Source organism: Mesoplodon mirus (assembly GCF_964341445.2).
Source record: "Mesoplodon mirus genome assembly, chromosome: 8".
Taxonomy (NCBI): Eukaryota; Metazoa; Chordata; class Mammalia; order Artiodactyla; family Ziphiidae; genus Mesoplodon; species Mesoplodon mirus.
The window spans coordinates 66,061,111-66,133,199 of NC_138984.1; the positions used below are offsets into that span (position 1 = coordinate 66,061,111).

Below are 72,089 nucleotides of genomic sequence, written 5' to 3' on the forward strand. Positions count from 1 at the left end.
AGATCCCACATGCTGCGGAGCAACTAAGCCCACAGCTACTGAAGCCTGCATGCTCTAGGGCCTGCGTGCTGCAACTACTGAAATGCACAGCAATGAAGACCCAACTCAGCCAAAAAAAAAAAAAAGGGGGGGGGTGTTTCAGTGATTACATGTGGCAGTTGAGGAACCAATTGTACAGCCCAGTTTTTTAGATTGCAGGTGGAATTGGCAGCATCAGTAGTTAGAGAAACTGCCCCCAAGCACAGGAGCTGAATAAATTCAGTTCATGCTTCACAGAGAGAATAAACCTGGAACACCACAATGGTGTTTTCTTCAAATGCATTTCCAATCATTCCTCATTTGCTAACGAAGAGCTTTTATTTTTCCATGTTGGACCTCTGTTTCGATCAAACATGTAGCCAGTTGGCTAAGATAGCAATTCTAAAAGCTGGCTGGGATTCTGTTTTTAGTGTCCTGGCAGGAAAGAGATGTTTGTTGTAACTGGGAGCCTTAGCTGTTCTTCCATCTGGCCATTTCCTCCTGATTCTTACTCTCCTTCACCTTGTTTCTCTGGGAGCCCGTAGTGTTGCTTTTTATATAGAAGAGGGACATAAATGACCAAGGGCCGTGAGACAGCTCATGAATTGCTTTTTGGCTTAGAGGGCAGACGTTTTGAGAGTCAACAGCAGGAAGCTTTGCCGTGAGGTCTGCAGGGGTTTGGGAGAGAAGGCTAATGCTCTGTGAACAAATCTCATGCCTGTGGGGCACTTTGTTACTTCCCTGCAAGGACCTACTCCAGCAGGTGGTACTCAAAGCATGCTTACAGGACTGATAGTGGTTTAGCTAAATCTGCTGCCCGAACCAGACAGCTCACACAGGGTCAACTTCTTACACTACCTGGCCCTGTTCCTTTGCTACAATCGAAAGTTACAAAACCTGAAAGGGGACTAACATTTATTGAGTACTTACTGTATGCCAGGCGTTGTGAAACATACTTTATAGTTAATTCACTGAATTCTCACCGTTTCTTATTTACTTCCCACCACGGTCCTGAAATTGAAATTTTACTGTCCTGACTTATAGATGAGGAAACTGAGACTCAAAGAAGTTAAGCAACTTGCTCAAGTTAATCATTTCCTGGCAGTGATGATCAGAGCCTGAGTTCAGGATCTAAACAAGGTTTCACTGACTCCAATTAAATCCAGGACACTAAACCTTGACAAAACCTTGTGTTCTGAGGGTGGCTAGAAATGTAAATACTCAGGCTGAGAAGCAACTGAGCTTCCAGTACAGTTTTTTTATATAGAATGTGACATATAGACAATGACATATTCTTTCTTTTATTGCCATCCAGTAATGTCAGAGCTTTATTGAAATGGTAAGATATTATAACGACAGAATCTTGTCACTGCTGTGATCTAGAGGTCAGTGTAAAAGTAACTCAGTTTTCTATCACTGTCCCTTCTCCCACCCTTCCCAAATGAATCCAAATAGTTCAAGCTGGATGTCCTGTCCTTTTAGCCCGTGATAAACAATAGAAGTGACTGAAACTATGCAGAAGCTATGCCCTGTTCACAGAGCAGAGTCTGTCAAAATTAAAGAGCTCTGAATTTCCAACAACTTCAGACAGACACTGGCAGCTGACTCACCTTGCTTTTCAAATTTTGTTTTCCTTTAAACTTGAGAAATGCCTTTAATGCTTTCCTCCAGGTAAGAATGCATTGCAGACATGATCTTCTAAGCCAAACAATTGTTTTATGAGGCCTTGCAAGCCTGTTGATTGTATCATTCTCTTTCTCAACAAATGGTGTACCCCTGCACTTACTCTAGCCAGTAGGTCTTGTCAATAAATCTGCCAAAGACCAGGCCGGTCTGCACAAAGCATGTTTTACACCTTGCCCAACGGGATGAAAGGCAACTCTTTAGAGCTCGGTAGGGCAGAAATTCCTTATCAAGCTCAAGAATAAAAGTGTACATCTATCAGTTTTCATTCTCACCTGCCTGCTACAGTGGTCAAGAGATGACTTATTGTTCCTTCATTAGCCAACTTGTAAATACCCAAGTTCAAGGGCGAGGAAGTTCCAGCTGTACTCCGTGACCTCAGAATCACTGACTAGTGGCAGGCAAGAGAGCGAAGTGCATCCTGGGAGGCCTGCTTTCCTTTCCCACAACGATGCTTAAGTGCCATCGTTCAGGAATAATCAAAAGGGAAGTTTGTGCATCCAGTTACCAGATAGGGGATCAGAGAGCCTCAATTTCTCTTGACATAGTTATGGGTCTTCTATGGGGATTAGAAAGCTGTGCAATCATGCAGATGACTTTCAAAGGCAACGTGATATATTTTACCACTCAAACCAAGTCCAGCTATCTCAGTAACCCAGCGGCTAGCTGACAGTGCCAATGCTGTTGTAAAATCGGGAGCTTTCGTGTTGGTGAATTGCTCGTGAAGCACAGAGAGCTGGGTAACCTATTTTAAGGAGATTTTTATATTTGTGACAGGGGTGATTAAAAGACAGTCTCTATTGCTCAGATCAGCACATAGACCACAGACATAACTTTTTCCCCCAGATTTCTAACTGAGATATATTTGTTTGCAGTGTCGGTGAGTGCTGGAAAGGTCATTTTGATTTGTTATTTTGTAAACTGGGCATTCTGAATATGGAGGAGTTAGTTCACAGAGAGCTGTGATTAATTCATAACTTACAGTCCCTTTTGGAAATGTCTCTTGCCACTAATGTCATTGCAAGCAAAGTCACAGTCCCCTCAGAATCCTTCATCCTGAAATGGTCACGTCCAGTCCTGCCAGGGGAGAGCTCAGCTTGCACTGTTGGTTTGTATATCATCTGTATTCACTCCAGTTTTCCTAAATTTACAGTCAGTAGCCTAGTTAGTTTAGGAGATTTTTTTAGTTGGATGAGATAACTCACAAAACTGGTAAGGAGTCTTTCAACCTAAATTAAAATGGAAACAGCTGTATCTTCAGTAGAAATTCTCTGTAACATTCTATCACTTTTGTTTATTTTTCTTCACAATGAGGAAAGGAAATACCAGAATTGAAAGTCTGTCCCTTAGTAACTGGCAAGAAGGTGGGTTCTGGTCTGCCTAACTTTTCTCTGGGTAGATTTAATCAGTGTTTGCTGTCAAAGAAGAGAAATGTCTAGCTTTGGCAAAGACACTTTCTCTGTCTCAATAAACACGGTTAAGGTGACGGTAGGCCCTGTGTGAAAAAGGTGAAGGGAATACTTTTTTGTGATTGGAATACCAAAAGACAGATTTACTAGGGGCTCTGCTGGGCTTTTCTCCCTAAACTTCCTGATTCAGCGGGTGATGCAGGAGCAGGCACAATGTTATATGCTGTTATACAAGTGAAACCAACAGATTTAATGATTCCCTGCTTCTGGGTCATAATTCTTTGGTAACAGCGAGAATCTCAAACCTGCAGTACTCCTTTATCTTCCCCAGGGCACACACATTTCTTTTCGTAAGGTGGGGTTTGGTTTTGTTTTGCCTTAGTCTCCAAAAAGACTATAATGAGGAACAAAAGAAATAAGCAAGTGTTGAAATATGAATGAGTCAGAGAAAAGCATTAACCAGAGCCTCCCCTTATTAGAAGCTCCCTAAGTTTTATTTGTTGGCAGGAGGCTTAACATGGAAACAAGCTCAAGTGGGCACCATTCTTGCTGTTCTGAGGCCCAGCCTGGCTGAGCGTGTGCAGGGGCTGTATCACATTCCCTGTCACCTCTGCTGGTAGGCTTAGGGCATTGGCTTAGGGAGTCAGCTTAAGCCACAGGCACAGTAAAGGGCCTGTGGGGATCCTGGCCTTCAACAGATGCTAAATGATTTTTGTTTTCTGAGCTCTCAGTTGCCCAATCCCTCCACCAGCCACTCCGAGCTTTACTGAGGTAAAATTGACAAAATTGTGTATCACATTGACAAAATTGTGTTAAGGTGTATAGCATGTGATTTGTTATGCATATACAATGTGAAATGATTACCACAATTAAGTTAATTAACACCTCCATTACCTCACATAGTCACCTTTTTTTCTAATGGTGAAAACACTTAAAATTTGCTTTCTTAGATAATGTCAAGTATGCAATACAGTACTATTAACTGTAGTCACCATGCTGACCATTAGATCCCCAGAGCTTATTCATCTTATAACTAAAAGTTTGTGTCCTTTGACCAGCACCTCCCATTTCTTCCACCCCCAGCCCCTGGCAACCACCATTCTACTCTCTGGTTTATGATTTTGCCTTTTTTTAGATCCCACTTTTAAGTGATAGTAATACACTATTTGTCTTTCTTTGTCTGGCTCATTTCACTTAGCATAACAGCTTGATCCATGTTGCAACAAATGGCAGGATTTTCTTCTTTTTTTATGTCTGAATAATATTCCTCACACATGTACCAAGAAAACATATACCACATTTAGAAAGAATTCATTCATCTGTTGACAGACACTTAGATTGTTTTCATATCTTGGCTATTGTGAATAATGCTGCAGTGAACATTGGGGTGCAGACATGTCTTAGGGATACTGATTTTATTTCCTTTGAATATATACCCAGAAGTAAGATTGCTGCATCATATGGGAGTTCTATTGTTACTTTTTTTTTTTTTTTTTGAGGTATGTGGGCCTCTCACTGCTGCGGCCCCTCCCGTTGCGGAGCACAGGCTCCGGATGCGTAGGCTCAGCGGCCATGGCTCACGGGCCCAGCCGCTCCGCGGCATGTGGGATCCTCCCGGACCGGGGCACGAACCTGTGTCCCCTGCATCGGCAGGCGGACTCTCAACCACTGCGCCACCAGGGAAGCCCCTATTGTTATTTTTTGAGGAACCTCCATACTGTTTTCCATAGTAGTTGCACCAGTTCACATTCCCACCAGCAGTGGACAGGGTTCCTTTTTCTTCACATCCTCACCAACACTTTTTATCTCTTGTCTTTTTGATTGATAGCCATTCTAACAGGTGTGAGGTGATACCTCATTGTAGTTTTGATTTGCATTTCCCTAATGATTAGTGTTACTTAGCATCTTTTCATGTACCTGTTGGCCATTTGTACGTCTTCTTTGGAAAAATGTCTATTTGGGTCCTTTGTCCATTTTATTTATCTATCTATATATCTATCTATTTGTTTATTGGCTGTGTTGGGTCTTTGTTGCTGCGCGCGGGCTTTCTCTAGTTGCGGTGAGGGGGGGCCACTCCTCGTTGTGGTGTGTGGGCTTCTCATTGTAGTGGCTTCTCCTGTTGCAGAGCACGGGCTCCAGGCACACAGGCTTCAGTAGTTGTGGCTCACAAGCTCTAGAGCGCAGGCTCAGTAGTTGCAGTGCATGGGCCCAGTTGCTCCGCGGCATGTGGGATCTTCCTGGGCCAGGGATCGAACCCGTGTTCCCTCCATTGGCAGGCAGATTCTTAACCACTGCGCCACCAGGGAAGCCCCCACTTTGTCCATTTTTAAATTGGATTACTTGGTTTTTTGTTATTCAGTTGTATATGTTCCTTATATATTTTAGATATTAATCCCTTATCAGATATTGGTTTGCAAATATTTTCTCCTATTCTGTAGGTTGCCTTTTCATTTTGTTGATTGTTTCCCTTGCTGTACAAAAGCCTTCTTAGTTCCCAATTTAAAGTAGTTGTAAATGCCTCTCAAGTGGCCTCACTTACCCTGTGACCGTGGACCAGGCCCTGTACCTCTCTGTCCTGCTTCCTCATATGTCTGTGGCTAGGATTGGACTAGATCAGTGGCTTTTCAGATGTTTTAAGCTATGGAACTCTTTACCCCAAGGAAATTTTGTGAAATATCCTAATACAAGCAGTTTTGTAAAATCAGACCTATTCTCATTTAAGTGTGGGCGAGGGATCCAGAATACCTCCCACCCCACTCAAATCCCCTTCATCTGTTGGAACTCCAACAGCTTGTTATCAGTTCAGCCTGATAGCAAGCTGGCTGTTTGTCAGGAAGTCAAACCAAAGCCTGAAAATGCAGGTGTTTTTACCTTTGTCAACCCTGAATCCTAGAGACAGCATATTTTACAGTTTTAAGTCAACCAACCTAAAATGGCTTAATCCATCATAAATTTGTAAGCACTAATTATCCTTCTTTTATATGCCCTGTTCTTGTAACCAGAGTATTTTTAAAAGCTTTGCTGTTGTTCAAGTGATGTGCAAATGAATTGGGTGATGAATTCTGTAAAGCATACCCACATTAACATTTCAGAACTATGCCAGGCGCTCCTGGCTTCCAGAAACTCAGACTCTTTGCCCCACCCCCACCCCTCTAACCCCACTGCTGCTGGAATACCATATCACCTTTCTTATTGATTGTGTCAGTCTCCTGGCAAAAACTAGTCTCATTGCTTGAAAGATCAAAACTCAACTCCTGACTTTGTCTGCAAGTTCCATGATTATTTATGTTCCTGTCAAACCCTATTTCCCACTTCCTTCTAACACACATCCCACTTCAGGAAGTCATTCCCTCCCAGTTCTCTGCCTCCAAGCCCATGGTCATGCTCTTTGCCTATTTCTGTCTCTTCCCTTCCCCATGAAGACCCCATCCTTTTTGTTGCCTACCAGTACACTTTACAGCTCACCCTTCACGTCCTCATCTTCCGTGGTACTTAGCCAGGAGGCAGCGTGATGTGGCAGCAAGATTACAGAACAGGGAGACAACGCTAGTACTACTGTCCTCAAATTCTGCCACTTACTTGCAAGGTGCCCTTGGCTGCCTTTGACCTCACAGTTTCCTCATCTGTAAAATGAGGTTAATAATACAGTATCTCCCTTGCCTACCTCACCATGTGGTCGTAGGAATCACGAGAACTATTGTATGTGAATGCACTCTATTATCACTTACTGTACCCTAAAGCACCTGTTTTAATTATTAATCCTACTCTGCCCTGTACTCACTGCAGTCATTTCACGTGTGATATCGTCTCACTAGTTCTTTAGGTCCAAGATTTTTCATATATTTAAAGTGTAACTCCAATACAACTCTGCAGTGGTCATCACAGTACTGACCACACAGCAGGTACTTCATATGGATTTAATAGAATTTTGATCTCTGATATTTCCCAAGAACCTACCGTTTTGGTTGTGCTGCAGTGGTGGTTGGTTGTTTAATTATCAGATAGATACTTGAATTTCTGGCATTTTCCCAAAGCAAGATTGAAATTCTAAGGATATAAAATGGATGTGGGAGACCTTAGAAGCAGGGTAAATAAGTTGTTTGGGTGAGTTATTCTCTTGCAAATGAACTAAAGGCAGAACTCAGTTCTTGGATCAGTCGTAATGAGTCTGCTAGTCAATCCTCACTGTAGCCTTGTACAACTCTGTGGATGTTACTGTAGTTCCCTGTGCTATAAAGTAGGTCCTTGTTGGTTATGTATTTTATATAAGTAGTAGGTATATGTTAATCCCAAACTCCTAATTTATCCCTCCCCTACCCCTTTCCCCTTTGGCAACTGTAAGTTTGTTTTCTATGTCTGTGAGTCTATTTCTGTTTTGTAGATAAGTTCATCTGTATCATTCTTTTAGATTCCACATATAAGTGACATCATATGAAAAACAAACAAATAAACAAAAAAACCACCAAAAGACTCTCTGGATGCTCACAATGGACAGGGAGAAAGTCCCAGTAAGTGAGGATGCCACCCAGACTATCAGAACTACACCAGGTTTCACTGAGAAGGCTGCTTCAGTCTGAAATAGCAGAAGACCCTTTGCTGGCTTCAGCTGATGACACATTTTAGCAGTCCACATGAATTTGCTTCCAACTTTCTCCTAGTCGAAATAGGAATAGGTTCTTGTATTATGTCCATTGTAAGAGCCAGTGGTCTTAGTGCCTCAGTAAGGGGAAGGCAAATACTTCATGTAAGTGAAAATTTATTTTAAATCGTACAGAAATATACCATTTTTTAAAAGATATCTAAAATAAGGTGAACCTTCAGGAAAATAAGGTGAATCTGTTGTGATAGACTCTCCTTTGGGTGGCAGGGGCATGCTGGGTACCTCTTACTACCCTGGAGGTTTAATTTGCAATGAGTAAGCTGGTAATCAGTAAAACTTGATTTTCCCCCGTCCAAGCTTGACATGCCTAGTGTACCTTCTGCTTCTGGAAGAATTGAACTTTGTTGGAAGGGTGAAATTTCTGAACCAAGAATGGGGACATGGGAGCTATGAACTTTGCTGAAAATCATCAGTGTACCAGACTACCCAATCCCTAGTTCAGGATACAGAGCCTCAACACGATCCTGGTCAGTGCTACAGATCTAAGTGTGTCTGCCCCCATGCATTTATTCTGGTGATTGTTATCTGTGGAAAGTCTCAGCCAGCATGCTTCTTTCTCTTTTTTAAGAAAAAATTTTTTTCTTGAGACATTTCTTCTATTTAGCCAAACTAAATGTGTATAAATTTGTTCTTTGCAGATTTGCTTATTTCTAGGCGCCTCCCTACATGATTTCAGCATAAATAATACCCTTCCCTACCTACTACCAGCTACAGGAGTCACCAGCAGTTTAGAAGAGTAAATGGAGCAGAGTTAGTAACACTCCACAATCCAGTGTATCTAGAGCAACGTTCACGTACTTGCCATTTGTGCATGGACTGCCTTCATCACTGTATTCAAACGGTAGGGCATGCACCATGTCTTACTTAAATTTTTATTTCTAGTTCCTCATGTAGTACATAGCAGATGTTCAAGAATGCTTATTAAATGAAAAAGAGGTGTACATGTATGTGTGTGTGTGTGTGTATGCATTTTCCAATTTAAAAGTTTATTACTACTTAGCTAGAAAAAAACGCCAGAGGTAAATTTGGATGGATGATGCTGAACATGACATTTCTAATGCGGTGCTCGACATAATCACCCACACAAAAGGAAGCCAAATCCATGGACTACATGGTGTGGCTATACAGCAGCTGCAGGACATTGGCAAGTCTTCTTGGATGTGTCTTGCAGGACCCAGTGAGCCCAGACCCAGAGGAATTCTAGTGACAGTGCTCTCTCAACTCTCCTTCATGAACTACCATTGCCAAAAGGTACACAGAGTTAAGTAAAAGCCTAAGCAGGGCTGGCAGTATTTTAATGTACAACCACCTCGTAGGCCTCAGTAAGGTATTAAGTTCCTAAGGTTCTGGAATTTTCCTTGAAGGATTTCATAACCACATCAAGCTTGTTAGAGTATTGATTATTGCTACTGCTGCTGTTTTCCCAATGGAAGCTCCTGATTTGATGTCCATTTGATACTTTTCTTCTGTACTTCAACCTCTCTTTCTTATACAGACTTACAACCTTTAACTGTTTTGAGTTAACGGTGAAAAATCAGCTAATCTTTGCTGTAAAATATGTACTAAGAACTAGCCATGTCTTTTCAACGTTTTATATATATACATATATATGTGTATATATATATATATATATATATGTTCTTTTTCCAATTCTTTTCCATTATAGGTTATTACAAGATATTGAATATAGTCCCCTGTGCTATATGGTAGGTCCTTGTTGTTTATCTATTTTACACAGTATCTGTTAATCCCAAATACCCGATTTATCTCTCCCACCCCTTTCCCCTTTGACAACCCTGTTTGTTTTCTGTGTCTGTCAGTCTGTTTCTGTTCTATAATTCACTTAATTTGTATCATTTTTTTTAGATTCCACATATAAATCATATCATATGATAATTGTCTTTCTCTTTCTGGCTTACTTAGTATGATGATCTCTAGGTCCATCCATGTTGCTGCAAATAGCATTATTTCATTCTTTTTTAGGGCTGAGTAATATTCCATTGTGTATATCTCCCACATCTTCTTTATCCATTCGTCTGTCAACAGACACTTAGGTTGCTTCCATGTCTTGGCTATTGTAAATAGTATTGCTATGAACACTGGGTGCATGTACCTTTTCAGATTAGAGTTTTCGTCTTTTCCGGATATATACCCAGGAGTGGGATTGCTGGATCATGTGGTAGCTCTATTTTTAGTTCTTTAAGGAAAACATCCTCCTTTAAGTGTTGTATGTGATATGCATATCCCCTATGCAAGTATTTTATTATTAAATCCATTGTCTCATTAAGTGCTCTTTAAAAGAAAATGTGACTGTACTTTTATATCTCCTTTCTTCATCCCACAATATTCAGCAAACATTTGGGTCCCTCCTCTGTACCAGTCCCATTGCTGGAGACGAAAGACTACTCTGCTTTTAGGGGGCTTGAATATGATGAGAGAGGGAAACAGACCCCTGTCTGTGTGCACACCTTCTTCTTCCCATTGAAGAATCTGACATCTGATGAATGGTTGCTGCTGGGGCATTCAGGAATTAAAGGCAAGGTTTATCAGTGGAACGAATAAAGAAATCATTGAGGAGAATAATTGTTCAAGTTTGGGGCTTCAGACTGTAATCTCACATTACCTGGAAGAATAGCAGCAGTGATTGCCATCTGCTGACACACCGCCCACCGACAGGGAGGGGATGCTCTAGGCTGGCCAGGCCTCCTGCCAGCTGAGCCAGGAAAGTATCCCTGATTAGAGCAATTAGAGCAACTCCCTGAGCTGGTTCATAATTTGCTTAATCACACTTACTGCACTGAACTATGGTTTTGGCTTTAGGGGGTTTTAGGGGAAAATGCAAGGTTTGGGGAAAGGGAAAGGAAGCAGGAAGAATTCAGATTGATCCTCCTCCCTAGTCAGTTTGGGGTTGGCAGAAAAGAAAGCAAATGACACCAATGACAGGTGTAAATATAAGGAAACCCATTTGGACAGTGGGTCCTTTGAGTCTTGTTTGGGTGAGAATTATTGAGATCACAAAAGGAAGCAGGTGTTAAGTTCTGGAAACCTTTTTAATGTAAGCCCAGAATTTGAATAATGCACTAAATGGAGTGTAGTGCATATATTTAAATATTTATGTACAAATGGCTGTCGTTTTTTAGCCTGCTGTGCCATGGTCCCATGACTTGATACAATTGCTTTTAAATGATCATTTTGTAGATGCTAGAAAGGCATTGTACAGAAGATGAGAATCACAGCAAACCAAACAAAGAAAACGCAGAAGAGACCACTCTAAACCAAATATGTCCATCATAGCCAACTACATTTAAGAAGTTTCGAAGGCAGTTTAGTGTAGGGATTAAGATGGAGGAGTTTGGAACTGGACCTACATTTTAATCCTATCTGTGATTTACTAGCTTTGTAGCCTTGGGTAAGTTACTTATCCTGTCTTTAAATTTCAAATTCTTCATCTTTAAAGAGGGGATAGAAGTCGTACCACCTCACAGGGGTGCTGTGAGAATTAAATGAATTAATGGTGTTCAGTGCCTGACACGCATAAACCCTCAAAAAATGTTATCTTAAAAAGGAAGGTGTTCTATGTGAGGGCTCATGCAGGAAACCATTAGCAAAGCATTGGGAAGTCAGAACTCTGAGAGCAGCAACTTTGTTTTAGGGACTGAAGCTTTGGCAGTGAATGAAACGATACCTGGCATGTGGTAGGTGCTCCATAAATACCGACTGAATAACTGAAAGAATGGGTTTCATGCATTTAGGGTGTATAAACTGGATTATTCTATGAAATTGTACATTTTAAATGAAGAAAGTATAAGGAAAGAAATAATGGGTGAAAATTTTGTGTGTGGCAGAGGTGTATATTTCAGACTTTTAGCCAGGAAAATGTTCATCCTGTCATTTCCCGTCAGGGGCACAGGGTTTGATTCCCTTTTCATCCCTAAGATCAAATGATCTGGGGGTGCTGTTTGTAACGATCTGGATGGGGTCCTCCTGGCTGCAGCATTCCCAGCTCCTGTCCTGTCCTGCTTGCGTGATGTTAAGAAGAGACACTGTAGGGGAGACACAAGCACACGTTTAAATGACCGATTAAAAACATTCTTTTCGGGCCTCCCTGGTGGCACAGTGGTTGAGAGTCCGCCTGCCGATGCAGGGCATACGGGTTCGTGTCCCGGTCCGGGAGGATCCCATATGCTGCGGAGCGGCTGGGCCCGTGAGCCATGGCCGTTGAGCCTGCGCGTCCGGAGCCTGTGCTCCGCAACGGGAGAGGCCACAACAGTGAGAGGCCCGCTTACCGCAAAAAAAAAAAAAAAAAAAAACATTCTTTTCTCCTATTTGCTTCCAAATCATGACAATTTAACTTCCCCTTGTGATGGAAAAGAGAAGCTTTGAGGTGCCAGATGCCGGAGTCCAACTGCATCTCTGTTCTCCCATTTGTAAACCGGCCCCATCTGGGGTCTCTTCTAAACTCCCCGGGGAAGCCGTGGGCTGGTGGGTTCTGCCCTTGTCTGTGTGCAACGCCTTCCTCTGCTCCCTGTGTTCCAGGCCTCGAGCAAACAGAGGGTGGGGAAAGGGATTGACATTCTCTGCCTAACCCTTGCCTGCAGTCATTTCTCAGACGTGATGAACAAATACTGCCTTTGAAGGAAGACATACAAATTTGCCAAAGAAGGGAATGCATCTCTGGGACCTCATAGCTACAGGATTGTGTAAATCACTCAACACCAGTAAAATTGAAGTTATGAAAGTAAATAATTTCCATTTGTACCAGAGCTAATTACTCTAAGGAAAATGGTGACAGAAGATGTATTCTGTAACCTCTCAGGCAGCCCTGGAAGTCTGACTCCAAAGACAGAGTTTTCAACGTACTCAACTCTAAGATGTTACATGTGGGTAGCTAATACTGATTGAGTTTCTGCTGTCTTCAGACATTATTCTAAGTGATTGTGACATATTAACTCACTCCCTTGAGGTCGTTATTGTTTATCATCTCCTTTTACAATGAGGAAACTGAGGCACAGGGCGGTTAAGTGACTTGCCCAATGTTAGCACTAACTCTTAGCACTTGATTCAACATGGAAGGAAACTGAAATGCTGAGAAATAGCCCATGTGTGGCAAAATATTCAGCTCGTCACTCAGCTAAATAGCAATTTCCCCCCTTGCTCTCTGTGCTCAAGGAACCATCGCATCCTTTCCTGTGGGAGTGGGTTATAGCTCTTACCTATGAAGCTTGCATGCTAGGGGCAAAGAGAAAGGCTTCCCAGGCCACTTCCTCTTGTCTACTCAAAAACTTGAAATCTGGGATTTCAGAACCTCAAATGGAGTCCTGGGAGATGAGCTGTTTTTCATATTTCAAAGAGCCTACAGGAAATTGCTCATTTAGGGGCAGTAAAACAATGTGAGCTAATGAGTGTATAAAAAGTTTTTTGCATGTGTTTGTCAAATTATATCATGTTAATGTAATAGTTTATTTTGTGTGGGTCAGACACTTTTCATGGCACTTGTGCCTTTTGCTTTTCATCTTAAAAATGGGTAACTAATTATCTTCTACATACAGTTTAGAGAAATTCTTCTAAATGTGGACTCTGGGGTCTGGACCTTAGGGATGAAAAAATTAGCACCTATTGGCCTGCCGTGAGAGAGGGATGTGTTACTAATAGTCAACAATCACAGTATACTCAAATGGATAGAACACCCCTATCCTGCAGGAAGGCAGTGAGAACACCCCTATCCTGCAGGAAGGCAGTGCTTCCTGGCTGTTATCTTCCTTACCTGCATTCTTAATCCACTGTTGTATTGCAGACAGCTGTGACTATGTTCTTACTAAGCTCTCAGGGGCTTTACCAATGGAATTTGCAAAATGTAATTAGGATGGTGAATTGTCTGGGACTCCCATCCCTACCACCAAAAGATACATTTCAAAGCCAAATAAAAATGCTATTTTATATCATCTACTCTTTGGATTTTCCAAGCCCCTGGTCCATTTAGAGAGAACTGTTGAACTTTAGCAATATAGTAGGTCCTTAACCATAAACTATAGAGCCAATCAAGCTCTTTTAACTTTTGAATAAGTTATGCATTCATACGGATCAAAAATCAAAACAATGAAATGAGGTATATTCTGAGAAGTCTCCTTCCCACTTCTGTCCCCTTATAGTGTATTATTTACCCCTGTCCCTCCACCTACAGGTCATCACTTTTATTAGTTTCCTGTATATTGTTCCTGAGTGTATTTATGCATATAAGTAAATACATATAGTATTTTTTCCTTCCTTAATACAAAAAAAGACATGATATTCATATATTTATAGCTATCTCCATTTATATATAATATATATAATATAAATATGTATATATAATATACATATGTATATTTTATATATGTATATTATATATATATATATGTCCTAGGACTTTTTTCACAGCAGAATATAGGGAGCATCCTCATTTTTTTGGTTTTTTTTTGGCCTTGACACACAGCATGTGGGATCTTAGTTCCCCGACCAGGGGAACCCGTGCCCCCTGCAGTGGAAATGCGGAGTCTTAACCGCTGGACCTCCAGGGAAATTCCGTTTTTTTAATGGCTGCATCAGATTCCGTTGTGTATACGTAGGTGTGTATATATATGTGTGTACACACACACACACACACACACACACACTCTTTGATGGACACTTGGGTTTTTTCCAATCATTTGCTGTCGTAAACAGTGCTGCAGTGACCGTCATGGCAATATATTATTTTGCATGAAAGCAGACCATCTGTAGAAAAAATTCCCAGAAGTGAGATTTTGGGTCAAGGGTAAATACATTTGAAATTTTAATAATGTTACCAAATTGCTCTTTGGAGTCACATTCCCACCAGCAATATATGAAAATGACTGATTTCCCATGGCCTCTTCAAAAGAATATTAGAAAACATTTTTATCTATCAGACTAGTCAAAATCTGGAATTTATGAAGTATACTTTTAATTTACATTTCTCCTATTTGAAAAGATGCTCAACTTTTCTCATGTTGTTTAAAGGCCATTTTGTTCATTTTTCTATGAAATGTCTATTAATGTTCTTTGCTACCTTTTCTGTTGGGTTACTGATAATTTTCTTACCAATTTTTAGTAGCTCTTTCCATATTAGCGAGATTATCCATTGTTTTGTCTGTGACATGAGTTGAAAATATTTCCCCCAGGTTATTTGGTTATTTTTACTTTGCTTATAATTTTTTTCTTTTTGGCATACAGAAGTTATTGTTGTTTGATTTAATTGAATTAATCAAACTTTAATTTTATACTTTCTGGGTTTTTAATCATAGTCAGAATGGCCTTTCCCCACTCCCAGGAAGTCACTCATATTTTCTTGTTTTTTATTTTTTTCCTTTTTTAAAAAAATTTATTTTGTTGAAGTATAGTTGATTTACAATGTTGTGTTAATTTCTGCTGTACAGCAAAGTGATTCAGTTATACATATATATACATTCTTTTCCATTATGGGTTTATCACAGGATATTGAATATAGTTCCCTGTGCTATACAGTAGGACCTTGTTGTTTTCTTGTTTTAATTTCATTTTTGGCTGCGTTGGGTCTTTGTTGCTGCACACGGGCTTTCTCTAGTTGCGGCGAGCGGGGACTACTCTTCATTGTGGTGCACGGGCTTCTCATTGCGGTGGCTTCTCTTGTTGTGGAGCACGGGCTCTAGGCGTGCAGGCTTCATTAGCTGTGGCTTACGGGCTCTAGAGCACAGGCTCAGTAGTTGTGGCACAGGGGAATTTTGTTGTATTTTTAAGGACCCATTTTATTACAGAAAATTTCAAGCGTACACAAATTAGAAAATAGTATAATAAACCCCAACTACACATCATCCAGCTTCAACAATTAGGGGTATTTTGCCAATCTTGTTTTATCTTATCCTCCCATCCATTTTGAGAATATTTAAAGCAAACCCCAGACATTATATTTTCTTTATAAGTATATCAATATATATCAATAACATGTAAGAACTTTTTAGAACATAAATTCTATAACATTATTATACCAATAATTCCTTAAGATTATCCAGTACTATTCTGTGTTCACATTTTCTTTTCTGGAACTTTTATGGCTTTGTTTTCTATGTGTACAGTATGAGGTGTGTACCAACCTTATTTTTTTTCCTGGCTACCCAGTTGTCCCAACTCAGCTTCTTAAAGTGTATTCTTACCTTACTGGTTTGAGATGCCACCTTTACCGTATAACAAATTCCCATGTGTACTTGAGTGTATTTCCAGACCTTTTATTGTTCCAATTGTCTGTCTCCTCAAATGTTACTGTTATACTGTTTTAATTACTGTGGCATTAGAGAATGTTTTAATGTCTTTCAGGACTAGTCATTCCCAATTTATGCTATTTAAGAATGGCAGAAAATTATAGTTTAGAGTCCAGCCTCATCAGATATGGTCTGGTGATTTAGAAATCAACAAGGAGTGGGAGTAGAATGTGTGAGCATAAATGTGGTCCCTAAGGAAAGTAAGAGTAATAACACTATAGGAAAGTAAATAGTAATAACATAAAAGCTTGAAACCTGGGGCAGATCCTCATCTGGAGGTGGGAGGAGAAAGCAGAACCAGCAAAGGAAAAAGGACATAGTGTTGGTGGTTGAAGCGTGCTTCTCCCTTGGAAGTAGCCAATCCTGGTTCTCTTTGGCAAAGTCAGAAAGGCCTACGGTAGAGAAAGTTGCAGCGTTGGCTGTGTACCTGCCCTAGGGAACCGATCAGAGACGCCAAGCATGCTGCAGAGCCGAGAGGGCCCGGATGAAGTGTGTGGAGGCGGCTGTGCCATCACTGTGCTCTGGGCAGTTCACAGGCCTGGGCAGCCAATAACCCTGAACTCCAGGGCTGCCTGGGTGCCAGCTTGTGCCTCTGAAGGTGCGAGAGTGAACCTTACCAGGCCTTTCCCAGGCAAAGGATGAAGCTGTATTATTCTGAGCCCTCTTTCCAGGAGACAGTATTAGTTCTAGCTAACAAGATACCTTTACTGGAAAAGGTCTGAGAGAGGACTTCTGGTACGAGTTATCGTGGGAGAGACATCTAAAGTATTTAGCAGGGGCAAATCATAATACCTTTTATCCTTCTGAAATGCATGTATCTGCTGGACTCTGTCTGCGCCTTCACAAAAGCCCGGAGAATAATAAGGTGGTCAAAGCACGGGGGAAAAGGCCTGGATCCGGAGCGGGTGGAGACTGAACGGGGATGACTACAGAATGACTTCATCCCCGGCAGACACCCTTAATAACCCGTGGCACAGCTCCTAACCTCCTCATCCCCAATTTCCTCCTTATAACCTGCAGGTGAACACAGCTGCTTACCTCACAGGGATGTGGGGAAGATTAATTAGTTTCACATGGGAAAGTTCTTTGCTGCTGAGTCATGTGGTGTAGTGAGCGTGCTAATTTGAGGCTGCACAGCCAGGAGTTGCCTGCTGCCCAAACGCAGGCACCAAAGGGTAAATGGAAATTGGTCATCATCAGAGTCAGGGGAGTGGACTTTGCAGACTGAATGAATGGGTGAAGTCAGCCTTGTTCGGGCATAGTCAACGATTCCTCACTCAGTGTCTACCCTGTGCAAGTGGTAACAGGCAGCCATGACGGGGGCAGGAGGAGTGATGGCCCTGAGGTGCAGGCATTGCTGGGGCAGCTGTTAGCCACAGTGGAAGACCATAGCCTAGAACTGTGACTCTCGGGACGAGAAGTCATCTTTGCCATCAACGATGTGAGCTGGGCGTCAGTTGTAGTCGGCTCCACATTCTGGCAGGGTGATCAGCGCTCCCTCAGTCCCCTCACTTTCCAGATGCCAACCGTACCAAATCCCTAAGCTAGTCTTCTCTTTTAAGTGTTTGCAGTGAAAAGAATCTTTGTGTTCATTAACAAAAGGGGAAGAGAAAAGAGACCCCTCTTTTGGCCTCTTTGTCTTCTGTTGTTGCATGCTGCTGCTTTACAGAGTACATTCAAGGTGTGTTTTATTTTAAGCACAAGGTAAAAGGGACTATTTTAGGCATTATCACAGAACACTTTCTCTGACAATAAGGAGTTTTATGGTCTGGAAATTGGTACAGAATATGGATGAGATCTCAATGTACATTTCAAGCTGAACTCTTTCTTTTTTTTTTTCTTTCAGGTGTCCTTGAGTGAGGGTAGCAGGGAGTGAAAGAGGAGGAGAAAAGAAAATTAAGAAAGGTGAGTATGAGTAAATTTGGAAGGTGAAGTAAAGGGCTTCTCTGGGCAAATGAGGCTGCTAAGACCATTACCCCAATAGGAAGGTTTGGGACTGTGGAAGGTGAGAGGTAACCAGAGAATAATCAGAGGCAGTTCAGGAAAAGGTCCTTAATTTAAGTGACAAGCCCATTGTCATGTAAAAATAGTGTTGTTTCTTGAAATACAAGAGTTTAAGAAAGGAGAATAAGGCAAAACACCATTGTGTTAATATGAAATTCTGGTTTTCAGTGAATTTATTTTTATTTTATTTAAAAAATTATACAATTTTTAATGCTTACTTTGCATTTATAGTTATTACAAAATATTGGCTATATTTCCTGTGTTGTACAATACATCCTTGAGCCTATTTTATTTATTTATTTATTAAAAATTTACCATTTTATTAATTATTTTTTTAATTAATTTATTTTTTGGCTGCGTGGGGTCTTCATTGCTGCATGTGGGCTTTCTCTAGTTGCAGCGAGCGGGGGCTACTCTTCGTATGCAGGTTTCTCATTGTGGTGGCTTCTCTGTTGCAGAGCATGGTCTCTAGGCACACGAGCTTTAGTAGTTGTGGCACCTGGGCTCAGTAGTTGTGGCTCATGGGCTCTAGAGCACAGGCTCAGTAGTTGTGGTGCATGGGCTTAGTTGCTCTGTGGCATGTGGGATCTTCCCGGGCCAGGTCTTAAACCCATGTCCCCTGCGTTGGCAGGCAGATTCTTAACCACTGCACCACCAGGGAAGTCTCTTGAGCCTATTTTAAACACAGTAGTTTGTACCTCCCACTCGTCCACCCCTATATTGCCCCTCCCATCCAACCCCCACTGGTAACCACTAGTTTGTTCTCTACATCTGTGAGTCTGCTTCTTTTTTGTTACATTCACTAGTTTATTTTTTAGACTCCACATATAAGTGATATCATGCAGTATTGCTTTCTTTTTCTGACATATTTCACTTAGCATGATGCCCTCCAAGTCCATCCATGTTGCTAAAAATGGCAAAATTTCATTCTTTTTTATGGCTGAGTAGCATTCCATTGTATATCTGTACCACTTTTTCTTTATCTGTTCATCTGCTGATGGACACTTAGATTGCTTCCATATCTTGGCAATTATAAATAATGCTGATGCGAACATTGGAGTGTGTGCATCTTATTGAATTAGTGTTTTTGTTTTTTTCTGATATATACCCAGGAGTGGAATTGTGGGTCATATGGTAGCTCTATTTTTAGCTTTTGAGAAACCTTCATACTCTTTTCCACAGTGGCGGCACCAATTTACATTCCCACCAACAGTGTACAAGGGTTCCTTTTTCTCCACATCCTTGCCAGCATTTGTTATTTGTGTTCTTATTGATAGTCATTTTGACAGGTGTGAGATGACATCTAATTGTGGTTTTTGTATGCATTTCTCTAATAATTAGCAATGTGGAGCTTCTTTTCATGTGCCTATTGGCCATCTGCATGTCCTCTTTGGAAAAATGTCAAGTTCTTCTCATTTTTTAATCGGGTTATTTTTTGATGTTGAGTTCTATGAGCTATTTATATATGTTGGATATTAATCGCTTATCAGTCATATCATTTGCAAAATTTTCTCCCATTCAATATGTTGTCTTTTCATTTTGTCAGTTGTTCCTTTGCAGTGCAAAATCTTTTAAGTTTAATTAGGTTCCATTTGTTTATTTTTGCTTTTATCTCCTTTAATTTAGGAGACAGATCCAAAAAATATTGCTGTGATTTATACCAAAGAATGTTCTGCCTATGTTTTCCTCTAAGAGTTTTATGGTTTTGGTCTTACTTTTAGGTCTTTAATCCAGTTTGAGTTTATTTTTGTATATAGTATGAGGGAATGTTCTAATTTCATTGTTTTACATGTAGCTGTCCAGTTTTCCCAGCACCACTTACTGAAGAAACTGTCTTTTCTCCATTGTATATTTTTGCCACCTTTATCGTAGTTTGACTATAAGTGTGTGGGCTTATTTCTGGGTTTTCTATCCTGTTCTGATCTATGTGTCTGTTTTTGTGCCAGTACCACACTGTCTTGATTACTGTAGCTTTGTAGTATAGACTGAAGTCAGGGAGTGTGATTCCTCCAGCTCTGTTCTTCTTTCTCAAGATTGTTTTTGCTATTCAGGGTCTTTTATGTTTCCATACAAATTGTAAATTTTTTTGTTCTAGTTCTGTGAAAAATGCCATTGGTAGTTTGATAGGGATTGCACTGAATCTGTAGATTGCCTTGGGTAGTATGATCATTTTAACAGTGTTGATTCTTCCAATCCAAGAACATAGTATATCTCTCCACCTGTTTGTATCATCTTTAATTTCTTTCATCAGTGTCTTATAGTTTTCCGCATACAGGTCTTTTGTCTCCTTAGGTAGCTTTATTCCTAGGTATTTTATTCTTTTTGTTGCTGTGGTAAATGGGAGTGTTTCCTTAATTTCTCTTTCAGATTTTTCATCATTAGTGTATAGGAACGCAAGAGATTTCTGTGCATTAATTTTGTATCCTGCTACTTTACCAAATTCTTTGATTAGCTCTAGTAGTTTTCTGGTAGCATCCTTAGGATTCTCTATGTATAGTATCATGTAATCTGCAAACAGTGACAGTTTTACTTCTTGTTTTACGATCTGGATTCCTTTTATTTCTTTTTCTTCTCTGATTGCTGTGGCTAAAACTTCCAAAACTATGTTGAATAATAGTGGTGAGATTGGACAACCTTGTCTTGTTCCTGATCTTAGAGGAAATGCTTTCAGTTTTTCACTATTGAGAATGATGTTGGCTGTGGGTTTGTCATATATGGCCTTTATTATGTTGAGGTAAGTTCCCTCTATGCCTACTTTTTGGAGGGTTTTTATCATAAATGGGCGTTGAATTTTGTCAAAAGCTTTTTCTGCATCTATTGAGATGACCATATGGTTTTTCTCCTTCAGTTTGTTAATATGGTGTACCACATTGATTGATTTGCATATAATGAAGAATCCTTGCATCCTTGGGATAAACCCCACTTGATCATGGTGTATGATCCTTTTAATGTGCTGTTGGATTCTGTTTGCTAGTATTTTGTTGAGGATTTTTGCCTCTATTTTCATCAGTGATATTGGCCTGTAGTTTTCTTTTTTTGTGACATCTTTGTCTGGTTTTGGTATCAGGGTGATGGTGGCCTCATAGAATGAGTTTGGGAGTGTTCCCCCCCCCTGCTAATTTGATAAGGATTGCATTGAGTCTGTAGAGTGCCTTGGGCAGTATAGTCATATAAACAGTATTTATTCTTCCAATACAAGAACATGGTATATATCTTTCTACCTGTTTGTGTAGTCTTCAATTTATTTCATCAGTGCCTTACAGTTTTCAGAGTACAGGTCTTTTTGGCTCCTTAGGTATATTTATTCCCAGGTATTTTATTCTTTCTGATGCTATGGTAAATGGGATTTTTTCCTTAATTTCCCTTTCGATATTGATACTTTGATATTAATGTAGAGAAGTGCAGATTTCTATATATTAATTTTGTATCCTGCAACAGTATTGAATTAATTAATGAGCTCCAGTAGTTTTCTGGTAGTGTCTTCAGGATTTTCTATGTAGTGTCATGTCATCTGCAAACAGTGACAGTTTTAAGTCTTCCTTTCTAATTTGGTTACTTTGTTTTTCTTCACTGATCCCTGTGGCTAGGACTTACAGAACTATGTTGAATAAAAGTGGTGAGAGTTGGCATCCTTGTCTTGTTCCTGATCTTAGAGGAAATGCTTTCAGCTTTTCACTGTTGAGTATGATTTTAGCTGTGGGCTTGCCTTTATTATGTTGAGGTAGGTTCCCTCTATGTCCACTTTCTGAAGAGTTTTTACTATAAATGGATGTTGAATTTTACAGCTTTTTCTACATCTTTTGAGATGATCATATGGCTTTTGAAGAACAAATTCTTCAATTTGTTAATGTGGTGTATCACACTAATTGATTTGCGGTTATTGAAAATTCCTTGCATCCCTGGGATAAATCCCACTTGATCATGGTGTATGATCCTTTTAATGCATTGTTGGATTTGGTTTGCTCGTATTTTGTTGAGGATTTTTTGTGTCTATGTTCATCAGTGATACTGGCCTGTAGTTTTTTGGGGGGGAGGTATCTCTTTTTGGTTTTGGTGATGGTGGCCTCATAGAATGAGTTCAGAAGTGTTCCTTCCTCTGCAGTTTTTTGGAATAGTTTCAGAAGGGTAAGCATTAATTCTTCTCTAAATATTTGGTGAAATTCAGTTGTGAAGTCATCTGGTCCTGGACTTTTGTTTGTTGACATTTTAAAATTACTGATTCAATTTCATTACTGGTAATTGGTCTTTTCATATTTTCTATTCCTGGTTCAGTTTTGGGAGATTGTACCTTTCTAAGAATTTGTCCATTTCTTCTAGGTTGTCCATTTTATTGGCATATAGTAGCCTGTAATAGTCTCTTACGATCTTTTGTATTTCTATGGTGTCAGTTGTAACTTCTCCTTTTTCATTTCTGATTTTATTGATTTGGGCCCTCTTCATTTTTTCTTGATGAGTCTGGCTAAAGTTTTATCAATTTTGTTTATCTTTTCAAAGAACCAGCTCTTAGTTTCATTGATCTTTTCTTCTTTTTCTGGTCTCTATTTCATTGATTTCTGCTCTGATCTTTATGATTTCTTTCCTTCTAATAACTTTGGGTTTTGTTCATTCTTCTTTTTCTAGTTCCTTTAGATGTAAGGTTAGGGTATTTATGAGATTTTTCTTATTCTCTGAGGTATGCTTGTATTGCTATAAACTTCCTTCTTAGAACCTTTTGCTGTGTCCCATGGGTACTTGATTGTTGTGTTTTCATTTTCTTTTGTCTCTAGGTGTTTTTTGATTTCCTTTTTGATTTCTTCAATGATCCATCGGTTGTTTAGTAGCATATTGTTTAACCTCCATGTGTTTGTGTTTTCTGCAGTTTTTTTCTTGTAGTTGATTTCTAATCTCATAACATTGTGGTCAAAAAGTTGCGTGATTTGACTTCAGTTTTCTTAAATCTACCAATGCTTGTTTTGTGGCCTAGCATGTGATCTATCCTGGAGAATGTTCAGTGTGCTGAAAAGAATGTATATTCTGCTGCTTTCAGATGGAATGCTCTCTATATATCAAGTAATTCCATTTAATCTAATGTGGTTTTTAAGGCCTGTGTTTCCTTACTGATTTTCTGTCTCAGTGATCTGTCCATTGATGTGAGTAGGGTGTTAAAGTCCCCTACCGTATTGTATCATTGTTGATTTCTCCTTTTATGTCTGTTAATATTTGCCTTAAATATTTAGGTGCTTCTATGTTGGGTGCATATATATATTTACAATTGTTATATCTTCTGGGATTGATCCTTTGATCATTATGTAGTGTGTTGCTTTGTCTCTCGTAACAGTCTTTATTTTAAAGTCTATTTTGCCTGATACATGTAATGCTACTCTGGCTTTCTTTGATTTCCATTTGTATGGAATACTTTTTTCCATCCCCTCACTTTCTGTCTATATGTGTCTCTAGATCTGAAGTGAATCTCTCTAGGCAGCATATATATGAGTCTTGTTTTTGTATCCATTCAGCCACTCTGTCTTTTGCTTGGAGTATTTAACCTGACTACATTTAAGGTAATTATCGGTATGTATGTTCTTATTGCCCTTTGTTAATTGTTTTGTATTTGTTTTTATAGGCCTTTTCCCCCCTTTCTTCTTCTTTTATTCTCCTGTGATTTGATGACTATATTTAGTGTTAAGTTTGGATTCCTTTTTCTTTCCTGTATGTATATATCTATTATGGATTTTTGGTTTGTGGTTATCATGAGGTTTTTGTATAGCAGTCTATATATATATATTGTTTTAAGTTGCTGATCTCTTAATTTCAAATGCATTTTTAAAACTCTGCATTTGTACTCTGCAGGCCCTCATGATTACTGGCTGCTGGTTAGCAGGGCCTGGTCACGAGGAGGCTGGCTGCAGAGCCCCAGGGGTCCCAGGGCTAGTTTTGGCTCACCGATGGCCAGAGTCAGGGCCCTGAAGACTCCGGGGCTGTTGGCCACCCACTGGTGGGTGAAGCCAGGTCCTGGAGTTAGTGCTGGACCACTGGTAGACAGAGCTGTTTCCTGTAGTCTGGCTGCAGGGCCCAGGGATCTCAGATCTTGTTTCAGATTGTTTGAGGGGTGGTGTTCCTGACACAGTTGGGTATGGGGTCTGTGGTGTCCCGAAGTTTGCATTGGCCTGCTCGTGGACAGGGCCAGGACCTGGGCCCAGCTGTTCCCAGGTTAAGATCTGGCCTGCTGCGAGTAGGAGCCGCAGGCTGTGGGATTGTAGTTTTCTTGCTTCTGATGTCTGCCCCCTGGTGGATGAGGCTGGTCTAGAGGCTTTTGCAGGCTTCCTGGAGAGAAGGGCCAGTGCCTGCCCCCTGTTGGGTGGAGCTGTGTCTTGGCCCTTTGATGGGCAGGGCTGTATCTAGGGTGTTTTTAGAGGCAGCTGTGAGCTCAGGAAATCTTAAGGCAGCCTGTCTGTTGATGGATAGGGATGTGTCTCTGTCCAGTTAGTTGTTTGGCCTGAGGCATCCCAGTACTGGTGCCTAAAGGCTGTTGGGTGGGGCCAGGTCTTGGTGCTAATGAGCCAAGATGGCAGCTGCCATCAGCAGTGTTCATGGGTAGAATGTTCCCCAGTATGGCTGCCACCATTGTCTATGTCCCCTGGGTGAGCCGCAGCCACCTCTCACCTCTCCAGGAGACTCTCCCAGACAAGCAGGTAGGTCTGTCCCAGGGTCCTATCAAATTACTGCTTTTGCCTTACTGCTTTGTGTAGGCCCTTTAAGAATGAAATCTCTATTCCCTGAGTTCTGTGAGGCTCCTGAAATTAACCCCTTGGCCTTCAAAGCCAAATGCTCTAGGGTATCATCTTCCTGATGCAGGACCCTCCAGGCTGGGGAGCCTGACAGGGGGCCCAGAACTCTCATGCCTGTGGAAGAACCTCTGCAATATAATTCTCCAGTTTGTGGGTTGCCCACCCTGGGGTATGGGATTTGATTATATCTTGAGTCTGCCCTTCCTACTTTTCTTGTTGTGTTTCCTTCTTTATGTTTTTAGTTGGAGAAGATCTTTTCTGGTAGGTTCTAGTCTTTTTTTTATGGATGGTTGTCCTGCAGATGTTGTTTTGGTGTGCTCATGAGAGGAGGTCAGCTCAGGGTCTTTCTACTCCCCCATCTTGGCCCCTCCCCTCTGTGAATTTTTTATATTTAAATAAACTTACATCTGTGTAAATATGTGTTAGGTTCTATGATGCAGCAAGAGTGCAGCCTTGAATACACTAAAGCTTCTGTGGGCTTCAGTGCTATGTTCATAAAAATATGTGTTCATTTTTCTCAGCTCTTTTATTGAGGTTCAGGAATCTTGCCCCCCACCCTTCTCCTTATTTAATGATGTTCTTCAGTGATGGTAGCAGCAGAAAAAGCTGCATTTTGGTGAGTTTGTGATATTTGCATGGGATTATAGAATATTTCTCAGCTAGATTTTTCTTGTTGATTTTTTTTTTTTTTTTTTTTTTTTTTTTTTTTGCGGTACGCGGGCCTCTCCCTGCCGCGGCCTCTCCCGTTGCAGAGCACAGGGCTTCAGATGTGCCGGCTCAGCGGCCATGGCTCACGGGCCCAGCCACTCCACAGCATGTGGGACCTTCCTGGACCGGGGCACGGACCCGTGTCCCTTGCATCGGCAGGCAGACTCTCAACCACTTGCGCCACCAGGGAAACCCTCTCATTTTCTTTTTAAAGCCTTCAGGCTCACCTTGATTGGTTTGTAGCATAAATCCAGTTGTTGGTTTTTTATGACATAAGAGTAACAACTGTTCTTATACTCTCCTGGTAAAGATGTACTGTTTAGTCATTGCAGCTGTTCGTATAATACCTGCTGTAACAGCAAGTCCTGATGCTTTGGTTCAGTGTGGCTCTTTTCCTGGTGTTTTGAGACTGGATTCAAGGCTTAGGGTCCTGTCAGGAATGAGATGGCATATTCAGACTGGTGTTATTTAAGAGAATGAATAAGGGGCTGTTTACAATGGAGTGGGTTCGATTTAGGGAAATCAACCTAAACCTAGTCTTCATAGTTGGCAACAGAGAGAAGCCATTTCTATCCTATAGGCCTAAAGGATAAGATAAGTGGTTACCAGAACCCAGGAGAAGGTAGCTGTGGAGTCAGGGACCTGATGGGAGCTGAGGGACATGACGACAGCCTGGCAGGGAGTGAGTCAGAGGAGTAACTTCCCCAGTCTCACTCTCTGCCCACCCTCTGATCTGCCAGTTTCTGCCATTGGCCAAACGAAGCTGAAAGCTGGTGGAAAAGGGAGCTGTGTGCCTGGTCTTCATAGCTTGGCTTCCCAGGGCACAGAGCAGGGTGGACAAGGTTGGAGGGTGGGGCTACAGGAACAAGAGGTGAAAGCCCAGCAGGGTTCACCTCCTTTCACCCTTTTAGGATAGCTTGGGAAGATCGTGTGGTCGTAGCATATTTAAGGCCTAACCTAGTGGGTATTGAACCCCATGTGAATAGTCCATCGGTGGGCAGAACTTCAGTTGTTGAAAATAGAGTTCTCACAATCTTCACGTCGTTCACCTAAAATCTAAATGAACAGTGAACACGGAAATGGAAATGGAAATTCTGTTGGTGGAAAAGATGGAAAAGCTTTATTTTTTTTCTTAAAGGTAAGGCCTGCAAGTGTGTGAGTCCTTTAGAGACCTTTAGCCCAGCTCTAAGCAAGGACTGGAGCTGCCGTGCCCACGCCAGTGCTCAGCAAGGAGGGCAGTCTTGTGTCCCCAAATGAACCCCAAGCTTTTTTCAGGGTGGGGACTATTCCATGGGGTGGGGTAGACACAAAGTTTCCATGAGGGAGAAATATTGAAACTGGGCCTTTAAAGAGTGAGAAATACAAGGTAATGACACATGTGAGAGCACAGAGCCTGTTGCTTTCTCAAGCACACTTTATGAGAGCCGCCTTTTATTTATGAGCATAGAGAAAGAATATAGATTTATCAGAAAGCAGATAAATGAAAATGCTCCACTGAGGCCTAAATATTGTACCCACATATATTCTAGAGTAGTTTTCTTAAAATTTGTCTTCAGAGTTTTACATTCTTCTCTCATATATGCTCAGATAATCATAGTATTTGAGAGCTGAAAATACGTGTATTGAATTTCAGTCTTAAATCTAGCCAGATACAGCGTAGTCTTAATGATATTGGCTGGTATGTTATTCATTGAGGAACCGTAAATCTCTATTTTGAGCTTTTAAATTTATTTAATAATTTGAAAAAGCAGCAATTGGTAGGGACTTATTCCCTCTCCTTTAATTCCCACAACTCTCTGCAAAATAGATATTTAATATCTCTATTTTACTGATAGGAAACTGAACCTCAGAGCTGTAGAGGGATCAGCCAGAAGTAATAGATCCAACTAGTGACAGGATCAGAATTTGCTCCCATGCCTGAGTGCCCCATCCATTCTCCCCCCATTATACTAGGCAGCATTTACACTTGACTTTACCCTTGTGGGACTGTGAACCATTGCTTAAACGTCGTTTTTCATGTTGCAATTAAAACACTATTTAATGCACATAATTTTTCAGTTTCCTCTGGGAATATAAAATTATGCCCATATATATCTTTATATATGTACATTTCCTTCTGCTCCAAGTGGTAATAGTGACAATTTATAGAGCAAGTGACATGCTGTAACTTTGTTATACATGTAGAATGCAGAAATTTTTTATTAGGATTGCTTTTATAAGCTTGTCAGCTTCCAGAGAGTTCTTTGAATAATCTGTTCTGGATTTTGTGACCATGCAAAAGCCAGTACAATAGTCTTTTGCCATTGCATGTAGTTTCTTGTTGGTTTTTAAGTGCCCTTCTGTTTCAGAATGATAGCCATGAACATGTTCTTGTATAATACATTTTTAGATATAGAATCAGGAATAATTTGAGCTAGTGTTATAAACAGTGGCCAGTGACATAAAGCCTCAGCACAGAAGAAGGACAAAAGGACGAATGCATAGTAACAGTTCTGCATCCTAAAGCTCTCCCAAATGAAAGATAACCGTGCAGGTGCTGAAAGCATTTGACGTGATTGGTAATACAGTCTCTTAAACAGAGTTCTAGGGATTCTTTATCACCTGGCACATAGTGCTTAAGCAGTTAATTCATTCAATAAGATACATGTATGTGTGTGTATGTGCAGATACATATACATATACACACACACATATCCAGATGAACTTGTCATCTAAGATTTCTGCTTTGATACAGATATTCCATCACATTAGAATATATACAGAGAGATTCAAATGAGAGACACATCTGTGTGTATACACTATATTTTTATGGTCATTTTTCTCCCTCAGCTGAGACTAAATGAAGTCAAAAGTGCTAGCCGGGGCTTCCCTGGTGGTGCAGTGGTTGAGAGTCCGCCTGCCAATGCAGGGGACACGGGTTCGTGCCCTGGTCCGGGAAGATCCCACATGCTGCGGAGTGGCTGGGCCCGTGAGCCATGGCCGCTGAGCCTGCACGTCTGGAGCCTGTGCTCTGCAATGAAAAAAAAAAAGTGCTAGCCATCACCTGCACGTCTATTGACCTTGAAAGCTTTTTTCTCAGTTGAGTTCTATTTTCACACATGAGTGCTATTTTCACACGAGTGCCATGTGTTTGAGAATGCGTCTTTGGCATGGTTCTCCTCCACTCAACAATTATAGAATAATGGATCCTTAGCCAGCTGTTGGACATTTAGCCTAGATTTCTATTATGAGAACTTTGATTGGTTATTAAAAGAAATGAGTTCAGTACAGCAAGCAAGGATAGGGAACATAAAAACAATGTCTTCCGTGCCCAGCCTCTGTTGCCACTGAGTTTATATCCGTGCGGTTCTGCTGGTAGAATCCCCCATTAACAGCACCAACACCTGTGTGCCTGCAGCTCTCTTGCAGAACTTCTGTCCAGTTACTGTATCTTCCTCTCAAATTTAAAAACACCCCTCTCACACAGAAAAGAACATAATCTCTCTCATTTGCCTGCCTGACAGTGGAAATATCTTTGTAAAATCACTTCTTAATATTATGCCTTTGGCTTTTTTAAAGAAACGGCCAAATGAGGGATGCATCTGGAGCTCTTCAAAACAAATTTCAGGCTTTATCCATATGTTGTTTGCTGCTCTCTGTATAAACGTGCATAGGGACCACTAATTTGAGAATTAAGGATCAGGAGGGAGTTTTCTTTTTACAAATAATGAGAATGTGTGTTCCATGTGTGTCTCTCTTGGCTCCTGGGAAGTACAGAGCAAAGTGTGACATACAGCAGAGGAACACCATTCATAGAAGGGGTTAGGATCTTTATTTTCCTCTCATCCAATATGTTTTTTTTTGTTTTTTTTTTTGCGGTATGTGGGCCTCTCACTGTCGCGGCCTCTCCCATTGCGCAGCACAGGCTCCGGACGCGCAGGCCCAGCGGCCATGGCTCACGGCCCCAGCCGCTCCGCGGCACGTGGGATCCTCCCAGACCAGGGCACGAACCCGTGTCCCCTGCATCGGCAGGCGGACTCTCAACCACTGCGCCACCAGGGAAGCCCTCCAATATGGTTTTGACTCCATATTTTGAGAGGTTTAAGTGACTTGGCATAAGCCTCCTAAAAATCATTTATGGAAGCAAACTGGGTAAAAATTATTCCACCTACGTGAAGGATACTCTCAAATATAATCAATTAACATAGTTTTATTAGATTCCTACCATTTGTCCACATAGTTCAATACAACATGACAAACCAATCTTCATTCTTTTTAAAAGGAGTTCTGTTTCTAACTCCTAAACATCTAATCTTGTTCACATGAAGTTCTTACCTTCTTATTCTCTCCTGTGTCATGAGAGCCTTCTCAAAAAGATGTAAAATTGTATCTTTGACAAAAATGCAGGACTTCCCTGGTAGCTCAGTGGTTAAGAATCCGCCTGCCAATGCAGGGGACACGGGTTCGAGCCCTGGTCCGGGAAGATCCCACGTGCCTTGGAGCAACTAAGTCCATGTGCCACAACGACTGAGCCTGCACTCTAGAGCCCGCGAGCCACAACTACTGGACCCGCATGCCACAGCTACTGAAGCCCACACGCCTAGACCCCGTGCTCTGCAACAAGAGAAGCCACCACAATAAGAAGCCTGTGCATTGCATGGAGAGTAGCCACCGCTCGCTGCAACTAGAGGAAGCCCGTGTGCAGCAACAAAGACCCAACGCAGCCAAAAATAAGTAAATAAAATAAATAAATTTATTTTTTTAAGATATAGCTGAAAAGCTATTACTTTGGAAGTGTGTTTTAGCTTTTTCTTAAAAATTGAATCGTGTTTAAAAAGATGTGTTTAAAATTGATTAGACTATTTCTTCACCCAAATTACACACTTATGGGCCCTGTATTAATTCACAATTGATTTGCATAATGAAATTATTTTAATAATAGCACTGTTTTAGACTTTATTTATTTATTTATGGCTGTGTTGGGTTTTTGTTTCTGTGAGAGGACTTTCTCTAGTTGTGGCAAGCAGGGGCCTCTCTTCATTGTGGTGTGCGGGCCTCTCACTACTGTGGCCTCTCTTGTTGCGGAGTACAGGCTCCAGACGCACAGGCTAAGTAATTGTGGCTCACTGGCCCAGTTGCTCTGCGGCATGTGGGATCCTCCCAGACCAGGGCTCGAACCCATGTCCCCTGCACTGGCAGGCAGATTCTCAACCACTTCGCCACCAGGGAAACCCTAGACATTATCTTGTATCACGTTGCATGTAGTAGGAAAAACTCCCATCTTTAGCACTGCAAAATGCACAGCTTTATGTTTAGAAATGAGATACTCAGTTCTGTGAGTCTTTGATCCTGTGCTTTATGAGATTTTTTTTAAGTTTTACTTTAAAAGAGTATAGCAGATATTTGAAAGACAAATACCGTATGCTAACACATATATATGGAATCTAAGAAAAAAATGTCATGAAGAAACTAGGGGTAAGACGGGAATAAAGACACAGACCTACTAGAGAATGGACTTGAGGATATGGGGAGGGGAAGGGTAAGCTGTGACAAAGTGAGAGAGTGGCATGGACATATATACAGTACCAAACGTAAAATAGATAGCTAGTGGGAAGCAGCTGCATAGCACAGGGAGATGAGCTTGGTGCTTTGTGACCACCTAGAGGGGTGGGATGGGGAGGGTGGGAGGGAGGGAGACGCAAGAGGGAAGAGATATGGGAACATATGTATATGTATAACTGATTCACTTTGTTATAAAGCAGAAACTAACACACCATTGTAAAGCAATTATACTCCAATAAGGATGTAAAAAAAAAAGGATAGCAGAAATCTGAAATATTATGATGATATTGTATTACATTTATGACTTTTTATGGCATAACTAAAGTCTTCATTAATATCCTTCCCCTAAAATCATAGAATATTAGAAGTGGAAGGAACCTTGGCAGTCATTCATTCCAACTTCTCACTTGGTTGCAATAGAGAGAACTTCTGAATCTTCTTAAGAAATGAGTGCATAGAACTCAACACAGTTTACTAGATTTGGTCCAGCTGGTGTGGAATGGAATTGGACAGTTATATCCCTTGATCTGATCTCTATTCTCCTGCTAATGTTACCTGAAAAAGCCTGGGGGGGAGGGAGGGAAGGGGGAGAACATGTCTTCAACATCGTCTAAGTAAAATGTACATTACCTACGTACTTGCACTCAATCCACACAGTTTAGAAATTTTACCTACATGACTCTAAGCCTCGCTTGTCTTAGTGGCAAATGGGGACAGTACTACTTAACTCCGCGGTTGCCTGATTACTAAATGTAGAAGCAGAATTTTATCCTAGGTCTACTTGAATCAAAAGTCCATTGTTTTCCCCCCTCAAAGATGATTGTAGTAACTCTTGACAGTCACAGCTCACTAGTGGTTCACGTTGACTTTTGGGCTCCAGTAACGTGTGACAGCACAGGGACGGTGTCTCCCTTATTCACTGTTGTATACTAAGTGCTCAGCACAGTACCTAGCATGAATGCATGACTTATGACCATGCTGCTTTCAAGATGTGGACAAGCAGTACTGAGAGGTTGAATCATGATTCTGTTTTTCCCTACTGAACGTTATTATGCAAGAGTAGAATCCATGGTACTCCACAGAGATTCCTGTATTTTCAGATAAACATGATGGACTGAGCATAAGCTAAAATTTTCTCTCTTGTATTTTGCTTCAGGCACATAGAAATGCTAAATTAAATATCTTTAAAATTAATATTTAAACTTAGCGGGGAAAAGGAACTCTTCATGTACCAGAGCAGAGAATCTGTCAGAGAAGATAAAAGCTGAGCCGCTGGAGCTGGGCTTTCCGTGGCCAGGCGAGAGTCCCCTCAAGGAAGAGAGCTGGAGCAGAGTCTCAGCCTAGATCCCGTGATGCTCTTCCCAAATTTAATGAGAACCAGAGTATCTCCATTGGCCAACCTCTCCTAATAGCCAAAAGCAAGTAGTACCACCCTTGGAATGGATGGTAAAGTTTTCCGTCAAATTTCTCCTTTTCAGAAGAGTGTTTTCACCTTTTCCACTGTTTCTGAGTAAAATTCCAGCACTCATTTTGATTTTCCTCTTTGCCTTCTATTCTTTTTATAGGGCAGCCAGGCCTATTAGGTTTGTCATTACAGTGTCTTACTGAGGGATAAGTGATGCTTGCAGGAAGGTGTGAATGCGAGTGTTGATAGGCACGTTGGACTTAGGAGAGCTGCTCCCCTTAAGTTATGTACTTCGTTTGTTTTATTGGCAGTGGAGGTCGGCCTGGTGCTTGCTGGCTCATTATTAGCAATTGTTCAAGAAGTGCCAGTATTTACCACCTCTGCTTGGCCTCTTCTGTTTCACATCTCCTTTTGATTCCATCATTTCTTTATCATCTTTGGATGCTCTGGCAGCTCCTTACTGTCCCACAGCCTTTGTCTTACTTGCTAAGACACGTGCTCCTTATAGGTCATAGCTAATGATGTTGGTTCTATTCCCAAACGTACTGATTGAATATCTATCATGTGCTGAGTATGGGCCTAGGGAATATAAAAAGTAATGTAGTCCTCTTCTTACCTCAGAAGAGTTTGAGGTCAAGGATGTGTCACTTCCTCAGGCCCGCACATTCCCCGAGGAAGCTTAAAAATGCCACATGTAGGAGGAGATGATGGCCATGGCTCAGACCTGGGAAATAGTCATGCTTGTGGACCAAGGGCCACGTAGGTCCTTGACTCCGGGCAGTAGCGGGCCAGTCTTACATGGGGTTTCCTAAATTTACGAATCTGGCTACCTGCTGTTCCCTGGAATGCCTGACAGTTGCCTACCCCTGTTGTATCCCTACAAACGCGCCTTGCAAAAATCCCTTCTTCTCGGCAAAGAAGCACACTGCATTCTGGAACAAAAATTAATATACTTTCCAAAGAGAGGACTCATAAAATAAAGACCAGCACCATAGGTGAGGGGTTTCTGACAAGGTCTACTCTCTGGGAGAGATGGATGATGGTAATGAGCTGTGTCTGGGGAGGAATGTTTTGAGGTACCCTTGAGTTTGAGAAGTGTGGACCAGATACCTAACATGGATGTGGAGCTTTCTTAGTGTCAGTATAAGAAAACATCTAAGTTACAGGAGGCCAAATCATAACGACCATATTCTGAGTCAGCAAGCAGCTGTTCTTAACCATTATGTAGGTCTCAGATTCCTTTGAGAGACTCAACCCAGGGGGAAAATATGTATGGACACAATTTTGCAAATAACCTTAAGAAGCTCACAGGTCCCCTCTCCACCATATGAAGAACTCTGCTCTATGTGATGGTCCTAGAGAAAGTACCAGAATGGTTTAGTCTAGCTTGTATTAAAGATTTTTTTTTCCTTCTGGAGCGGAATACAAGCTCTGCCATAACCTTGTTCTGCTAGAAAGATTGCAACAAGAGCCTACTCAGCAAAGTTTCAGCAGATAATTTTTAGTTCAGAGTCTCCGTGAAATGATTCCAAATGTAAAACAATTTTCAGATACTATAATTTAGTCATTTGCTTTTTCATTATCCTAATGTCTTTTCGTTGTGAAAAAATAAAGCAGTCATGTTAACACAAACCTATATACTGAAAAACAGAGATAAATATAGGTGCTTGGGAGAAAAGCAATATGTAGTGACAGATTATAAAGCATGCTCTGGAAAATGTGAGATACTGTTATTTAGTGCTTTCTTCATTTGACAGGTAAAACCTTTGCAGTTTTGGAGGATTTTGATAGAATAAGGCTATGCTGTTTTAACTAAAAATGGAAAGGAAAATACATCTAGTCTATATGGAAGCAATATTCCTGTGGTGTGTTTTTCACTATTTTCAACTTCTGTGCTAGAACAAGCTGTGCAGACATGTTTTGAGGGGATGCTGTGTTTCAGGCCGTGCAAGGATCTTGGCATGTACTGCCCCTGAACCCCCCTGCCCTGTTATATAATAGTAATGAGACTATCCTCCCTACAGTGCTCTTTCCAGGAAAGGGGAAACCAAAACACAAGTCTAATTCTTGGGTTTGTTGTTCATTCAGTCGTTTTTTAAGTCTTCTATCATCCATTCAGAAGAACCTTTGTGCTGTATCTGAGCCCTGTATTCCTCCTGGAAGAAAGGAATGCACTCTTACTTGCCTTCCTTTCTTCCAGGAGCTAGAAATAAGGCTATGTGTTTGGGACCAATTACTACTCTCCAGAGACAAAGCTTTCTTGAGAGTATTTTTCAAAACTAGATAATGTAAATTCGAACAGTTTCTTGACTTTGCAGGACCTGAAATCCTTGCCACGGCCTGCTAAGTGCGTGTGTGGCCTGACCCCACTGGCTCTGGCTTTGTCTCTTTCCCCCTTTCTCATGCTCTGGTCACACTGGCTGCTTTCTGAGTTCCCCCGACGAGGCACACTTCTTCCCATCTGAGGACCTTGGTTTCTTTTCCCTTGATTCTTTGCTTGGACGCTTTCTTCTCAACATTTAATTCACCCGTGCGCATGTCACCTACTCAGATGCCCACCATATATATAAAGCAGTTCCTGCTATTCACTAACATATCACCTTATTATGTTTCCTCCACAGAGTTTATGACGATCAGAAATTATGGTCTTTTCCATATTTATTGGTTGTCTTCTCCCTCTAAAATGCAGATTGCTTGAGAGCAAAGACCTTGTTGGGGATCTAGTGGTTAAAAACATCTGTTATGTACGAGGTGTCAATAATGGTATGTTGAATGAATGAATGGGCTTTTGTCTCACTGAGATTATGTGAGGAAAATCAGGCATTCTGAATTGTGATCCCAAAGTATTTGGGGATTTGTTCATCATAATAAATGCTTATGTAAGAATTAGCAAAATGCCGAGCACATAGCGAATTAGGTAGTTCAAGTGCTTTATATGTATTAACTAATTTAATTCCTATAACCCTATGAGGTAGATATTATTATTACTCCTATTTTATAGATGCAAAAATTGTGGTACAGGGAAGTTAAGGGACTTGCACGAAGCTACACAGATTGTAGGTTTGAAGGCAGGTACATGAGCCAAATGAACGCTCTTTACCACTGAACAGAGAGTGCTCAATAAATACAGCTTTGACCTTGTGCCCAGCACTGGCTGAGTGCTTTGTATGCATGGTGTCACTCAGTCCTAAGCTCCACACTATGAAATAGGGACTGTCATTATGCCTGTTCTGCAGATGGGGAAGCTGAGGCTTGGAAAGCTTAAGCAACTTGTCTCAATTTCCATAGTCGCTTAGTGATGCAAACGGGACTTGAATGTAGATAATATGAATGCTGTGATCTCAGGCATCCTCTCCACATTACAAGAGCAGTTGTGGGTGGCTCTTGAAACATAGTCATTTTCAGGCTTGTGAGAGAGGGATTAGTCTCCCTCATTCAAAAGGTCTCCACTGGTGTCAAGATGGGGTATCAATTACTTGGCTACAGATTCGTAATGAATACGGAACAGTCCAACTCAGAGAAATGAACAGGGAAGCAGAATGTGTGTCAGTATAACCACTGGTCTGTAAGGAATAATAGAATTGGTTAAATGTTCATTTCTTCAGAAAGAGCATAACAATAGGATTTAGAAACTTGGTAACTGTGAAAGGTCAATTTTCGTTTCTAAAATGAACAGGGACAGAATTAGAAATATATTGGTGTATCACTAGGTCCGATTCTGTACTGAGCTGAAATGCAGTGTACAAAGTTTAGCTCTATTGTTTTGTGAAACTTACCAGGTTTTTCACCCTGAGTCCTTCCTTAGGGACTCAGTTCTCTCAGTAGCAAAAGCCATCTGTAGGGATGATACGATGTCGTGGGTACATTCTGTCTGATTTTCAGCTCATTCTCTATAGGTAGGCATTATTAACCACCCATACAAAACCAGTGTACTCACAACACAAGAGGTGGGGCATAAAATCCCTAGAACTTATGCATTCTTACCCTGGCTTCAAAGAAAGTATCCATGTGAAGGATTATGGTTGGATTTGTGGACATCAAACTTTTTTTCTTTGGAAGACTCCCTAAACCCACTGAGACCTATTGATTCAGCAAGAAGAAAACAGATTCAGCATATATACATACATATATATATATATATATATATATATTTTTTTTTTTTAAACAATTTATATATTTATTTTTGGCCATGCCATGAGGCATGTGGGATCCTAGTTCCCCAACCAGGGATCAAACTCATGCCCCCTGCAGTGGACGCATGGAATCTTAGCCACTAGACCACCAGGGGAGTCCCTAGCCAATATTTTTGAACCCTAAGATTCCAACATTTTCACAGAACTTGTATTACAAAGTGCTCTTATGCAGGCAGTTCTATGTGATCCTACCCGAGCCTCTACTTGATGCTTACAATTACCCAAATGTGTGGGCAGGGTGGATGTTATTAAGCCATTTTACAGATGAAGAAATTGAGGTTAATAGAGTTTAAAGAGCTTGTCCAAGGTCAGTGTAAGGCCTGGCCGTAAATGATGGCACCGTGAAACAAAGAGCTTTAAATTAGCTTTATTTCGGAGCGCTCCCGGAGCGCTCCCGGGCGAGGTTCGCTGGTCCGAAGGGCAGGGCCACAGAAGTTGCGCCCGGTTGAGGGCTTGGGTGGGGTTTATAGGGGGTAGAAAGGAAAGGGTGGGGCAGATCGTTCTTGGTGTAGATTAGTCCTCATCTGGCGGTTTTCTTCGGGTGCTGTGGCAATATCGGACACCAGTTGCATCAGTTGTAGGACCGTTAGTTCCGCCCCTCTCAAGAGCGGGAAGGCTGAAAGTCCCCGGGCTGATGCAACCGGTGAATTTGTTTGCATCACCTGCCTCGGGCCAGCTGACCTTACATCCTGACGTCTTTGGTGTGATAGGGTGACGTTTCATTCTCTAGCTACTTCCTACTGAACAGGGGCGTCGAAGGGAAGTCGGGCGGTCAGAGACCCGGGGCCTAAGGGAGAGCAGCAGGGGGTTCTGCGGGAAGTAAAGTGTAAGAATGGAGGAGCATCTGGTTCGCTGTCACCTGAGAGACTTCTTGTATGCGCCTGCGGAGGAACCTGAGAAAACAAGGAGCAAGCATAAGTAGAGTGCAGATAAGGCTTAAGGGACCCAAGATCAGTGTTAGCCAGGTGTATAGGGTAGATCGCCACCAGTCAGGGATAGGGGAGGTGGATGGTGGTTGTCTGCGTTGGAGCTCGTCTTTTAGGCGGTGGCGGGTATGTATGTTGTCTTCGACGAGCCCGGTCTCGTTGAGGTAATAGCAGCACTCCTCCTGCAGGAAAAGGCAGGTACCTCCTTTGTCGGCTGTCAGGAGATCCAGGGCCCGTCGAGTTTGGAGAGCAACCCGAGCTATGGAGGTGATCTGGCGCTGAAGGGAGGTGATGGAGGCGGCAGATGCTTCAATGGGCAGCTGAAGTTTCTGTGCTAGGTCGCGGGATGTTGAGACACTGTGTGTTAAGGCATCCCCTCCGAGGCCTGCGGCAACCAGGGAGGAGGCAAGAGAGAGACCTGCGACCATAGGGAGAAAGATGGCTCTTTTCTTCCAGCCGGAAAGCTGTGTGGTTAGTGAGAAAAACTCAGCTTGGCCGTATAGTGTGAGTTGTGGGACGAGAGTCACAGGGACACATGGGAAGGAGGAAGAAGGATTAATTATTTTGGTTAGGGAACCGTTACACCAAAAAAAAAAACATGCCTGGTGGTGCCCCTATTGGAGTGCTTATGGGAAGAGTTGAGTTGCAAGAGAGCTCTTTGTCAGATAGGTTTGAGCTGTTTCCGTAGCAGAGTGTAAGGCTTGTTCTGTCTGGCTCGAGGAATAAGGGAATTTTTAAGGGAGGAAAGGGTAGGTCTTGGGAAGTGGAGTTAAAGGGTTGGTCAAGTGGGACTGCAGCCAAGGGTGGCCGACCCAGCGAGGCACACAGAAAGCAATCCGAAATGTTGCCTATCCCTGTATGGTTAAGTATTTGTATCCCTTGGCGAATAAGGGTCAACCAGGAAAAAGGGTCTTTGTTGTGTTTGGGATGGGGCAGTTGGTGTTCTAAGGCCTGTTCTGTTTCTTGGATGGCAGTGGCCTGTTCACTCAGATGTTGGATGATTTTGGGAATCAAACTAATGTAGGAGCGAAAAATCTTGATAGATCCCACAGGATAAGCATCAGTTGCCCATCGGTAAATTTTTCCTTGTACCCCTTGTATCCACCTTGTATCTCAGGGGTCTTTAATGTTAAGGGATAATTGGCCTTTGCCATCATGGTAAGTAGGATTGTTGGAGTGAGCTCCTGGTGTCTAATTTTGCCACGTGGATGTTACATGAGTGGTAGGGGCACCCCCATAGGTGTCTGTCCACCAGTGACAGTAGTCTTTCGCCTGGTCGTAGGTGAAACAGACAGCGGGGGCAGACCAGCCCAGGGGGACGTTTTCCAGAATGGAGTAGGGGATATGGATAGTCACCAGGGCCTGGCATCCACCTGGCTGGCAGTCTCCTGTTCCCAGGACTCGGGCATGGACTTGGCCTTTTACTTGCCATGTCCCGTGTATACAGAAGCGCCATAGGGATGTCTGATGAGTCCTAGCTGGTAGGAGAAGCAGCAGAAGCAGCGGGAGGAGAGGCAGGGTGGTGGGTGAGCCATAGCCTCGTGGGCCCCAGTTGCTGGACTGACCAGGCCTCCGAGGTTGGGGCCACCTTAAGGCAGGAGACATGGTACCAAGAGGGGTGTCCTAAAGGTTTGGCTGCTGTGGGAGTGGTAAGGATTACTGTATGGGGGCCCGTCCACCACGGTTTAAGGGACTGAGGGTGTAATTCCTTGAGGAGAACACTGTCTCCTGGTTGTAAAGGGAGAGAGAGAGTCTCGGAGACAGCTACTGTTGGAAGGTTGCAATCTGCATGTTCCCGGAGGAGGTGGCGAAGCAGGGACAAGTAAGGGAGGTAAGAGGCTAGGGGTGGACTCTGGGTGGGTAGTTCATGTAGGAGGAAAGGTCGGCCGTAGAGTAGTTCAAATGGACTGAGGCCAGTGGGACCCCGAGGTGAGGCTCCAATTCAGGTAAGGGCTAGAGGAAGTAGTTCAGGCCACGAGATGCGGACCTCAAGAGGTAGTTTGGTGAGGTGATCCTTTAAAATCCCAATGGCGTGTTCAACCTTACCGGATGACTGAGGACGGTAGGGGATGTGGAGTTTCCAGGTAATCTGGAGGGCCTCGGATACCTGTTGAACCACCTGGGAGACAAAGGCGGGTCCGTTGTCTGACTGTATGGAGGTTGGCAAACCAAACTGGGGAATGATATGTCGGAGTAGGATAGAGGTGACCGTGTCTGCTGTCTCTTGGGCCGTTGGGTAAGCCTCGATCCAACCTGAAAAGGTATCGACAAGAGTGAACAGATATCGAAAGCGTTTGCAGCGAGGCATGTGGGTAAAGTCGACCTGCCAGTCCTCGCCCGGTTGATGTCCACGCATCTGGTGCGTTGGGATCCGGGGTCGTAGGCCTCCTTGTGGGGTGACAGAGGTGCAGGTTTGACAAGCCATGTGAGCCTTGGAGATAGCCTCCCTGAGTCCAGGCAGGTAGAAAAGAGGATCCAGAAAACGGAACATAGCCTTGGGACCTACGTGTAGAGACTTGTGAATGTCTGATAGGAGACTGGCCACCTGGGCCGAAGGGAGGGCAACTTTGTTCATAAAAATCCATCCCCCCCTTACCTTTGTTTCCCCCTTTTGATAATAGGGTGGTCTCCTCATGGGGGTATATGTGGGTTTGGTAGAAGTGAAAAACAGGAGTGGAGCTGGAGGGTCTCCCTTGGTAAGTTCTCGGGCCACAGAATCGGCCTTTGAGTTACCCTGTGCTGTCAGGTTAGAGGGAGACTGATGACCTCTACAATGGATAACTGCCACCTCCGTGGGGAGTTGAAGGGTTTCTAAGAGTTTTGAAATAAGGGTAGCGTTGACCACTGGAGATCCCTTAGTGGTCAAAAATCCACGTTCCTTCCATAGTACTGCATAGTTCACACATAGTGTGTGCAATGAGAAAGGCATATTTAGAGTCTGTGTAGATATTAACCCTTTTCCCTTTTGAGAGACTTAGGGCTCGAGTGAGGGCAATTAATTCAGCCTTTTGAGAGGTCGTCCCTTCTGGGAGGCTATTAGCCTCAATAATGGTTGAAATAGTTACCACTGCGTAGGCTGCCCGGCGGCGTCCGTCAGGGCCGAGTGTTGAACTGCCGTCTACAAAGAGAGTGCAGTCTGGGTTTGATAGAGGGGTGTCAAAGAGTCCCTCCCTCGAAGGATGGAGGGCCTCTATGACTTGAGGGCAAGAATGAGTTGGGGAGCTCTCGGTACCCGAGATAGGTAAGAGGGAAGCTGGATTTAGGCGAGGAGAGGGATCTAGAGAAACAGCGGGGTTTTCAATGAAAAGTAGATGGAACTCCTGGATGCGAGAAGGACCCAGAGGGAGAGAGCTTTATGGCTGAGAAGGTCAGCCAGCTGGTGTGAGGAAAATACGGTCAGTGGGTGGGCCAGGGTAAGTTTGAGTGTTTGTTTGGTTAGCTCAGCTGCTGCTGCCAATGCCCGAAGGCATCGTTGCCATCCCCTAATGGTTGGGTCCAGTTGTTTGGAGAGGTAAGCTACAGGACAGTAGGAAGGCCCTACAGGCTGGGCCAGAAGTCCGGTAGCAATTCCGCATCGTTCATCTACAAAGAGATGAAAGGGTCCGTTTGGGTTAGGCAGGGAAAGGGGAGGAGAGGATATTAGAGTGTCGCAGAGGGTGGTGAAAGCCTGCCGAACAGTGGAAGGGGAAGTAAGAGGTCCTTGGGGGGGGCTCTTTAGTGGCTAGATATAAAGGTTTAGCAAGAAGAGCAAAGTTAGGGATCCAGTGTCTGAAGAATCCTATAAGGCCCAAAAAGGAGAGAATTTGTTCTGCTGTTTCCGGAGGCTGGAGTTCACGGATAATCCGGGTGCGGTCGGCTGTTAGACCCTTTGTGGTAGGGGTAAGGTGGAGCCCCACGTAGGTTACAGAAGATACAGATAACTGAGCCTTGGCTGGGGAGACCCGATAGCCATGAGAGCCGAGGAAATTGAGGAGGTCAGCAGTATTTTGTTTTGAAAGGCTGAGAGAGGGGCTACTGAGGAGGAGGTCATCTATGTATTGGAAAACCATACTAGGGGTAAGAGAACAGGAAGTGAGGTCTCGTGCTAATGCCTGGCCGAAGAGGTGGGGGCTGTCGCGGAAGCCCTGAGGGAGAACTGTCCAGGTGAGCTGGCTGGAAACGTGAGTATCAGGGTCCGTCCAGGTGAAGGCAAAGAGGAAATAGGAATCGGTGTAGAGGAATAGAAGAGAAAGCGTCTTTAAGGTCCAAGACCGTAAATGGGTCGTGGATGGGGGAATATGAGAGAGCAGAGTATATGGATTCGGTGCCACTGGGTGGAGGGGAATTATTGCCTCATTGATAAGTTGGAGGTCCTGGACCAGGCGGTAGTCTCCGGAGGCCTTACGGACGGGTAGGATAGGAGTATTGCAGGGGGAATCGATGGGAATAAGGAGTTTTTGGCCTAGGAGCCTGGTGATGATTGGCCGTAAGCCCCGGAGATGGGTCTCAGAGATGGGAAACTGGGGTCTGGATGGGAACTTGGAGGGATCCTTTAAGAGGGTTAGAATGGGAGGATGGTGTGTCGCTATTACGGGTTTGGAGGTGTCCCAGACTTGGGGGTCAATCGGGTTAGGTGAGGAGGGAAGGAGATGGGGAGAGGAGAGGGAGGGCTCTGAGGATAGGTTAGGAAGAGGGAGTAAGAGTTGGGAGGAGGGGACCTGAGAGTCTAGCCTAACTAGTTGAAGGGAGGCCCCTAATTGGGAAAGGACATCACGACCTAGCAAGGGGACCGGGCAGGATGGTATGACTAAAAAGGAGTGGGTAAAAGGAAGTCCTTCAATGTGACATGAGAGTGGACCGGTCTGGAGTGGGAAGGACAGTTTACCATCGATACCCATAACTGAGACCTGGGAAGGAGAAGTTGGCCCAGAATAGGCAGGCAGGACCGAATATGTAGCCCCCGTGTCCACCAGGAATGAGATGGACTTACCCGCTACCTGTAGCGTTACCCTGGGCTTGGCAAGGGTGATGGGGGTCTTCGAGTCCGGGTGTCATCAGTCGTCAGCCAATCCCAACAATTCGAGTGGTATTGCCGCCTGGTCGGTCCCCCGCGTGAAGGTGCTGAGGGAGGGCCGGTCGTAGGGCAGTCACTCTTCCAGTGGCCCGTTAGGCCACAATTGGGGCAAGGCTTGGAGGGGGGCCGGGAATTGGGACATTGGCGAGCCCAGTGTCCTTCCTTTCCGCATTTAAAACAAGCCCCTGGAGGGGTTGCCTTTGGCGGATTCTGTGGATGGTGTGGTCCGTGGGAGATGGCCGGCCGCAGGGCAGCCACAAGAGCCTGGGTCTGGAGGGCCACCTTTTGGTGCATCTGAGCCTGTCGGCTGGATTCTGCCAAATCCTCTCGGGCATTATAAACCTTAAAGGCCATTTTTACCAGGTCTCGGATAGGGGTCTGAGGACCATCTTCCGCTCGTTTTAATTTCTTTCTGATGTCTGGGGCTGATTGGGTGATAAAATGAGTGGCTAGGACCGTTGCCCCTGCGGGGGTATCAGGATCCAGCCGGGTGTAAAGGGTAAATGCCTCTGTAAGGCAATTGAGAAAGATAGCTGGGTTTTCGTTGGAATTTGGGGTTATTTCTTTTAATTTTTCGAAATTAACCACTTTATGGGCGGCCGCCTGCATGCCAGCCAGGAGACATTGGATCATCAGATCGTGTTTTCGTCGGCCATCTTGGCAAGTCCAATTTGGGTCAGTGCCCAGAACGGCAGTAGCCCCGACAGGCATGGAGTTATCAGTAAGGTGGATTTGGTCTGCGTGGTTTCGGGCAGCAGTTTGGATTCTTTCTCTCTCGTCTGGGGTTAGGGCAGAGGACAGAATCACAAAGATGTCATGCCAGATTAGGTCATAGACTTGAGAGAGGTAGCGAAATTCTTTGATGTAGCGGGAGGAGTCAGCAGAGAAGGAGCCTAATCGCTTTTCAATTTGGGAAAGATCTTGGAGGGAGAAGGGGACGTGTACTCTGACCAATCCTTCCGCTCCAGCTACCTCCCTTAAAGGACAGAGGAGGTTTGGATCCTGGGATTTGTGATGGGAGTCGTGATGGTGGGAACGGGTATGTGCGCTGACTGGGGAAGGGAGAGGTGGGGGAGGAGAGGTTGTAGGGGGAAGCGGAGGGGCAGTGGGAGGTGTTGGAGGAGGAGGAGTTGCTTCGGGATAGGGTGGGGGTTGGAGAGGGGCTCTGAAGGGGGGACTGGTAAGGGACTCAGGGGGTTCGGTGAGTGGAGAGGGATCATCGTCAAAGGAGATTAAAGGTTTGGATGCAGGAGCCTGTTTGGCAAGTAGGATCCGGGAAGTAGGGCAACCGATGCATAGGGAGGGGAGGGGAGCGCAAATACCAGAAGGCCTGAACATAGGGGACCTCAGACCATTTGCCCGTCCTGCGGCAGTAATTATCCAAATCACGGAGGATGTTAAAATCGAAAGTCCCTTCAGGAGGCCATTTGGATTGATTGTCTAGGGGGTACGTAGCCAGGCCACGGTAGAGTAGAAAACAAGCCGCCTACAGCGGAGATCTTGAGAAAAGCCGAGGTTTGTAAAGTTGACCAGGAGACACCCTAGGGGTGTCTTGGGATCTGGTTTGGATTGAGAGGTTCCCATGGCTTCCAGTCTGTCCCTGAGTGAATGGAGAAGGAGAGAGGCATCCCTAGTCTCAGTCTCCAATCACGGCGGGTCGGAGAGCAGTCAGGCAATTGGGACGTCTCCACAATCACCCGAGGCTCGGGGAACGGACGGAGGAGTCCCTGATGCGGCCACGGTTTAGGAACAGGGAGTCCGGTGGGTAGGGACTCTGGGGGCCAAAGGGAACGGAAAAAGGGGACTTACCCCATATGGATCGGGTGAGTGAGCGGAGGATCCCCGGTCGTCTCCTGGGGAGGGAGGGGTGGCCCGTACGGTAATCCACAGGGCTCGGTGCCCCCTCCTGGTTTCGGCACCAAATGTAAGGCCTGGCCGTAAAGGATGGCACCGTGAAACAGAGCTTTAAATTAGCTTTATTTTGGAGCGCTCCCAGGTGAGGTTCGCTGGTCCGAAGGGCAGGGCCACAGAAGTCGCGCCTGGTTGAGGGCTTGGGTGGGGTTTATAGGGGGTAGAAAGGAAAGGGTGGGGCAGATCGTTCTTGGTGTAGATTAGTCCTCATTGGCGGTTTTCTTCGGATGCTGTGGCAATATCGGACACCAGTTGCATCAGTTGTAGGACCGTTAGTTCCGCCCCTCTCAAGGGCGGGAAGGCTGAAAGTCCCCGGGCTGATGCAACCGGTGAATTTGTTTGCATCACCTGCCTCGGGCCAGCTGACCTTACAGTCAGGCCACTAATAAATAGCAGAGCTAGCACCTGAACCAAAGTCTCTGGACTCCAAGTTACTTACTTTTTCTGCTGGCCCACACCTCCCCCTTCTCAAAGAGAACCTGTTGGTGGTGATGTTCCAGGTTTCGAGCATCTCTCCTGAAGATTTCCTTACTAGCAGGTCTGCTGCTAGAGGGTGGAACCTGTGGGGCTTAAGATGGAACATCTTACTTAGTGCTGTGTGCACATCTGTTGTTTCACTGGGTTTTGGCCCTGCTGGCTTTAAGTGGCTGAAAGTGATGAGCAGTATCTGTGGGCCAGGACTAACGTTATATGTATGGTTTTCAAACAACTGTTATTCTGTTTCCTTGAGAACCACCCAGCTGCTTCTCCTTGCTCCCGATGTGACAGAAATAGGTGGGGACGGCATTTCACGGTTACCCTTATTTCTCTTCTCAGTGTCTGTGTGTTCTGGGATCCAGCAGAGACTTTGTTTCTCAAACTGGTTGCCCTTTTACTCAGTGTCCTTCCTACTGCTCCAACTTTTATTGTTCCTTCCAAGTTTTGAAAGAGTTGCAAAATTCATCAACCATAGGTATTTACCTCGGGATAGAATTCCAGACAGGTGGTTCTGTAACTTCAGCTGAGCATGCCTCTGAACCGATCTGTGGTTGTTCAAAGATCAGGTGGTTCAGCACGAGGTAACCCAGCCCACTGAGTCAGCAGTGGGACGGGGCGCAGCCAGGCCAGGACTGCTGCGTGACCTCCAGGAACCCAGGCCACTGGGCGTCCTGCAGAGCGCAGAGGCCTGCCCAGTAAAAGGCAGCAATTGCTTAACTTTCATCTGATGGGGAAGAATGCAGTTTACTCACAGGTGCTGGCCCTACAGAACAAGTAGATTGTTGTATATATTTGAATAATCAAGCTTTCCAAACAGAAGCAAAACGTACTCCTAGTGATGTATAAAATGCAAATAAACTCAACCAGTCTCTTTTCCCTGCAGGTATATGAGTTTTGGACTTCTCCACACCCAGGGCCAGAATGCTGCTCCTCTGTCATGCCCTCACTGTAGCTGTGGTCCAGACCTTTATCTTCTCAGAAAACCGGGCATTTGCCAAGAACATCAACTTCTATAACGTGCGGCCCCCTCTTGACCGTAAGTAGTGGGTGTCATCATCACTGGTGATGGGGGGTCAGAGTAACTGTTTGAAGTCCCTGTTTCCCTATGGTAACTTTGCCTTTTCTGGAGCGTTTGGTTTATACCCAGCATAAATCAGAAAGTCTTCACTACTTCCATGAGTAAGGGTAACACATGGTGACAGAAATTTTCTCAATTTCTTTAAAATGGTTTGGCTTCCTGCTGAAGTCTCAAAAGGGTTCTTGTTTAAAATAATCTTCTGAACCCTGTCCATAAGAATGGCTCAGCAGGAGAAATTCAATGTTCTTTGTTGATCTCTTCCTTGGAGAAGGATATTGACTGTAGGAAGCTTCTGCATAAATTATATATACTTTCAAATGGCCATTAACAATTTTGAAAACAGATTATTAGCATGTTTGAAATTTGGAGGGGAATACTACTTAGATTTTCATTAATATTACACACAGTCACTATATATACATACATATATATATATATTTAGTAATTCCAAGAATCTATTCTAAGGTCATTAGCCATTTGAAGAGGAAAATGCATTTAAAAAGACTTTTAATGAAGTATTAACATATATATAATCTCACCTCCTTTCTCTCCAGACAAGTAAAACTTCTCTGATATACTTTACAGAGAATTTGTTATAGATAAAAATTGTTTCATGGAAATGTGAATGCCAGTGGTTCCCACATCTGTAAGAGTATCAGAATCGCAATAAAAGCATTTAAAACTACATATTCCAGGGTCCCTTCTCCCGAGATTCAGTAGTCAGGAGGGTGGTATGCAGAATATTTTTTTTTCCCTTTTCCCCCTCTTCTTTTTAAAAAAGTTCTCCTGATGCTGTTGATACACAGCCAGGTTTGGGAACCACTGTCTTTATACTCCTAAAGGAGGAGTACTCATACTCCATACTCCTGTATGATTACCATTCTGCACTTTGTGTTTTGTTTTTAAGGACATTCAGTCATTAGTAGGTGTATGTGTACGCACGTATATACTACACAACCATATACATATACACATGAATAACAGCCCACACACATCTTGAACTATCATTTATTACAAATTTCTAAATTGATAGTGATCATATACTGATAGCTTAATGGCATAGCATAGATATAGTTTTCATAAAATCTACATTATTGACAAATTTTAACCTTTTATAGGAAAAAATTATTAAAGAGAAAAAAGTAATATTTCATTACTATAGAAAATTCCAAAGAGACAGGAAATGTGTAGAAGAAAATAAAATTTATTCATAATCCCAAGATTCAGAGTGAGCTCTTCTTTACATTTTTGAATACAGCTGACCCTTGAACAACACGGGTTTGAACTGCCTGGGTCCACTTACATGTGGATTTTTTCCCCATCGTCCATACTCTAGTACTACATGGTCTGCAGAGGGCCATATTCAGGGCCAACTATAAATTACATGAGGATTTTCAACTGCATGGCGGCTTGGCGCCCCTGACCCCCACATTGTTCAAGGGTCAACTGTGTTTCCTTCCACTGTTCTTACTCTGTATGTGTATTTAACTTCGTGACAGAGATCACACAAATTTAATTTTGCAGTAGCTTTTATTCATTTATGTTGTGTTTTGAATATTTTTCCATGACTTTGAAAGTATTTTAATGTCTTACATTAAAAATGTTTTTACTCACATAGCTGGCTATGTGAGTAAACTATTTCCCCATGCTTTATACTGGCCCCCCACAAGTGCACGCACACACACACACTCTCATAAGCAAGCTAAATGTTAACACTTCATTGAAAATCTTTTTAAATGCAGTTTCCTCTTCAATTGGCTAATGACTTTAGAATAGATGCTTGGAATTACTAAATCAAAAAGGTTGTGCCAGTTTATACATTAACTTTTTACCCACCGGCATTGAGTTTTAGTATTTTTTAAACTGTGCTGAATTAATAGGTGAAAATGGATTTCATTATTTATTAACTTACCTAATTCACTTTTATGCATAGGCAAAACTGAAATGTATTGCAAGAACTAATTTCATGTCCTCTGAACTTTAGCTTTTGATATTTTGCTCTTGTTTTATGCACTGCTTTCTAATTATTATCATCCCAACTTAGGGATGGTTTGGGTTACCTTGATCTGTATCTGTTTCATTCTCCAAAAATAGGAAAACTGAAAGTTTCCTACAGGGCTTTAGAGAAATGTCAAATTTATTCTACTTTTGACTTCTCACCCAACAAGACACAAGGCAGGAAAAAGAAAGCATAAAGACAAACAGAACATACTAGTTGTTCTCAGTCCAGACTGCCGGCAGCTCATAATTCCTCCTTTCAGTAACACTCTTGCCTGAGTACAAGGGCCTGAGAATTACTATCATCCTTCTGTTAAATGTTACATTCCTGAAAGAGGTCTAATGTTGGGATAACTGACCTATATCAAATGCAATTACTTGTTTGAAGTTAAATGTAGCTGTAATGCAAGTACGTATGGATGGAAAGCAACCTGGTTTGATGTGCCAGGGATTCTACTAGATATTTTTCTTGCAACCTGCTGTTTAATCTTTATCTCTGCAAGTCATGGGGATCTTCACTGTCACTATTATTGTAAATATTATTATTTCTTAGAGGTTAAAAAATCATACAACTAATTAGTGAGAAGCGCAGAATTCAAGCTTAGGTTAGTGTGACTCCAGTTATTTTCAGGGCCGATACTATATCAAAGTATTGGTCCCAATATTGCCACCATCTTTGCCTGTCCACTCAACCCTCACTTATCCCCAAGTTACAAGTTATAATAGAACAATACAATGGATATTTCAAAGTGGCTCATAGAATCATTTGCATTACTCTGTAGTAGATATTCATAGATGAAATATTGAAAGAAAAGGGAATAAAGAAAATTCCCCAAAGTGTGGCAGTTAAGCCCAGCTCCATAGAAACAGAAATTGTAAGGATAATGACTTGTAACTTTAATTTGATCTAGTAAAAGTTGCTAATTTTATGCCATATTTGATGTTTGAAAAAATTTTTTAACCATACTGCTTCCCTTTGCATTTTTTTTTTTAAAGCGACACCATTTCCAAACAGCTTCAAGTGTTTTACCTGTGAAAATGCAGGGGATAATTATAACTGCAATCGATGGGCGGAAGACAAATGGTGCCCACAAAGTAAGTGTGCTCAGTTTGGAACTCTTTGGTGATCAGACCTCATTTAGATCTCTCTTAACTGGCCCTGAGCAGAGGCACCTTATGTGATGAGATTAGCAAACCAGCAGGCTGATGTTCTATAGAAATAAGAGATTTTTTTGACGAGACTATCCAGACATCAGACTACTCTGAGAGTACATGGAAACTGATGCCTCAATTTGTAGTTGTATGTGCTTTGAGGAAGAATTTCTTAATTAATATTTACCAGGGAGAACAAATAGACCACAATGTTGACTAGGGCATTCTAAGAATGTCAGAAATGCTTGATGATACCGCTAGAAAAGTCCTACTTACTGGCTAAAGCAAAGGAAGGTTTTTGTACTCTTGAGATACACTGATGCTTGAGAAACTCATTAATTTATTCAACAAACATTTGAGCATCTTTTTAGTTTGTTTAGTTCCCTGGTAGATCCCCAGTGCCTAGACCATATTAGGCGCTCAGTAAATATTGACAGAATGAAGGGATGCCTTTGACTAGGTAGTCAGGAAATCTTCTCTGAGGAATATACATTTGAACTGAGAACCAAATGACCAAAACAAGTCAGCTGCGTGGACATCTGCAGGAAGAGCATGCCAGGAAGAGGGAACAGCAAAGGCAAGATTTGGCTTCCTCTGTGAACAGGAAGAAGGCTGGCTGGTGAGGCATAGTAGGAGATGGAGAAAGGATCTGATCAAGATTTAAGGACTGGGATGTGCAGCATCTTATTTGTTCTGATAAGAAGTTTGGATTTCATTGTAAATGTGATGGGAAGGGAGTAGGGTGTTTAAGCCATGGAGTACAAGATACTAGGTGTGTTCTAAAATATTGCTCTGGCTGCCGAGTGCAGAACGGATGGTTGAGCACAAGAGAAGAAGGGGACACGAAATGGGGTCTTTCATTGTTTTGGGGCAGGAGAAGATGATGACTTGGACTAATGCGGCAGGAATGTAGGGGGCAAGAATGATTTAATAATACATATAAACTTGGAGGTAAAGCAGACAGGATGTGCTGATGGATGATTTGTAATTGAAAAACTCTACTTAGAACTATAAGGCGATCAGGCTATTTGGATTATAGGATGCACTGTTTTTTAGGTTTTCAGATGTATAAGGCCAACAAAAACAAACTCTTCCAGACTTAGAGATTACCAGTTTTGGTCTACTATTACCTTGAATCCTTTGGAAATTTCTATATCACATTATGGCAGTGGAATAGCCTTACCTCTTCCAGATGATGCCAAAGTGTGGAACCAAGAAATAGTATACACTGGAGACCTCTACTAGGCCTGAGAATCTTATGCTGTAAATTAGCACAGATGGCTGTGACATTTACATGGACAGTATTTTTCATTATTTCTTTCCAAGAATACTTATCAATATATTTTTTTCTTGAGGTTATTTTACAGTTCTGAAGAGTGGTTGACTGAATTGTGCTTGTGAGTGCATGTATGCTTTTGGGGATTTGTTTCTACATTTTTCACAAACATTAATTTCAATGTTTCTGAGGTTGGCGGATGCCTCTCTTTAACTAGCTTGTGTCAGTGGGTGAGTATCATTCTTTAACCATTTGCTTTAAATTCTCCCAAGAACTGGATGGGAAGGGGTCAGAACAGTGGTCGATTGGGGCATTGATGTCCAGCCTCTTTATGGACACTGGCTGGCACTTTTCTTATCCTCATCTTTATGGCTGGCATCATTCTTTTGAATTTTACCAAATGCTGTTCCTACTTCGTCTGTGCACGTTCCAATTTGTCTCTCATTAATCGAAGCCACTTTTAATGGGAACATGCATGGAAACTTCCGGGTTTTAGAATTTCATCTCTGTTGAAACATGGGAGCAAAAGAGGGATGCTGCAGCTTTTCGCCAAGAAAATGTCAGGGAGGGAAGAGCCAAGCTCTTCCCCCATCCACCTGAAAGCCTGACTCGTACAGAGATGGACTTGGAATGCCCCCTGCATTCCAGCGTGCGTAACAGTACGTTCTTGATTGTACACCAGCCAAGCCCCAAAGATACTAACCATCTGGAATTCTGAGGCTGTAATTGCTTACTTTTCACCTTGTCATTATTGAGGGGGGTGATAGTCAACCATTTCTTGGGGCACACAGGCCTGTGGCTATTGCTCTTTGTCATCTCAGGTTTCCTTTTCACTTTATAGCTCTGCTTCTGTGGTCTGCCAGAGAGGTCCTCTAGGTAACAGGATATGACAAGAATGACATTTCTTATTTTATTTACCCCGGCTTTTACTCTGACTTTGTAGGGCTGCTTTAGCATGTGTGACAGTCTCTAGGAACACAGGCAGCTACCAGTTTTCAATTCTTCTTTGTCTGGAGTACAAATGGGAATGCCTTTCAGAACAGGTACTGGTTCCCTGTCCTTCAGAGTCCCAGTCAGCTGCCCTTGTAGAGCGCTCTGCTCACGCCTGGTTCAATGCTGAGTGTACTAAGAGGCACGACAGGGTGCTGGTGAAGAGCACACACCCTGGAAAACTGCCTACGTCAGAGTCTTACCTTCCACCACTTTCTACCTATGTGACTGTAAGCCTCAGTTTTTTTTCTCTGTGAAATGAGGATGTTAATATGACTTATCTTAAGGCCTACTGTGAGGATTGAATGAGTGAATACATGTTAGAAGAGTGCCTGGTTGGTGGTACGCACTTACTGGGCATTTTGCTGTTGTTAACATTACGTAGAGCTTACAACAGCCCTGTCAAACACCCGTGCGCTTAAAATTTTACTGAAACGAACATGAGCTCAAAGGCTCTCACATGGCTTCTTCACTTGTGACAGAGGCAGTTCCCTAAGCCCCGTCTTCTCAACTCTTGCGTTTTCCTGCTCCCTGCCCCCACTTGTAGGGCATTGCTGCCGTAGTCCCTTCTCAATAAACTAAGAAGCATTACCTTGGCCTGAGATAACTAAAGAGTAAGAGGTGCAGAACTAAAGTAGAATGTCCTAGGTTAGTGATTGAAATCACTTAATGGTTAAAGGTATAAAGGGTAATCTGTGTGGAAATGAACTAGCCCTGCAGAGCGGGAGGGGGCAGAGAAGGTAAGAGTTAACTAAAGAGGAGGAGAAAAGCTTGAAATACTTTGGGGAAAAGTCAAACACACTGGGAGGATCAGAGCCCGGAGAAGAATTAGGTGAGTAAGCAAGGTGCTCTTGGTGTGTAATTTGAGGCACCTGCTTCTCGGTCCAGGCTGCCACATGGCCTATTAGTATATATGGAAACATATGTGGAATAATGCAACAAGTGCCGTGACCCGCTGCATGTTACCTTTATAGTTTTCATTTTATTTTAGAGTTATAGAACATGTGCTCCAGAGGGAGAAACACAGACATACTGACACTTTCTCAGGAAATGAGCAGCCCTATGTTTTTGGAGTTATACTCCTTTATTGGAGTATAATTGTTTCACAATACCGTGTTAGTTTCTGTTGTACAACAAAGTGAATCAGCTATATGCATACATATGTCCCCTACTTCTTGGACCTATGGTTTTGATGAAAAGCTTGTCCAATTTTTTCTCAGCTTTACCTGGCACCAAAGAAGAAGTGCCCATTTATATTCATTTTAAAAATAGGCATGTGCTTCAGAAGCTAATGCCTGTTCAGCAATGCCGCCTAGAAACATAAGGATCATCCTGAATGTTAGTCATTTCTGAAGTGACTGTTGAAAGTTAGTTTTTTACATTGCAAAAAAATATAAGTTGCTTTTTTCTGCCTAGATACACAGTACTGTTTGACAGTACATCACTTTACCAGTCATGGAAGGAGTACATCCATCACCAAAAAGTGTGCCTCCACAAGTGAATGTCATCTTGTTGGCTGCCACCACAGCCGAGATTCTGAACACACGGTAAGGAGCGTGTGTGTGTCTAAAGTTATTGTCCTGTGGTTTCTTGATGGTGATGGCTGGTTGTATATAAAGAGGCAGGAAGGATAAATAATGTCAGACATGTATACTTTGAGAGACTCCCTTACACTAATACAGTGGAGATGAAAGAAGAAGGCTTTCTGTCCATCAAACAATAATATTACTAAAAACAAATGATAATTCTCAGATTCCAGAGCTAGACCCCAGGGTCTAGACCTTGGACTTTGGGTGAGTTGTCTGAAGTCAACTCTGGAAGCCCCAAAAGCAAACAATCCATGCACGAGAGGATGACCAACACTATAGAGCCCAGCTTACATATTTTGTTTATGGCTAGAAATCACCAAGAGCACTGCACCGAGAAGGTGGAAAGAGGAAAATGGTGGCGAACTTTTACAAAGGAAACCTTGTCTCATTTACTGCCTCTGCTTAGACGAGGAGGTGAGAATCTGAGAGGTTAACCCCAGCTTATTAAAATGAGCAATAGATACATTTTAGATGAATCTATCTCTTTAGTTTTCTCATTCTACCATTCTAAATGAGCATTTTACTCTTTTACATGCCTGGAATCTTGAAATAGTTGAGAAAAAATTACTTGAAGGTATGTTAATTTCATGAGATCTTAGAATTCAATTTAGCCTATACATAAAGAAAATGGTCCTGACACCAGTGGCTTTTGTAAAAAAATTTAGTTTAGTATGGTTGATTTAAAGTGTTGTGTTAATTTCTGCTGTACACCAAAATGACTCAGTTATATATTCTTTTTCATATTCTTTTCCATTATGGTTTATCACAGGATATTGAATATAGTTCCCTGTGCTATGCAGTAGGACCTTGTTGGTTATCCATCCTATATAACAGTCTGCATCTGCTAACCCCAAACTCCCAATCCTTCCCTCCCCCACCCCTCTTGGCAACCACAATTCGGTTCTCTATGTCTGTGAGTCTGTTTCATAGATAAGTTCAGTTGCTGACACCACTGGCTTTTAGCTCCAGCTACAAAGGAGAATCTGCTGGGGAGCTTTTGTGGGCTTTGGTGGTGGGTGGGCATCCCAGACCAATTGAAGCAACTTCAGAGTGAGATCCTGGGCCTCAGGAATTTCTAAGTTCCCCTAGGTGATTTTGATGTGCAGCCAGGATTGAGAACCACTGAGGTAGATACTTTATCTTACCTGGCCATCCTGGAAGCCATGTGATATACTTTATCCTGAAAGCCTCTGTGAATGTCCAGGTTTATCAGGTTGAGGCGTTGTATCCGATATCATGACAGGGAGTGCTTCCCTTGAGAACACCTTGTGCTGTGAGGGAGCATGTCCCTGTAAAGATATGAATCAGTGTTAGTACAGACAACAGAGTGATAATTATCCCCTAACAAGTAGTACTGAGAAAGAAAATCAATGACCAATCCAAAAGGTTCCTAGCTTTTATTTTTGTTTCAGTGTTTCTGCTTACAAACCTTCAGAAGAGTTGTTGACTCAGTTAAGCAGTCTTATTCAGTTTGCCTTTCTCTTGCTTATGCTTGTGTTGATGCAGGTAAATCACACTTAAAATGAAAAGACTCTCAAGATGGTTTTTACTTTGAGGTAAGTGGGGGGAAGCGTGCCCAAGGGCCTGGATGACTCACAGACTAAAAAAGCCAACTCAGTTCTGTCCTCAGAGAGGTTTTAACCTCCTAAATGTTTGCACTTCAGTTACTGTCTCACTGCAACCACTTAAGAGACCCCAAGCCAGAACTGCCCAGCCAGGCCCTTCCTGAATTCCCACCTCAAAGAAACGTTTCCACTTAGAAAAATTACAGTATGAAAACTTGGAGAAAAGATGGCAGAGTAGAAGGACATGAGCTCATCTTCCCTTATGAAACACCAAAATCACAGCTAACTGCTGAACAACCATCCACAAGACAAACGCTGAAACCTACCAAAAAAGATATCCTACATCTAAAAGAGCCACCAGGAGATGGCAGAAGGGGTGCAACTGTGATAAAATCAAATCCCATACCGGCCCAGTGGGCAACCCACGAACTGGAAAATAATTCTGTCACAGAAGTTCACCCACAGGAGTGAAAGTTCTGAGCCCCACATCAAGCTCCCCAGCCTGGGGGTCTGGCGATGGGAGGAGGAGCCCCCAGAGAATCTGGCTTTGAAGGCCACTGAGGTTTGTCACAGGAATTCCACAGGACTGGAGGGAACGAACTCCACTCTTAGAGGGCACACACAGGGTCTTGTGTGACTAGGACCCAGGGAGAAAAGCAGGGACCTCATAAGAGTCTGGGCCAGACCTACGTACTGGTATTGGAGGGTCTCCTGTGAAGGCGGGATATGGCTCACTGCAGGGACAAAGACACTGGCAGTGGTAGTTCTGGGAAGTTCTCATTGGCGGGAGCCTGCCATTTTCTCACCACGACCTGGCCCCGCCCAACAGCCTGTAGGCTCCTGTGCTGGGACACCTCAGGCCAAACAACCAATGGGGTGGGAACACAGCCCCACCCATCAAGAGACAGGCTGCTCACCCATCAAGAGACAGGCTGCTTAAAGTCTTCCTGAGCACACAGCTACCAGCTAAATATACCTCCTGACACAGCCCTGCCCACCAGTGGGCAGGAACCAGTCCCTCCCACCAAAAATCCTGCTTAAGCCCCTGGACCAACCTCCTTTGATATACGCAGATCAATCAGTGTGGTACACCACATCAACAAATTGAAGAATGATCATCTCAATAGATGCAGAAAAAGCTTTTGACAAAATTCACCACCCATTTATGATAAAAACTCTCCAGAAAGTGGGCACAGAGGGAACCAACCTAATCAAGGCCATATATGACAAACCCACAGCAAACATCATTCTCAATGGTGAAAAACTGAAAGCATTTCCTCTAAGATCAGGAACAAGACAAGGATGTCCACTCTTGCCACTTCTACTCAACATAGTTTTGGATGTCCCAGCCATGGCAACCAGAGAAGAAAAAGGAATCCAAATTGAAAAAGAAGTAAAACTGTTACTGTTTGCAGATGACATGATACTATAAATAGAAAACCCTAAAGATGCTACCGGAAAACAACCAGAGCTCATCAATGAATTTGGTAAAGTTGTGGGATACAGAAATCTCTTGCATTTCTATATGCTAACAATGAAAGATCAGAAAGAGAAATCAAAGAAATAATCCCAATTACCACTGCATCAAAAAGAACAAAATACCTAGGAATAAACCTACCTGAGGAGGCAAAAGACCTGTACTCAGAAAACTATAAGACACTGATGAAAGAAATCAAAGGTGACACAAACAAATGGAGAGATATACCATATTCTTGAAATGGAAGAATCAATGTTGTCAAAATGACTATATTACCCAAAGCAGTCTAGAGATGCAATGCAATCTCTATCAAATTACCAGTGGCATTTTTCACAGAACTAAAACAAAAAGTTTTAAAATTTGTATGGAGACACAAAGACCCCAAATAGCCAAAGCAATCCTGAGAAAGAAAAACTGAGTTGGAGGAATCAGGCTCCCTGACTTCAGACTGTACCACTTACAAAGAGCTACAGTAACCAAAACAGTCTGGTACTGGCACAAAAACAGAAATATAGATCCATGGAACAGGATAGAAAGCCCAGAGATAAACCCACACACCTATGGTCAATTAATCTATGACAAACAAGGCAAGACTATACAATGGAGAAAAGACAGTCTCTTCAATAAATGGTGCTGGGAAAACTGGACAGCTACATGTAAAAGAATGAAGTTAGACACTCCCTAACACCATACACAAAAATAAACTCAAAATGGATTAAAGACCTAAATGTAAGGCCTGATACTCTAAAACTCTTAGAGGAAAACAGGCAGAACACTCTGGCATAAATCACAGCAATATCTTTTTTGATCCGTCTCCTAGAATAATGGAAATAAAACAAGCAAACAAAACAAAAAAGGACCTAATTAAACTCAAGAGCTTTTGTACAGCAAAGAAAACCATAAACAAAATGAAAAGACAACCCACAGAATGGGAGAAAATATTTGCAAATGAAGCAACCAACAAGGGATTAATCTTCAAAATATACAAGCAGCTCAATATCAAAAAAACAAACAACCCAATCCAAAAATGGGCAGAAGGCCTAAATAGACATTTCTCCAAAGAAGACGTACAGATGGCCTAGAGGCACATGAAAAGGCTCAACACCACTAATTATTAGAGAAATGCAAATCAAAACTATAATGAGATATCACCTCACACCAGTTAGAATGGCCATCATCAAAAAGTCTACAAACAATAAATGCTGGAGAGGGTGTGGAGAAAAGAGGAACCTCCTACACTGTTGGTGGGAATGTAAATTGGTACAGCCACTATGGAGAACAGTATGGAGGTTCCTTAAAAAACTAAAAATAGAACTACCATATGACCCAGCAGTCCCACTCCTGGGCATATAACCATGGTTTGAAAGGATACATGCACCCTAGTGTTCACTGCAGCACTGTTTACAATAGCCAAGACATGGAAGTAACCTAAATGTCCATTGAGAGATGAATGGATAAAGAAGATGTGGTACATATATACAAGGGAATATTACTCAGTCATTAAAAAGAATGAAATAATGCCATTTGCAGCAACATGGATGACCTGGAGATTGTCTTTCTCTTTCTGACTCAGTATGATAAATATATGATATCACTTATATGCTGAATCTTAAAAAAAAAAAAAGATGATACAAATGAACTTATTTACAAAACAGAAACAGACTCACAGACTTTGAAAACAAACTGTGGTTACCAAAGGGGAAAGGTGGGGGAGAGGGATAAATTGGGAGTTTGGGGTTGATATTTACACACAACTATATTTTAAATAGATAACCAGAAAGGACCTACTGTATAGCACAGGGAACTCTGCTCAATATTCTGCAATAACTTATATGGGAAAAGAATTTGAAAAAGAATAGATACATGTCTAACTGTTCAGGTGCTGGACACCTGAAACTAACACGTCAACTATACTCCAATATAAAATAAAAATATTTTTAAAGAAAACTTACCTATTACCTATTCTTCAGAAATATTCTTAATGGCTACATAATATTAAAATATGTGTTTGTACTATAATTTGTTTATCTAATTCCTTATTAAAAATACTAGGCAGCTTTTAATATTTCTCTATTCTAAAAAAAGCCCCACATAATCTTTGTGATTTTGGTGCATATTACTGGATTGATTTATATAAATAATCTTGAAGCTCTTGATAAAGATTGCCAAACTGCTCCCCAGAAAAACTGAAGCAATTATATTCTCAGTAGCAGTGTTTGAGAATATCAAAATTACTACCATGTCATGGACCCAGGCTCATGTACATTTTGGAAATCTTTGTCAATTTGATAGGAAAAAGGTATATTTTCAAATTCATAATTTTTATGAAGTCTCAAACATTTAAAAAATAAGAGCATTTTTCTCTTGTATGCCATTATATTTTAGAAAATTTTTAAATTGAAAAATTTATATACTCATAAAAGATAAAAAAAAATAATTGTGTCCTCAGAGCTGAAGAAGGCTTTTGTTTTTCTTCATTTGACCCTTCCCTCTTCTTCCCTTTATTCACTTGCTCTTTCCTTCTCCTCTTCCTTTGGTAACAGGAGTGTAGGTCTTGCTGTGAAGGGATGATCTGCAATGTAGAGTTACCCACCAACCACACTAATGCGGTCTTTGCTGTGATGCATGCTCAGAGGACGTCTGGCAGCCGTGCCCCTGCGCTCCACCTACCAGTGCTGGCCTGGGCCTTCCTGCTGTTGTTGATGTGATACCACCATTCCTGGGAGAGGCAGAGACCAGCCCTCTAAAGCACAAGCCAACAGCTGTGTAAACAGTGAACTTTGGAGTGAAGACCGATCTTGCACTTGGTGAAGAATGCTCACTGGACCGCAAAGCAGAAGCCAGTTAGTTGTTGCTTAGCTAAAATGCTCCTGCACGAGGCCACTGAGGAAGGGGACTTGGCAGGGACTGAGGGATTATGTGGATTTTATATTTCTTGATCGAAGGGGCTGCATTTTGTCACTTCTGCAAGGAGAGTATTGCCAGCATCTACTATGGGCAGGTTCAGTAGCCTGTATTGTCCCCACCTGACCAGGCCTGGAGCAGAAAGGACTCCTTGACCTGATCAACTCCTTCAGGGGCTGCTGGATCAGACCCTCTCTTTTCCGTGATTAGCTCAGAGCATCTCTATGAAATATAACCCTTCCCCAATAAGAAAGCAATTTCCCCGCCAACGGTGTAGTCAATGAGAAGGGCAACTACAAGAAGAAAACTTCCAGTGGAACTAATATGAAACCCATTTGCTATTGTGGGGGGAAATAAAACTTTTAAATTATACAATGTAAAATGCATGCTTATGGGTTTCTTGGCCGATGTGGAGACCTCAGATGAAACATTAACCAGTGTCATAAGGGAGGCCAGTTGAAGTTATGTGTTCATGCACCACAGGTGATATATTCTAGCTTAAAGTATAAAATTCTATGCCATTGTGACTTACTTAGTTTTTTCTTTTGGGTGAAGGACCCTTCTTAGGATGCTAAATGCAAAATTAGTGAATTGAGAAGGTGAGGAAACCTCCCTGATCAAGGAGGATGATACCTTATCATGTGATGGACCCTCAAAAGTAGCAAAGACAGAGAAACTGGCACCAGTGTCCCTCTCCCAGTCAACTTGTCTCTGAATGTCAGGGCCACTAAGAGAACCTTTCTAAACACATGCTAAAATGTTTGGTCCCCTTGTCCTCTCTTTCCTTCTTATAACAGTCCCAGAATTTCAACGAACAACTTCTGTTTCTAGGATCCTAATTTCCTGCCTTTACACTTTGGGGTGACCTTTAAACACTCTGCCCTTGTATGTATAGTCAGGAGTTAATGAAGTGTTTGGTTTTTTTTAATTGAGCATCTACCATTAGAATACTGAGTGCTCCATAGAATCCACTAATGATGCTGTCCTTGCCATGCGGGCTCATCTGTGATGGGGGTTGGCAAACTATGGGCCATGGGACAGATACATCTCACTGCTCTCAGTCTGCTGTAACAAATAGGCTGTTGACCAGGTGGCTTCAACTAAAACATGTAATCCTCACAGTTCTGGAGGCTGGGAAATGCGAGATCAAGGTGCCAGCAGATCTACTGTCTGGCGAGAGCCCTCTTCCAGGTTTGCAGACTGTGGTTTTCTCATATCCTCTCAGGGCAGAGTGCAGAGAGTGAGCATAAGGGTACTAAGCGCGTTCATGAGGCTCCACTTGCATGACCTAGCCATCTCCCAGAGGCCCCACATCCAAATACCGTCACATCTGTGATTTAGGCTCCAACACATGAATTTGGGGGAGACAGATGCTCACTCTATAGCAACTATCTATTTCTGTGAACACGGTTTTATTGGAACACAGCCGTGCCTATTCGTTTACGTATTGTCTACAAGCTTCTTTCCTGCTACACTGAGGATGAGTAGATGCAGCAAAGAGCATCTGGCCTACGAAATCTAAAAGATTTACTATTTTGCCTTCTACAGGAAAAGTGTGCCGACCCCTAGCCTCTGAAATGGCAGAAGTGCATTGGGAGAAAGCCACTTGCTTTACAGGGACCGTGGTGCTCACGGGGGTTCCTCAGCCTCTGCAGTGGTTTTTGCCAGATCACTTTCCTTAGATGCATCCATGAATTCTTCTTCGTTTTGATTGTTCCACTCCTTTGATTCAGTCTCTCAGTAGTTACATGCTGTTGTAAGGTGCCAAGCCGTCTGTTTCTTCTCATCCTTGACACACTGGGAGAGTCTCATCTTGAGGCTCTTTAGCTTCCAGTACAACAGGGAGGAAGCAGACATCGTTACCTCCCTGTCTCTGGCTGAACCCCAGACTCACCTGGAAGCATCCGTTTTGAAGCCTGATGTAGATTTATCCTGCCTTTTACTCAGCACCTTGAAGTATTTGAGTTTTTATCGCTTATGCTTGTTTGAAATTAATTATATGTGGCTTCAGTTGGAACATTTTAATAGCATCTTTGGTGGGTGTATTTTTATTCGTCTGTGTAGCTGACGAATTGTCTGGTTAAAAAACCATTAGCAGCCAGTATTTTTTTCTGATTTTGTTTCTGCTTTCTAGATTAATGATCTTTCCTTTTTTTTCTTTCCTGAGGAAACATCTTAATTTTCTCTTCTTCACCCCACACATTTTGTTTTCATGGATTGCCCTCCTTACCTTATCACCGCTCCACTGAGCATTTAAGATAGGGCTGTGCTGAGCAAAAGCGAGAACACACAGAGGAAACAAACTCCTGAAAAGGCAGCTGAGTAGGGGTGCCAGATCCACAAATATTTAAGAGCATGGGATGCCTCATTAAATTGGAATTTCAGATAAACAACAATTTTTTAGTATAAGTTATTCACGAACTCATAAGTGTGGCTCATCTAACGCAATGTTTTCAAGTCCCTGTAATCAGAATCTTCCGGGTAACTTCAAAACAGTACAAATTCCCAGGGCATCCTGGAGACACTGACTTAGTAGATCTGGGATGGAGCCCAAGCCTAACCCCAATAATTAAATGTTAAAGAAAAAGCTCCCAGATGATTATGATGCTCAGCCAGGTGTGTTACCCTTGACCTGAGAGGTTTATTCCTTTTTCTGAAGCCCAGTCTTTGGCCACATAATAGAAGTGCTAATGAATAATAAATATGCTCACAAGTAACCTGGGTTGGAGCTGTGGTTCTCATTGTGGTCTCCGGACCAGCAGTGTCAGCATCACCTGGGAACTTGTTAGAAATGCAAATGCTCAGCCTCCATTCCAGGCCCATTGAATCAGAAATTCTGAGGGTTCAATCTGTGTTTTAATAAGGTTTCCAGGTGCTTCTGATGCACACGCAAGTTCAAGAACCACTGGACCAGAGAAGTGATTCCTAAATGTCTTCTGTAAATGGGTCCTTGGTGGCTGCATGAAAATCACTCAGGGAACTTACATTTAAAAAAAAAAGAAAAGAAAATCAGACTCCCAGGCCCCAAATCCAGAAAGTCAGATTCTTTTTGTTGGGGCTGAGTCAGAAAATCTGTATTTTTATAAATTCCTCAAGTGATTCTGATAGATAGCCGTTTTGGGAGCCGCTAAACTAGAGAATGAGAAATGGGGGTGACTTACTGACCAGAAGGCCCAAACTTTTAACACCTGACCTTGAAAGCCCTCTGCATTATAAATGGACTCTGTGTGATGTCTCCAATGTAATTGTTTTAAAACTAGAATCCAAAAATCTAATCAAAGTCCATTGCATGGATTTTTTTAGTCCATTGCATAGTGACTTACAATGGCCAAGTGTTCCAGACCTCAGATTAATTTCACTTGCTTCTAATGAGCAAGAAGATGAAAAGTACTTTGTCAAAATGTCCAATGAAAACTGGAATAGTGAGGGCATGAGGGTATGTAGATTTGTTCTTATAAAAGAGATAAGGGGATTAGCTATGAATATGAGGAGTATGTGAGGGAATGACCTGTCAAAGGTCCATTTTGAATAGATCTACATTCTAGAATAAACTGAATTCCCATCCATCCATCACTTTCTGAAAAAGAAAAAAAAAAAAAGGTATAGAACACATCTTTTCCTTGCTGTGTCTAAACACTCCCTAAATCCAACTCTGAGTGAAGTTAGCAGCCAGAAATTACAGGTATTGTTTTCCATACAGTCTGCATTCTGCTGTGTCAGTCACTGTGTAAAATACATCTCATAAGAAAAGGGAAGGAGGTGGGTCAGTTTCGCTTTCTCACTGGGAGAAAACTTATAAAGCTGTGAAAAGCGTGAAATAAGCAGTACGCACCAGCACGGACTTAGGAATTGGGAAATATTTCACATGTGAGAAATTACTAATTCTAATGCACGATTTTTGTGACATCAATTGCCATCTTATAAAACTGCTCTGACCTTTGGATCTTGGACATTTTATTTTTCACCTAGTTCTTTGTCATTGACTCTTTGATTTGTGGAGGGTTTCACTGTGATGCTGGATATGTCGGGGAACAAAGCATGCCAGAGGACAAAGGTGAATAGTGGATGCACAAAGGTGAAAGTTGTAGAAACTGGAGACAAAATGGCTGTCGTAATTTAAGTCTGCCTTTAGGCATAGCTCCACGGCTGTGCACCCGAAGCAGTCTAGCATCTTCCTATCACACCTCCCACTTCTCCTTTGGCCTTCATAGTTCTGTCTCCTCCCCTATCCCCCTCCCTCATTGCCTTGGCCTCTTTTATCAGATGCTGAGGCTAGGAGCTGAGCTGTCTAGGGGGTAATCCAGAATGTGAGCTACTCAGAGTGTAGGCTGTGAAAAATAGGGCTTTCATGGCTCAGTCCCAAGAATACTATTCAAGGAGTCCGGGAATCTGCCTTTTGAACAAGCATCTATCTGGTCATGAATCTGGTGATTCTGATACTGGTAGTCTTAGGGCATCATCTTTACAAACAATAATGCAGGGCCTCAGTATAAGGCTGTAGAAGCTTTAGTGAGAGCATCCACCATGCAACTCCTAAACCTCCATATCTGTACTTTTTTGGTCTATGAAAATTGGTCCCAGTGAAGGGGCTAGGAGCAACTGGAGGACACCATGGCTTAGCAGAGCTGCCCTGTTGGGGATGGTCCTGGGAGGCCTGGACAAGTGGGACCTGCAGGAAACCTGTACCTCTTCTAGCCAAGCAGGATGTCCAGGGTTCTGACCACTGACTGGACTCCCTGCAAGTCATGGCTGTGTCCGCAGCAGGAGCAACACGAAGCCAAGGGCAATGGAGCCTGTCCACAGAGGCTAAGCAGAGACAAAAGACCAGATCCAACTCAAATATTCTCTAAAGGAGGATAAGCAACAGGGGGTAAGCATATCCTGGAGACAGACTCTGTCTAGGTTGTTGAGGGTCCCCATGGAGAGTACCTTTTAGAGAGTGATGTATCCATCCGGATGACTTCAACTACAAATAACAGAGAGGCCCAATCAAATTGGCATAAATAAATATGTTGGCTCACACAACTAGAAGTCCAGAGGGCGAGTGGGATTCAGGGTGGACTTAACTCGGTGGTTCTAGCTCCATTCTCTGCTGTTCTTTTGGCTCCATCTCCCCCATGTCCTCTGGTAAGGAGATGGCACAGCTATCCCATATGTCCCAGCCAGCATCCGGGGAAAAGACAGAGGGATACTACTGGACACATGCCAGGAAGTGAAAGTGTTCACCCAGGCTCCCAGCAGATCACAAAGGAAGCCAAGGAAGATGTGGTTACCCTTGGCTTAGTACAGCTGAAGGGAGATCTCTGTCCCCTGAGGCATGTGTGGTGCACGGCAGAGGGTAGATAGCTGAGCAAAATAGGAATTAAAGAGGAGGAAGGAAGATATGGATCTGGGAGGGCAGCCAGAAATGTCTGCTCCAGATTCCCACAGTCTGAGGCCGTGTCAGGAGGCAGTTGTTAAGGTGGCTGAGAAAGTGCTCATGTGTTAGAGATAAACCAGCCAAGCCCTCTGAAGCTGTACGGACTTGCCCTAACCCCACAGCTAGTTGGTAGCAGACCCAGACAGAGAAACTCTGCTGCCTACTGCAATTTCCACCAAGTCCTCTTTTGATTAATGTATGTTGTAAATCTGCAAGGAGTGGAGAGAGTATTCAGCACTTCCCAAACTATTCTGCAAGAGAAGCTTTTCTTTCTCGAGCATCTGAGTTCCATAGAACACACTCTGTTAAGCCAACACCACTTTGCAAATGTAGAGAAATATGGGGGGGGAAAGCTGCAGAACTCAGGGGATGGGTATGGAACTGACCCCTAAAATAAGTGGTATATCCTAGGTGGTTGGTGAACATATGCTGAGTGCACAAACCTTGACTCCTTCAGAAATACTCACTGCTCCAAGAGCTCGGGCTCCATTCTATATAGACTTGTGTCCATTATCCGTAGGTGAGCAAAGGCAGAAAACTAAGACACTGCCTTAAAAAAGGGCAAAATGCTTAAAAAAAAATTCTTTTCTCATGTTGTTGACCTATCAGTGTCCTGAACTAATTTTGATCCCACTCATGGCATTTTTGTCTAGCTCTGAAGGGCCCACTACTCCTTAGGACTCAACTGTAAATCAATCTGGAAGGCACTGTTTTCTGAGGATTATGTATTCCTCTCTTTCCATGTGCCCTTTGAAGAATTATCTGAAGTAGTCACTTGTTATTTTAAATATTTTTAGATTTATTATGAAATTAATCTTTAGTCAGAGATGGGTCCTGAATACTAAGTACTTATCCTTATTTTAACTAATGAATTTAGACCAGAATTTACTAATAGACTGAAGATGCCTTTTTGTCAGAGATGTGGACATACTCTCAAGGAAAGTCTTTATCTCATCCAATAAAAGAAAATGAAGATAGGATCTTCCAGGTTGGTGAACACATGGAGGCTCAGAGAGGGCAAGGGAGCTCACACCCCTTCCCACAGCCTTGCCTAAGCATCTTTTATCATAAACCACTTCCCACTGGCCACAAAGCTCTGCCCATGTGTCAACAGTGGTGTCCATCCACTATGATGCCTTAACTTGCACCTCTGGCCACTTGCTCAGGTGAAGGGAGGAGACAAGATGGTGGAGTAGAAGGACTTGAGCTCACCTCCTCTCATGAAAACACCAAAGTCACAACTCCTGAACAACCATCAACAAAAAAGACGGTAACCTACCAAAAAAGATATTCTACATCCAAAGACAAAGAAGAAGCCACAAAGAGATGGTAGAAGAGGTGCTTTCACAATATAATCAAATCCCATACCTGCCAGGTAGGTGACCCACAGGCTGGAAAATAATTATACCACAGAGGTTCTCTCACAGGAGGAGTTCTGAGCCCCAAATCAGGCTCCCCAGCCTGGGGGTCTGGTATTGGGAGGAGGAGCCCCCAGAACATGTGGCTTTGAAGGGCAGCAGGGTTTGAGTGCAGGAGCTCCACAGGATTGGGGGAAACAGAGACTCCACTCTTGGAGGGGGCACACGAGATTTCATGTGCACTGGGACCAGGGCAAAGCAGTGACTCCATAGGAGCCTGGGACAGACGTACCTGTGGGTCTTGGAGGGTCTTTGGGGGAGAAAGGGTTGGCTATAGTTGTGTGGGCAAGGACACTGATGGCAGAGTCCCCAATGAATGTTCATCAGTGTGAGCTCTCCTGGAGTTCACCAATTTGGCACCAAGAGCTGGCCCCACCCAACAGCCTGCAGGCTCCAGTGCTGGAATGCCTCACGCCAAACAACCAACAGGGTGGGATACAGCCTGACCCATGAGCAGACAGGCTGCCTAAAGCCATCCTGAGCACACAGCTACTTCTAAACACACCCCTTGACACGGCACTGCCCACCAGAGGGACAGGACCCAGCTCCACCCATCAGTAGGCAGGTACCAGTCCCTCCCACCAGGAAGCCTTCACAAGCCCCTGGACCAACTTCACCCACGAAAGGGCAGACACCAGGCTACAAACCTGCAGCCTGAGAAACAGAGACCACAAACACAGAAAGCTAGATAAAATGGGACAGCAAAGAAATATATTCTAGATAAAGGAACAAGATAAAATCCCAGAAGAACAACTAAGTGAAGTGGAGATAGGCAATCTGCCTGAAAAAGAATTTAGAGTAATGATAGTAAAGATGATCCAAGATCTTGTAAAAAGAATGGAAACATAGATCAAGGAGATTCAAGAAATGTTAAACAAAGACCCAAAAGAACTAAAGAACAAACAGAGATGAACAATACAATAACTGAAATGAAAAACACACTAGAAGGAATCAACAGCAGAATAAGTGAGGCAGAAGAATGAATAAGTGAGCTGGAAGACAGACTGGTGGAAATCACTGCTGCAGAACAGAATAAAGAAAAATGAATGAAAAGAAATGAGGACAGTCTAAGACCTCTCTGGGAGAACATTAAATGCACCAACATTTGCATTATAGGGGTCCCAGAAGGAGAACAGAAAGAAAGGGCCTGAGAAAACATTTGAAGAGATAACAGCTGAAAACTTCCCTAACATGGGAAAGGAAACACTCAAGTCCAGGAAGCAGAGTGTCCCATGCAGGATAAACCCAAGGAGAAAGACACCAAGACACATAATAATCAAACTGACAAAAATTAAGACGAAAAATATTTAAAAGCACAAGGGAAAAGCAATAAATAACATACAACAGAATCCCCATACAGTTATCAGTTGATTTCTCAGCAGAAACTGCAAGCCAGATGGGAGTGGCATGATATATTTAAAGTGACGAAAGGGAAAAACCTATAACCAAGAATACTTTACCCAGCAAGGCTCTCATTCGCATTTGATGGAAAAATCAAAAGCTTTACAGACAAGCAAAAGCTAAGAGAATTCAGCACCACCAAACCAGCTTTGAAACAAATGCTAAAGGAATTTCTCTAGGCGGAAAAGAGAAGGACACAACTAGAAACAAGAAAATTACAAATGAGAAAGCTCACCAGTAAAGGCAAACATAAAGGTAGGAAATCATCCACAAACAAATATATCAAAACTAGAAATTGCTGAGGAGAGTACAAATGCAGGATATTGGAAATGCATCTGAAATTGAGAGACCAGCAACTTAAAACAATCGTGTATATAGGTATAGACTTCTATACCAAAACCTCATGGTAACCACAAACCAAAAATCTACAATAAGAAAAAGCAATCCAAACACAACTCTAAAGATAGTCATCAAATCACAAGAGAACAAAAGAGGAAGGGAAGAAAAATGACCTACAAAAACAAATTCTAACAATTAACAAAATGGCAGTAAGAACATACATATCAATACTTACCTTAAATGTAAATGGATTAAATGCTCCAACCAAAGACACAGACTGGCTGAATGGATACAAAAACAAGACTTGTATATATGCTATCTACAAGAGACCCACTTCAGATCTAGGAACACATACAGACTAAAAGTGAAGGGATGGAAAAAGGTACTCCATGCAAGTGAAAATCAAATGAAAGCTGGAGTAGCAATGCTCATATCAGACGAAATAGACTTCTAAATAAAGACTGTTACAAGAGACAAAGACAGACCCTACCTCATAATGGATCAACCCAAGAAGAAGATATAACAACTATAAATATATATGCACCCTACACAGGAGCACTTCAATATGTAAGGCAAATGCTAGTAACCATAAAAGGAGATATTGACAGCAACACTAAAATAGTGGGGGATTTTAGCACCCCACTTACATCAATGGATAGATCATCCAGACAGAAGATCAATAAGGAAACAGGTCTTAAATGACACATTAGACCAGATGGAGTTAATTGATATTTATAGAGCATTTGATCTGGAAGCAGCAAAATACACATTCTTTCAAGTACACATGGAACATTCTCCAGGGTACATAGTATGCTGGGCCACAAAGCAAACCTCGAGAAATTAAAGAAAACTGAAATCATATCAAGCATCATTTCCAACCACAATGCTAGGAGATTAGAAATCAAGTACAAGAAAAAAACTGTAAAAAACACAAACTCGTGGAGGCTAAACAATATGTTACTATGTTACTAAACAACCAATCACCAAAGAAATCAAAGAGAAAATCAAAAAATACCTAGAGAGAGACCTTCAAGATGGAGGAAGAGTAAGATGCAGAGGTCACCTTCTTCCCCACAAATACATCAGAAATACATCTACATGTGGAACAACTCCTACAGAACACCTACTGAACGCTGGCAGAAGACCTCAGACCTCCCAAAAGGCAAGAAGCTCCCCACGTACATGGGTAGGGCAAAAGAAGAAAGAAAAAACAGAAACAAAAGAATAGGGACAGGACCTGCACCTTGGGGAGGGAGCTGTGAAGGAGGAAAAGTTTACACACACTAGGAAGCCCCTTCACTGACGGAGACAGGGGGTGGGCAGGGGGGAAGCTTTGGAGCCATGAAGGGGCACAGAAACAGGGGTGCAGAAGGCAAAGCACAGAGATTCCCACACAGAGAATTGGTGCCAATGAGCACTCACCAGCATGAGAGGCTTGTCTGCTCGCCCACCAGGGTGGGTGGGGGCTGGGAGCTGAGGTTTCAGCTTTGGAGGTCAGACCCCAGGAAGAGAAATGGGGTTGGCTGTGTGAACACACCCTGAAGGGGGCTAGTGTGCCACAGCTAGCTGGGAGGGAGTCTGGGAAAAAGTCTGGAACTGCCTAAGGGGCAAGAGACCACAGTTTCGGGGTGTGTGAGGTGAGGGGATTCAGAGCACGGCCTAAACGAGCTCCAGAGATGGGTGCAAGCCGTGGCTATCAGTGTGGAAACCAGAGACGAGCATAAAAAACTAAGGCTGCTGCTGCTGCAGCCACCAAGAACCCTGTGTGCAAGCACAGGTCACTAACCACACCTCCCCTCACAGGAGCCTGTGCAGTCCACCACTGCCAGCGTCCCATGATCCAGGGACAACTTCTCCGGGAGAACACATGGCATGCTTCTGGCAGTTGCAATGTCACGCCGGCCTCTGCCACCACAGGCTTGCCCTGGATTCCGTACCCCTCCCTCCCCCTGGCCTGAGTGAGCCAGAGCCCTCTATTCAGCTGCTCCTTTAACCCTGTCCTGTCTGGGCAGGGAACAGACACCCTCAGGTGACCTACACACAAAGGCAGGGCCAAATCCAAAGCTGAGCCCCAGGAGATGTGTGAACAAAGAAGAGAAAGGGAAATTCCTCCCAGCAGCCTCAGGAACAGCAGATAAATCTCCATGATCAACTTGATGTACCCTGCATCTATCTAGGAATACCTGAATAGACAATGAATCATCCCAGAATTGAGGCAGTGGACTTTGGGAGCAACTGTAGACTTGGGGAGTGCTTTCTGCAAATAATTTGTTTCTGGTTTTATGTTTATCTTAGTTTAGTATTTAGAGTTTATTATCATTGGTAGATTTGTTTGTTGACTGGGTTGCTCTCTTCCTTTTTAAAAATATATATATATTTTTTTTTTCTTTTTCAATTTTTGTGAGTGTGTATGTGTATGTTTCTTTGTGTGAGTCTGTATAGCTCTGTTTTTACCATTTGTCCTTGGGTTCTGTCTGTCCATTTTTTTGTTTCTTTTGTTTATAGTATAGTTTTTAGTGCTTGTTATCATTGGTGGATTTGTTTTTTGGTTTGGTTGCTCTCTTCTTTCTTTCTTTATCGTTTTTGTTACTTTCTAATTTCTTTACATTTAATAATTTTTTATTTTAATAACTTTATTTTATTTTTCTTTCTTTCTCCATTTTCTTCTGAGTTGTGTGGCTGACAGGGTCTTGGTGCTCCAGCCAAGTATCAGGCATTTGCCTCTGAGGTGGGAGAGCCGAGTTCAGCACACTGGTCCATCAGAGACCTCCCAGCTCCATGTAATATCAAACAGCGAAAGCTCTCCCAGAGATCTCCAGCTCAGTGCTAAGACCCAGCTCCACTCAACGATCAGCAAGCTACAGTGCTAGACATCCTAGGCCAAACAACTAGCAAGACATGAACACAACCCCACCCATTAGCAGAGAGTCTGCCTAAAATTGTAATAAGATCACACACCACAAAACATTACCAGACGCAGACCTGCTGACCAGAAAGACAAGATCCAGGCTCATCCACCAGAACACAGGCACCAGTCCCCTCCACAAGGAAGCCTACACAACCCACTGAACCAACCTTAGCCACTGGGGACAGACACCAAAAACAACGGGAACTACGAACCTGAAGCCTGTGAAAAGGAGACCCCGAACACAGTAAGTTAAGAAAAATGAGAGGACAGAAAAACACACAGAAGAAGAAGGAGCAAGGTGAAAACCCACCAGACCAAACAAATGAAGAGGAAATAGGCAGTCTACCTGAAAAATAATTCAGAGTAATGATAGTAAAGATGATCCAAAATCTTCAAAATAGAATGGAGAAAATACAAGAAACGTTTAGCAAGGATGTAGAAGAACTAAAGAGCAAACAAACAATGATGAACAACACAATAAATGAAATTAAAAATTATCTAGAAGGAATCAATAGCAGAATAAATGACACAGAAGAACGGATAAGTGACCTGGAAGATAAAATAGTGGAAATAACTACCACAGAGCAGAATAAAGAGAAGAGAATTAAAAGAATTGAGGACAGTCTCAAAGACCTCTGGGACAACATTAAATGCACCAACATTCGAATTATAGGGGTCCCAAAAGAAGAAGAGATAAAGAAAGGGTCTGAGAAAAAATTTGAAGAGATTATAGTTGAAAACTTCCCTAAATTGGAAAAGGAAATAGTCAATCAAGTCCAGGAAGCACAGAGAGTCCCATACAGGATATATCCAAGGAGAAGCACATCAATACATATATTAATCAAACAATCAAAAAGTAAATACAAAGAAAAAATATTAAAAGCAGCAAGGGAAAAACAACAAATAACATACAAGGGAATCCCCATAAGGTTAACAGCTGATCTTTCAGCAGAAACTCTGCAAGCCAGAAGGGAGTGGCAGGGCATATTTAAAGTGATGAAAGGGAAAAACCTAAAACCAAGATTACTCTACCCAGCATAGATCTCATTCAGATACAACAGAGAAATTAAAAGCTTTACAGACAAGCAAAAGTTTAGAGAATTCAGCACCACCAAACGAGCTTTAAAACAAATGCTAAAGGAACTTCTCCAGGCAGGAAACACAAGAGAAGGAAAAGACCTACAATAACAAACCCAAAACAATTAAGAAAATGGTAATAGGAACATACATATCGATAACTACCTTAAATGTAAATGGATTAAATGCTCCAACCAAAAGACATAGACTGGCTGAGTGGATACAAAAACAAGACCCGTATATATGCTGTCTACAAGAGACCCACCTCAGACCTATGGACATGTACAGACTGAAAGTGAGGGGATGGAAAAAGATATTCCATGCAAATGGAAACCAAAAGAAAGCTGGAGTAGCAACTCTCATATTAAACAAAATAGACTTTAAAATAAAGACTATTACAAGAGGCAAAGAAGGACACTCATAATGATCAAGGGATCCATCCAAAAAGAAGA

At 42.6% G+C, this 72,089-nt stretch overlaps 1 protein-coding gene and 1 long non-coding RNA gene across 3 annotated transcripts; one reads left to right on the forward strand and one right to left on the reverse strand.

Moving 5' to 3' along the window:
• The first annotated feature begins 17,906 nt into the window (after window positions 1–17,906).
• On the forward strand, window positions 17,907–59,400 carry LYPD6B (LY6/PLAUR domain containing 6B). Of its 2 annotated transcripts, none has more exons than XM_082630840.1 (5): window positions 17,907–17,966; window positions 45,930–46,082; window positions 49,119–49,217; window positions 52,957–53,087; window positions 58,715–59,400. In XM_082630840.1, the coding sequence occupies exons 2-5, from the start codon at window positions 45,968–45,970 to the stop codon at window positions 58,877–58,879; spliced, it is 510 nt and encodes a 169-aa protein (XP_082486966.1). In that variant the 5' UTR covers window positions 17,907–17,966; window positions 45,930–45,967; the 3' UTR covers window positions 58,880–59,400. The 2 variants fall into 2 exon arrangements, with proteins under 2 accessions (XP_082486966.1, XP_082486967.1); XM_082630841.1 differs by lacking the exon at window positions 17,907–17,966 and adding an exon at window positions 24,441–24,736.
• LOC309809606 lies at window positions 39,617–44,607 on the reverse strand. Its single transcript, XR_014294884.1, has 3 exons — window positions 44,468–44,607; window positions 42,575–42,705; window positions 39,617–39,724 (listed from the first exon to the last, which is right to left on the reverse strand). It is a non-coding gene; the product is annotated as an uncharacterized lncRNA (long non-coding RNA).
• Window positions 59,401–72,089: the final 12,689 nt, after the last annotated feature.

Bases quoted from the DNA above. Each gene is read 5' to 3' on its own strand.
- LYPD6B (XM_082630840.1), top strand. From the start codon at position 45,968: ATGCTGCTCCTCTGTCATGCCCTCACTGTAGCTGTGGTCCAGACCTTT. The intron at 46,083-49,118 runs GTAAGTAGTGGG...TTTTTTTTAAAG, and splicing joins CGTGCGGCCCCCTCTTGACC to CGACACCATTTCCAAACAGC. The intron at 49,218-52,956 runs GTAAGTGTGCTC...TTTTCTGCCTAG, and splicing joins AGACAAATGGTGCCCACAAA to ATACACAGTACTGTTTGACA.